The sequence below is a fragment of the Nicotiana tabacum genome, chromosome 15, assembly GCF_000715075.1.
Source record: "Nicotiana tabacum cultivar K326 chromosome 15, ASM71507v2, whole genome shotgun sequence".
Lineage (NCBI taxonomy): Eukaryota > Viridiplantae > Streptophyta > Magnoliopsida > Solanales > Solanaceae > Nicotiana > Nicotiana tabacum.
Window position 1 is genome coordinate 26,265,292 of NC_134094.1, and position 72,089 is coordinate 26,337,380.

The 72,089-nt window shown below is 39.2% G+C and overlaps 1 protein-coding gene across 1 annotated transcript; it reads left to right on the forward strand.

Moving 5' to 3' along the window:
* Positions 1-49,996: 49,996 nt before the first annotated feature.
* LOC107759276 (uncharacterized) lies at positions 49,997-50,329 on the forward strand. The gene has a single exon (XM_016577160.2). It carries the CDS (start codon positions 49,997-49,999, stop codon positions 50,327-50,329), a length of 333 nt encoding a protein of 110 aa, XP_016432646.1.
* Positions 50,330-72,089: the final 21,760 nt, after the last annotated feature.

The window sequence follows — 72,089 nt, forward strand, 5'->3', positions numbered from 1 at the left end:
ACAATTCTGCAATCATATTTGGGTAGTGTTGAGGGCGTTCCCCATCTGTGTCTCGCGTCCCTCGTATTCTTCAATACGGCGGTTTAGCACAGCTCTCTCAATCATCCACTGATGCCGCTCTGCCTCAAAATCTGCATGTTGATGACCTCTCTTATGCCTTTTTATTTCTTCTAATTGTGCATGAAACTGACCCTTTGAGTGTATTCAATAGGCCCTTTCTCTTTCAAACTGCTCTCTCTGCTGATCAAACTCCAATTGTTGTTGGTGCGCATCCTCTTCAACGATACTCAAGTCTTCTTGTAGCTTATGTATTTCAGCATTTTTATTTGCCTCAACCCTTCTAACTAAACCAATAGTGCTTACCAGTTCTTCTTCTAAGCGGGCCGCCTCATTTTTAGCATGCTTTAGATCTTTATCCATGACCCGTAAGGTAGATTGATAATAGCTTTGTATGGTAGACGATGCTGGTCTCCAGTAGGTTAGTTCGAGCCGGGAGAGGCTAGGCTAGGCTATTGTGTACAGACTTGGTTTAGGATACCATGGAAAAAGTTAAATTGATTGATCGACTTCGTACATACCAGTCTAGGCAGAAGAGTTATGCGGATTGGAAGGTTCGCGATGTTGCATTCATGGTTGGGGAGCATGTCTTGCTCCGGGTTTCGCCCATCAAGGGTGTTATAAGGTTCGGAAAGAAGGGCAAGTTGATCCCTAGGTATATCGAGCCTTTTGAGATTCTAGAGAGGGTTGGAGAAGTGGCTTATAGACTTGCACTACCACCTAGTCTCTCTACAATTCATCTAGTGTTGCATGTTTCCATGCTCCGGAAGTATCACGACGATCTGTCTCATGTGTTAGACTTCAGCTCAGTCTAGTTGGACAAGGATTTATCCTATGTTGAGGAGCCAATGGCCATTTTGGACAGGCAAATTCGAAAGTTGAGGTCAAAGAACATCGAGTCTGTGAAGGTTCAGTGGAAGGGTCATCCGGCCGAGGAGGCGACTTGGGAGATCGAGTATGATATGCGCATGAGTTATTATCATCTTTTCACCACTCCAGGTATGTCCCTATACACATTCGAGGACGAACGCTGTTTTAAGAGGGGGAGGATGTAACGACCCGGCCGGTCATTTTGAGAGTATTAGCCCCGAACCCCTATTTATATCTCCCTATATTTCATGTTGTGGTTACTTAACTTGCCGGGAGGATTTACTTTTAGTTTCGGAGTGAAATGGGACACATAATCACTAAAATAGAGGTTTAAGTCGTAGGAATCGACGACTCCAGAATGGAGTTTTGACGGTTCTAATAGCTCCGTAGGCTGATTTTGGTCTTAGGAGCATATTCAGAGGTTGAATTGGAGGCCCGTAGGTCATTTTAGCATCTATTGGCGAAAGTTAGAAAATTGGATAATTTTTGAGAAGTTTAACCGGGAGTGGACTTTTTGATATCGGGGTCGGATTTCGGTTCCAGAAGTTAGAGTAGGTCCGTAATGTCAATTATGACTTGTGTGCAAAATTTAAGGTCAATCGGACTTGATTTGATAGGTTTCGGCGTCGGAGGTAGGAGTTTGAAGTTTTAAAGTTTATTAGGCTTGAATCGATGTGCAATTCGTATTTTTAGCGTTGTTTGATGTGATATAAAGGTTTGACTAAGGGGATTTGAGTGACGACTTGGTGTCAGATTTTGGTAATTTTGGTATGGGTGAACTCGATATCGAATGAGTGTTCGTAGTTTATGACTTTTACCCGATTTCGAGACGTGAGCCAGGATCGACTTTTTGGGGTGATTTTTCGATTCTTTGCTAAAGTCATAGATTTATTATTTAAATTTGTTTCTTATAGTTGTATTCATGATATGTAATTGCTTTTGGAAAGATATAGGCCATTCAGAGTCGGAAAATCGAGGGAAATGCATCCTAATCGATTATTTGAGCGAGATTTGAGGTAAGTGACTTGTCTAACCTTGTATGTGGGAAATTGATGTTTGGCATATTTTGATATGTGTTGATGTTACTTTGCCCATGCTTTAACCACTTTTTGATGTTATTTAATCTTTAAAACACCCAACATGGTGTAATTATTGGTTTGATGACTAATTAAGTTATGTGTGACAATTTAAGGTGTTCGGAGTGCAAAATATGAAGAAAAGGTGGTTTAGCTAGAGGAAGAAGGGTTGGATGCGTCGCATCCACCTTCGCAGGCAAAAATTGAAATGGAGGACAAGGTGGATGCGTTGCATCCACCTTAGCATCAATCCCTGAAGCCGAATTGGACTAGGAATAGGAGAGCTTTGGCCCACGACTTTTGTACGCAATATATAAGCTAAAAACGCCTCTTTTAGGTTATCTAACATATTGGGAAGGGGGAAAAAGCCAGGAAAAAGCTGTGGAGGCCGGAATTCATCAAGTTTCATCTTTCTCCCACCAAACTTAGTAATTTTTATGTTTCTTTATATGATTTGTTGTTTGGCTACCATGTCTATGTGGAGCTAAACTTCACGTTCTAGGGTTGTGGTTCTTTCATGACTATTGTTATTCGGATATTGATTTTGACTACTTGATTTATCATATTAGTTTATTTATTCAATCTTGCACTTAATTATTTAATTGCTTGATCACCAATTGAATATTATCTACGAATCTAGAATTGAACTCGAAAGTGGGAATTCTATATTGCATATAGGATTGAGTAGGGCAAGTTCTTGAACTCGGGCATCGGGGAACGGATTCGTGGTTAGGATAGACATATACCTAATTTCCTTGCTTGGTTGATTTACAGGAATTATAAATGCGTTCTTGTTGATTCTCACTCCATAGACATATAGGCGTTAAGTTAGCTGGAATAGGCGAGTAAGAACTCGACAGATTCTTATGAGCAATATTAACCCTGTCAACCAATAAGCTAGATAAATTAGTCGGTCAATTCAATTGAAGAATACAATAGGATTGTTAGATAGCCCATAACCCTAGATCGTTTGTCTTACATTGATATCATTAAAATCTGCTCTTTATCTGTTCAAAGTTTATTATTTATATTTTTCTTATTTAATTAGTTAGAATAAAATATTTTTAGATTTAATTCTTGTTTAGATAATTAAGATAGGCTAAGTTAGTTAATAGTTAATCATAAGTCCTCGTGGGTTCGACATCCGACTTTGAGTCACTTTATTACTTGACGACCGCGTATACTTGCGTGAGTGTGTTTGGTCGCAACAGAAATCCCCTTAGGATTTGGTATTATTGTAACAATTTGTGATTTTTTGAGGGCCATGCACGTGAGGTGACGAGTGCGTACACGGGATAATTGTGGAAATTTCGGTTCTTGATGAGTTGTCTTCTTTTAAATTCCTTAACTGAGTTGCCTTAGCATATGTAGTGATCATGATTAGTCTAGTATCGCATGTCTACGTGCCTTAACTCTTGCTTGCAATTTGCGCAACATGCTTAGTTGAATTACTTGCTTCCCTTGATTTGAATTAAAGCTTTAACTATAAGATTTCTTGCTGTAAATTCGTTGTTCCTTCGGTTATCTGCTGCATATTTACTTTGGGATTATGAGGCGGTTCCTCGGGAGATCCCCATGTACTTCATATCTACTTTGGGACTACGAGATGGTTCCTCGGGAAATCTCCATGTACTGCATATTTACATTGGGACTACGAGGAAGTTCCTCAAAAGATCCCCATGTACTGCATATTTACTTTGAGACTACGAGGCATTTACTCGAGAGATCCCCATGTCTTGCATATTTACAATTGGGACTACGAGGCGTTTACTCGGGATATCCCCCTTGTCTTGCATATTTACTTTGGGACTACGAGGCGGTACCTCAGGAGATCTCCCCTGTCGTGCATATTTACATTTGGGACTACGAGGCAGTATCTCGGGAGCGCCCCGATTGTTTACCTTTATTTACTGTGCTGTTATTTTCTGAAACTTCTCATTGTTTATGTTCTTAGTCATTTCAAAATATTATTATATCTTCTGCTTTACTTTTCTTTTAAACCAGTAGGGCCTTGACCTGACCTCGTCACTACTCTACCGAGGTTAGAGTTTTCACTTACTAGGTACCGTTGTGGTGTACTCATACTACACTTCGGCACATATCTTTGTGTAGATCCAGGCTCTTCCCACCAGACCAGATACCGGTGAGTTAGACTGCACGTGGAGACTTCAAGGTATATCTGCCAGCGTCCGCAGAACTCGGAGTCCCCCTCTATCTTTACTATGTTGTTTTTCCTTATTCTCTTTAGACTCTGATGTATAGAGACACTTAGTATTTGTTCTTAGAAGCTTGTGACTTATTTCCACCGGGTTTTGGGAGTTATAATTATTGAATTGCCGTTTTATATTTATTTCATGTGTTGAGAATTTAGCTTCAGTTTTATATTATGTTATTCTGCAAATTTGTTAGGCATACATAATCTTAGAGACTAAGTGCCATCATGACATCTTACAGATGGTAAATTGAGGTCGTAAAAAGTTGGTATCAGAGCACTAGGTTCATAGGTGTTATGAGTCATAAGCAGGTTTAGTAGAATCTCGCGGATCGGTACGAAGACGTATGTACTTATCTTCGGGAGGCTATGGAACTGTTAGGAAAAGCTTCACCTCTTTGATTCCTTATCATGCAAGATTTTGACTTCGGATTCTAAATTTCTATTTTTCTATTCTCTCACAGATGGTGAGGACACGTACAGCTGGATCGGATGACCAGACACCCCCGCCCCCTGCTAGAGCCACGAGAGGTCGGGGTCAGTGTAGAGGCCGAGGACGTCCGCATAATGCAACTAGAGCACCCGCACGAGGTGCTACAGATGAGCCACCAGTAGCTGTAATTGGAGGGTGATAAGTGGGGATTTTGACAACTTATTAGTGCCTTTTAACTTTCGTTTTAGTCCAAAAGCGGTTAATAATGTTCCCGAAAGCTGATGAAATGTGCTTAATTGCAGGAATATTGGAAGATGAGCTCCCAAGATGAAATCCAACTCAAAAAAGAGTAATCAGAACTCAAGGACAAAAACAGGCGCAAAAGCTCAGAAGTGCGGACCGCAGAATATCATATGCGGCCGTAGGTTGTGAACAAATCCCCATCAGAGAAATGTGCAAAGTGCGGTTCGCACATAAATTGTGTGGCACCAGAAGCTGGGTTAGAGCAAAAGTTCAGAGAACCAGCATCTCAAAGTGCAGACCGCACAATTATTGTGCGGCTGAAGAAGAATAGCCACGCGACCGCACTCATATTTGTACGGACCGCAGAAGAGCAAGGTACGGCTGCACTCAGAATTATGCGGACTGCATAAAGAAAGCATTACAGCTGCATATAAGAATTATGCGACCACAGATTTCCACTTCCGTCAAGATGAAGAAAAGTGCGGACCGCGCATGGAATTGTGCGGCCACAGAACCTCCGAAAGGGCATTCTTGTCCGAAAATTCTAGCTTTGTATAAATAGAAGAGTTTTACCTTTTTAGGTTAATTTTTGACATCAGCTGCTATAGTAGACTATTTCTTTTACTCTTTTTAGTAGTTTTTGCTATTTTGAATTATTTGAACATAGATTTTGTCATCTTAATTATCAATCTGGGTTTAATTATCATTTCTTCTAGTTTAAGCATGAGTAGCTAAATTTTTACTAGGGTTGTGACTCAACCCTAGTGTGTAAACTTAATGGGTGTTTGATTTATTGCTTGTTTATGGTTGGGTGTTTATTATCTAGCCTTGTTTTTGTTTTTATTTGAAGAATTAATGGTTGCAAATATTAATTCATACCTATTTGACTTGGTCTCTACTTGAGAAAGAGAGACTTAGTCCATGAAAACTTGGCTAGCAAGAAATTGGGTCAATCGAGAGATTGATAAGCCTAATTAAAGGGCCAAACCTAGAGATAGTAAAACCCGACTTGAGCTTCTTATCAACTATTTTGTTCAATACCCATTTGGACTTGAGAAATCCAAATTTGGCAAAATCACTCTTTGGCCGATAGGTATTGAGTGGATACTTGAGTGTTGATAGATATAATATACCCCGACCAATAAAACAAGCTCTAAAGTTTACAACCCATTAGGCAAACACCTAGATGAAGGTCATAGCCCTAGGCCTTTTATATCATTTGAAAAACAACAAAAATAATTTCCTAGTTTCATTCTTTGAATCGCAATCTAGTTTAATTTAGATTTTCAAATAAAACCAAATATTGCGGAAGTGAAAATTTAGCTATACAAACTCATGCGCTAAGATATATACTACTAACACCCATTCATATAGCTCCCTTCAGAATTAGACCCCGACTCTTGTTGGGTATTACTATTGCATCGACTGTTTTCATAACCTCAAAAAGAGGAGTGGAATTGGACGAGATCAATTTTTGGCGTCATTACCGGGGTGCTAAAAAACGGTGTTAGCTATATAGTTAGGTTTGTTTTTTGGGATATCTTCTTTTCCTTCCTTGTTACTAACGTGTAAGTATTATAGGTGCAATCATGGCAAACAACGATCTCGGAAACATAGCCGTGTGGGATGTGGGTGTTAAGGATGATCAAATGGATGAGGTCCCTCTTGAATCTCAGGCCAATAGACGAGGCCGACCACCTCAAGACAATGTACCTGCTCCACCACCTCTTCCACGAGCGGCTCCACACCAGGTGTTGCCGAATGAAGGGTATGCAAGTGTTATAGTCCCTCCCCGTATTAGGGCATGCAACTTCCAAATAACCAACATGATGCTCACTTTGCTCGAGCAATGAGGGTTCTTCACCGGGTCAAAATGCATATAAACATTTTAAGGGATTCGTAGATACGTATTGGGGGAGCAAACAAAAAAATGTCTCTGAGGATGCTTTGAGGCTAAGGCTTTTTCCCTTCTCTCTATGGGGAAAAGCTTTATATTGGTTGGAATATTTGCCAAATCATTCCATTCATACTTGGGATGAACTAGCGGAGAAATTTATGTCAAAGTACTTTTCTCCCAGGCACATGGCTATTCTTCGGGATGAAATTCTAGCATTCAAGCAAGAGCCCAATAAACCACTGCACGAGATATGGGAAAGGTATAGAATAATGGTGAAAGAGTGCCCCAACAATGATATGACGGAGAACATGATTCAACAAACTTTCGATCGGGGAATCAATACCACCAACCAATGTGTAGTGAACCAACTTGCCAGTGGGAACTTCATGACTACGGCCTATGCGGAGACGTGTGATATTTTGGATGAGATGGCGGATACTTCATCGGCGTGGCAATCTAGAGCCAATGTTCCACAAGGTGATCCAAATGTGATTCTTCTTCATAAAGAGTTACATGACCATGGGCAAGTCATAGCCGAGTTGACAACCACCATGGACCAATTGGAAAAGGCTCAACTTCAACAAGTGCAAAAACTGAGGCAAGTCAATGCTTTGGAGGGACTCAATATGATGGTAAAAAGAGAAGAACAAGAAATCCACAAGTACAACAAAGAGTGGACAATTTTGTGCAAGATGATAGTGGATTTGATCAAGGTGATTCTTACAATGATTAAGAAAAAGAGGTCTAATATGTGAACAACTTTCAAGGGCAAAGAAACAACTTCCAAGGTCCTAGTCAACAACAATGGAGACCTTCAAATAATCAAAGTAATTGGAATTCCAACAACCAAGGTAATTGGAATAGTGGAAACAATCAAGGCAATTGGAATAACAACAATCAAGGCAATTGGAGTGGAAGCAATAATGAAGGGAATTGGCAAAACAATAATAACCAAAGCAATTGGGGGCAACAACCAAGGTGGGTGGAACATAACCAAGGAAATCGAGGGTCGGATTTTCAAAGGCCCTCGATGAATCAACAACCGAGCAACCCACCTCCTTATCCTTCTCATGGTCCTAGTTCCTTCAACAATGAAATGGGTCATATTGAGAACATGTTCAAGCAAATGATGGAGAAGAATGCTGATTCCGATGCCCAAATTGCTTCACACAACACATCAATCCGAAACTTAGAAGTGCAAATGGGTCAAATCTATCAAGCTTTAAATTCTCGTCCTAAGGGGGTACTACCAAGTGATACGGTGGTGAAACCGAAGGGTGGGAACAATATGGGGCCTGCCATGGCCATTAATACAAGAAGTGGAAGAGGTGGGAATGCACCTACCTCAAGTCAAAGGCAACTTGTGGATGATGAGAAACTGGTAGAGGAAGAGGAGATCCCAAACAATGTTGTGCATAAAAATAATGAAGTGCGGATTGATATTGATGGAATGGTGGAAGAGACTCAAGAGGACGTGAACCCGTCTAGGGATCATGTGATTGACATACCGGAACCGGTAGTGTAAAAAGCTAAGGCACCATTGCCTAAGCCACCTCCACCTATGCCATGAAAAATGGCGAGAATCAATTCAAAAGGTTCATTGATATGATGAAGAATCTCTTGATAAATGTACCATTAGTTGAAGCCTTGGAGCAAATGTTCGGATATGCAAAGTTTATGAAGGACTTTGTGACAAAGAAGCGGTCGATGAATTTTGAAACTATCAAAGTCACTCATCAAGTGAGTTCAATTGTACATTCGATGGCTCCTAAGTTGGAAGATCCCGGTGCTTTCACAATCCGTTGCACCATTGGAAGTGCCGAGTTTGCAAAATCTCTTTGTGATCTTGGGGCGAGTATCAATTTGATGCCCTATTCAGTTTTCAAGACATTGGGAATTGGGAAACCAAGACCCACATCTATGAGATTACAAATTGCCGATCGTACAATGAAGAGACCGTTGGGGGTGATTGAGGATGTATTGGTTTGAGTTGACAAGTTCATTCTCCTGACAGATTTTGTTATTCTTGATTGTGAAGTGGACTATGAGGTCCCGATTATTCTTGGTAGACCTTTTCTTGCTTCGAGAAAGACTCTTGTTGATGTGGAAGCCGGTGAACTCACTTTCCGGGTGGGGGATGAAAATGTAGTGTTCCACATGTGCAAATCTATGAGGCAACCGAATAGCAATGAACTGTGTTCTTTACGTGGACTTGGTGACCAATGTGATTATTGATGATACAAGTGCCACGATTAATATGGGTGACATGTTGGAGGCCGTCTTGCTAAATTTTTATGATGACGAGATGGATGGCTTCATGGAATGTGTTAATTCTTTGCAAGGAATGGGGTCGTACAACTATGCACCCCGGAAACTTTCCTTGGATCTTGAGAATAGGAAAACTCCTCCTACAAAGCCTTCAATTGAAGAGCCTCCTATCTTGGAGTTGAAGCCATTGCCTCAATATCTCAGGTATGAATTTGTTGGCCCTTGTTCTACTTTACTAGTTATTCTTTCCTCGTGTTTGACTAACGTACAGGTTGACTCTACATTGACGGTGCTCCACAAGAGGAAGAAAGTTATTGGGTGGACTTTGGCGGATATTAGAGAAATAAGCCCCACATTTTGCATGCATAAGATTAACTTGGAGGACGATGCCAAACCATCCATTGAACATCAAAGGAGACTCAATGAAGCCATGCAAGACGTGGTCAAAAAGGAGATTATCAAATGGTTGGATGTCAGGGTGGTCTACCCTATTTCCGACAGTTCGTGTACTTCTCCAGTGCAATGTGTCCCGAAGAAGGGGGCATAACTATGGTCACCAATGATAAGAACGAGTTGATTCCCACAAGAACGGTGACCAGGTGGAGAGTGTATATGGACTATCGGAAGCTAAACAAAGTCACAAGGAAAGATCATTTTTCGCTCCCCTCTCTTGACCAAATGCTTGATAGGTTAGCCGGTCATGCTTACTATTGATTTCTAGATGGATATTCGGGCTACAACCAAATCCTTATTGCCCCGGAAGATCAAGAGAAAATAACTTTCACTTTTCCCTATGGTACTTTCTCATTCAAGCGGATGCCATTTGGCTTCTGCAATGCACCAACCATTTTTCAATGGTGTATGATGGAGATCTTTACGGATATGGTAGAGGACTACCTTGAAGTCTTCATGGATGACTTTTCGGTAGTCGGGGATTCCTTTGATGATTGCTTGGCAAATTTGGATAAAGTATTGGCAAGGTATGAAGAAACGAATTTGGTGTTGAATTGGGAGAAATGCCATTTCATGGTCGAGGAGGGCATTGTCCTTGGCCTCAAAATTTCAAATAAGGGCATTGAGGTCAACAAGGCGAAAATAGAGGTGATTTCTAAACTTTCACCTCCAACATCCATGAAAGGCGTGAAAAGTTTCTTGGGTCACGCAGGGTTCTACCGGTGCTTCATAAAAATATTTTCCAAAGTGGTGAAACCCTTGTGCAAGATTTTGGAGAAAGATGCTAAATTTCACTTCAATGATGATGGCATGAGAGCCTTTGAATTTCTCAGGTTCAAGTTGACAACAACTCCCATCATCACCACTCCTAATTGGAGTATTCCTTTTGAGCTCATGTGCCACGCTAGTGATATAGAGGTTGGAGCAGTTCCGGTCTACTATGATAGAAAGACCATGAATGATGCCCAAGTCAATTACACTGTTACCAAAAAAGAGCTCATTGCCATTGTGTTTGCTATTGAGAGGTTCTACCCATACTTGATGGGTGCGAAGGTTATTGTTCATACGGATCATGCGACACTTCGCTATCTTATGAGCAAGAAATATTCAAAAGATCAGTTGATGAGATGGGTGTTATTGTTTCAAGAGTTTGATATTGACATCCAAGATAAAAAAGGGAGTGAAAATCAAGTGGCGGACCACTTATCTCGTTTGGGGGAGGAGGGGAGGCCGCATGATGGCCTTGAAATCAATGACTCCTTCTCCGATGAGCAACTCTTGGCTATTTCAATGAAGGAGATGCCATGATTCGCCGATCTAGCAAACTTCCTTGTGTGTGGAATCATCCCGGATGAGTTCTCTTCAAATCAAAGGAAGAAGCTCAAACGGGATTATCAAGACTATTGTTGGGATGAGCCTTACCTCTTCCGGATCTGCACAAATGGGGTAATTAGAAGATGTGTACCGGATGAAGAGAAAAATGTTATTCTTGAGGCTTTCCATTCTTTGCCTTATGGTGGTCAACATGGCGGAGCGAGAACGACGGCTAAAGTGCTAAGTTGTGGTTTCTATTGGCCCACTCTTTACAAAGATGCAAGTTATATGTGAAAAGATATGATGAATACCAACAGGCCGGTGGAATCTCGAAGAAGAATGAAATGCCTCTCACTACCATATTGGAGATTGATATCTTTGATGTGTGGGGTATTGACTTCATGGGTCCTTTTGTAAGTTCTTGTGGAAACACCTACATCTTAGTCGCGGTTTATTATGTGTTTAAATGGGTTGAGGCCGTTTCTCTACCCAACAATGAAGCGAGAAGTGTGGTGGAATTTTTGAAGAAGAATATTTTCACAAGATTTGGTACGCCGCGGGCTATCATAAGCAATGGGTGGTCACATTTTTGTAACATGTATTTTGACACCTTGCTTAGCAAGTATGGTGTCACTCATAAAGTTATGACTCCCTAGAATCCTCAAACTAGCAGTCAAGCGGAAGTCTCCAACCGGTAGATAAAGAGTATCTTTTCCAAAATAGTGAATGCTAACCGAACGAATTGGTCGAAGAAGCTTGATGATGCATTATGGGCTTATCGGGATGCTTTCAAAACTCCTATCAGGATGTCTCCATACCGGTTGGTGTTTGGCAAAGCTTGTCATCTTCCAGTGGAACTTGAGCACAAAGCCATGTGGGCTTTAAAGAAGTTGAATCTTGATTGGGATGCAACCGCTAACTTACGGGTTGCACATTTGAATGAATTGGATGAGTTTTCGTACCATGCATATGCAAGTTCGTCCTTGTACAAAGAGATAATGAAGTACCTTCATGACAAATACATCCAAACAAAGGAGTTCAAGATGGGTGATCTTGTTTTGTTTTTCAACTCACGATTGAAGATGTTTCTCGGAAAGCTAAAATCCAAATGGAGTGGTCCCTTTGAAATTGTGGGTGTGACACCTTTTGGTGCATTGGACTTGAAGAACAAAAATGATGAGGTATTCCGAGTCAATGGTCACCGGGTGAAGCATTATTTAGGACAAGCTGATGATGACCACATGGTGGCAGTTATTCATTTGAAGTGATGGTAATCTGCGTCGTGTCGCGACGTTAAATCAGGTGCTTCTTGGGAGGCAACCCATGCTTTCTTTTTCTTTTTCTTTTCTTCTTTTGTAGATAAGTGTTATTTTGTGCTAACTGGATTTGAAGTGTGTTGCAGGAATGAGTGTGCTTTACAGGAACTGTGCTCAGAAAAATTGGCTAAGTGTGGAGAAAGTGTGGACTGCATAATTTTGAATGCTACAACAGAAGGCAACTGCGGTCGCACAATTCTTGTGCGGACCGCACAAATTGAGATGGGAAATTGCAAACTCTCTAAAGTTTGGTATGTCAGAGAATTGGCCATTTTGCGGCCGCACATCGAATTATGCAGCCCGCAGCCAAAATCTGCGGTCGCACCACAAATTATATGGACCGCAGATCAACAAGTCTATTGAGACTTCAGGTAACAGAGTGCGGAACGCAGAAGGAATTCTGTGGCCGTACTCCTCCTTTGATTCCCCAAGTCTGTGTCTAAGTATAAATAGTAACCTTGGGCTACTGTACAAGTTGTTCCCTCTCTGAGCACTCTAAATTTTAAAACTTGGAAATTATTTGTTCAATCATCTGCCACACTTCATGCATATCTGTGATCACTTAGTTGCACTCCTTCATATCTGGTATGCTTAATTTCTCATAGAAATTTTCACTTTTTAGTTAAATTTATAATTTGTTAGATAGTTTCAGGCTATTTGTCAATAAATTTCAATTTTACTACCATGTGGGGGTTAATCTGCGTTGGGTCAATTGCTAATTGCTTTATGGGGATTGGGTAACTTGATTTGCATGCATAATTGTTAATACCACATTGAAGCTGTGCAAAAACTTGAAAACCCTAGAGGTCTGATCGAATTGATTTTGAAATCTGCGGCCCCACAAGAAATTGTGTGGTCCGCAGAGTTGAGATCTAGGGTCCTTGGTTAAGCAAGATTCTATGGCCGTACTTGAAATTGTGCAGACCGCAAAAATTCCACCGCGGCTGCAGAAAAGTGTGTGCAGTCGCAGATCAGGCCAATCTCTGTCATCAGAGAGTTGACACTTTTTGAATTCTAGTGTGCGACCACGATGTGAAAAGTGTGGACCTCACTTCAATTCAGCAGTCGCACTCTAAATTGTGCGGTCCGCAGTTCCATATCTGCGGCCGCACTTCCAAATTATGCGATCCGCACAACCTAGTCTACGACCGCACTTGCAATTATGCGGACCGCACTTCCCCACCCTGCACTCATGTTCTGCAATGTGATATACTGTCTGTGTTCAACTAAATTACAACTGACTTCTTCTATTGCTTGTTCCAGAAAATGGTTAGATCTCGAGGTCTTGGTGACACTTCAAAGGGGAGGGGTGAGCCTTCCAGAGGCAGAGGCAAAAGCAATTTACCTCTCGCCCTCCAAAGGGTAATCAGCAAAAAAGCTACAATAGGCTGAGGATGACAGCCTGAGCCCTCTGAATCTAATTCATATGCCCCATCTCGAGAAGCATCGAAGGGCAACTCAATGCAAGAGAAGCCCGTTGTTCAATCACAGTCACATCATCCACAAGGAAGGTATCAACTTAGCGACGAACCTTTCTCCTCACATAGCACTTCCGAGGGTTCGTAAAGTGCAAGTTCAGAGCCCTCGGCTATACCTGTCCCTGAGGCACCAACAATTGCTATTGATGATATTCCGGACGATGGTCGAGGGGTTGATACTATAGTTGTCGGCCTTGGGAGGTCGAAGAAGAAAGAGGTCTGGAAGGACCATTTTTTGAGCCTAGCTGCCTTCACCAGCTTTCGTGAGTGGTGGTTGGTGAGATCACTCACTCTATAACAACAATTGCAACTCAAAAATCTTGATAAGTACAATCAAGAGGTGTTGAGGCAGTTCCGAGAGAGAAAATGGTGGATGTGGTTCACCAGACAGTTGTGGATGCCAAAGAGTACTTGTTCCGGGAGTTCTATGCCAATGTGGCACATATCAAGAAATGGACCAAAGTTACAAAAGTGAGAAATATGAAGGTGAGGTTCGACCAGATCACACTGAACTCCTACTTGGGGTTTTAGGATGTAGAGCCAGTGCAGTATTTGGAGAAGCTGGCGATGGGTGATGCAACTCACCCTTGGCTAGCTGAACTTCTTGTAGCCTCGAGGCCACCACCACCATGGATCACTGTAGGTGTTCCTATTCAGCGAAACACCCTAAATTTTGAGGCGACGGGATGGCAGACCTTCGTATGCAGCAGACTAGACCCGTGCTAGAACGAGACAAACTTACTTATTCCATGGACAGTTCTAGTTGCCTCTATTATGGCCGGGTACCCGATCATTGTGGGTGCTGTGATGTCGGCCAACATGTCAGTGGTTGCTAGGCAGGCTGATACTTCCTACCCGTATCCCAGTACCATCACTGAGTACCTTACAGATGCACATGTAGATCCCAGAGACTATAACACGAAGGTTCGGGCGAAGAAGTCCTTCTCTTAGTATTCTCTGATGGATGCACACAACCCAAAGAGAAAGGGCCAGTCGACTACCACCATAGGCTAGTCTGATGAGCCATCGGTGGTAGGTACAGAGATAGTTGATATGCCATCCACTTCAGCAAAACCTTCTACCAGTGCAGCTGGCATGCTTCCACCTTCAGCCTCAGTACCTCCCACCTCGGCTTTGAAGCCGGTACCGATGCCATCTGCTCCACTCTCTGCGCTGCGAGTCTCCTAGATACTGGCGAGCCTCAAAAACTTGATGTAGACAACTACTGCAAAGCTGACTAACATATCCAGTCATGTTGCAGCACAGTCCTCCTCTCCGGCACCCCAGATTCCTCCCACAATCGAAGAAACATTGAAGAAGATCCTGGACAACAAGAACACTATCATGGCTACTCTGGTACAACATGGGTCCGTGATTGAAGAATCGGGCAAAGAAATAAAGAAGATGCGGAAGTTACAGGCTTTAAAGAAATCAGTGGATAAGCTCTGGCGACAGGTCACCAAGCTTGCAACAGCCGAAAACATTCCATTCGACATGTTGATAAACCCGCACCACCCAGGCCCAGATCCCACAGAGCCCACACAACATCTGGCCAGTCTGAGGCGCCAGACCTTGTTGCTAGTCCGTCAGATGTTCACCAACCCAGCTACTCCCAGACTTGAGGATGATGAGATCCAATTGAAGACTGAGGTCGGTGCCACTGCTTGGGACACAGAGATGGCCACATAGCCATATGGAGTTTTCTTCACTCTCACCCTTCTTATACTCTTATTTTGTTAAGCATTGGGGACAATGCTTATTTTTATTCAGGGGTGGAGTTTCTTTGACATTTTGATGATTCTGATTTTGTATTTTGATAACTATGACATATTTGGCCTGTAAATTATCTTGATACTATTTTCTTTTTCTTTATCATTATGTATATATTCCTCTCCTCTCTCATTATGTATATTCATTATGCTTTCAATAGTTTTTGTTTTATAGCTTCCTTTTATAATTTAGTGGATAATAAGCCTTTGGTTTTCTTAATGACACGGTTATTTCCAAAGGTGGTTTGTGTGAACCGGGTGACCCTTCCCAACGATGGATGGTGTGACAACCTTCTTAAGGGATTGAGTCCGTTTTTGGTGTTTAGGTAAGAATAGTAGTAATAATGAATAAAAAGACCTAATTGAGTCATGCTCGAAGAGTCAAACATGATTCACTTGGTACCAACACACTTAACTACATTCTTATGGTTCAAAACAAGGTTTTTGAAAAAAAATAGCTCTAGTTAGTGACCTTTTGACTCTTGTGTTGACTTAGACAATCATTGAGTGGTTTAGTCGAACCATAGTGATTTTCAATCTTGAATATGGTCGTTGTGGGCCCTTGAATCTATCCTCTTTAACAATCTAACTGCATGAGAGGTGAGATGTTGTTGTTGCAAGTCCAAGTACCCATGCGAATGGTCTAGAACTTGCCCCGAATGTGTTTCTAGGCAAAATTTTAAGTTTTGCTTGGCTTGAGAAGTGATTGTAGGCTCTCCTTGAGCCGTTTGACAATTTCCATTGCTACCAATGTTGTTATCCCTAGTCAACCTATTTGAGCCTAAAACCTTTCTCATTTGATAACCATATTACAACCCTTTACCCGTTTTGTCATGACCCTCTCTTGGCACCCGAGCTTTCCTTCACACTCTTGTGAAATAATTGAATAAAAATGTAAGTTTGGGGGAGAGACGAGGATTTGAAAAAAAGGTATCAAGGCACAAAAGAGAAAAGAAATGAAGATAAGGAAAGGCAAGAAAAAGAAAAATGCAAAAAGAAAGTGAATAAGTTGAAAAGTTGAAGAGATTCAAAGAAAAGTATTGATGCAAAGCATGGAGAAAGCAAAAAAGAAGAAGAAAATGAATATCATGAACAAGGAAGAGTGATGTTAAGTCTCTCTAAGGAAAAGAAAATGCCTTAAAGATTTGGCAAAACATGAGCCGATAAAATAAAATGGAGTGCTTAAGGAAAGATGAACCCATTTTATCATAGCAAATCCAACCTTAGTCCAAAAGCCTTCATTGCATTCCGAAAAATCCCTACGTGATTTCAAGCCGAGTGAGCTTACATTAGTGGTGGTTTACATGAGGGGCAAGCCTATGGTACTTAAAGCCTTACTTGCGACATTCTTTTGAGAGAGATGAGTGAACCTTTCACAAATCTGTGGATTGAGTGTTAAACTCTTAAGTGATATAGGCAAACGGAGAGTAGAGGAGGAGGGTTTGGGATCCACAATGACCTACATGAAAGAGCGAACTTCCTTGATGAATAAAGTCAACTCTTTATGCTCAAGTGCCACATTAGAACTATTTGTGCTTAAAAGTTTAATTTGTTGCCTTGTTAATAATTCATAGGTGGTGTGGGTAATTATTGGTCCCAATTGATGTGTGATTGATTCACCTTTGATTAGTTGGAATGGCTCTTAAGTTGTGGAGTTGGGAATTACTTTATTTACTTGAGGACAAGCAAAAGCTTAAGTTTGGGGGAGTTGATAAGTGGGGATTTTAACTACTTATTAGTGCCTTTTAACTTTTGTTTTAGTCCAAAATCGGTTAATTGTGTTCCCGAAAGCTGATGAAATGTGCTTAATTGCAGGAATATTGGAAGATGAGTTCACAAGATGAAATCCAACTCAAGAAGGAGTAATCTAAACTCAAGGACAAAAATAGGAACAAAAGCTAAGAAGTGCGGACCGCAGAATATCATCTGCGGCCGCAAGTTGTGAAGAAATCCCTATCAGAGAAATGTGCAAAGTGCGGTCCGTACATAAATTGTGCGGCCGCAAAAGCTGGGTTAGAGCAAAAGTTCAGAGAACCTGCATCTCAAAGTGCGGTCCACACAATTATTATGCGGCCGCAGAAGAAGAGTCACGCGACCGCACTTACATTTGTGCGGACCGCTAAAGAGCAAGGTGCGGCCGTACTCAGAATTGTGTGGATCGCAGAAAGAAAGTAGTGCGGCCGCAAATCAGAATTATGTGACTGCAGATTTCAACTTCCGTCAAGATAAAGAAAAGTACGTACTGCGCATGGATTTGTGCGGCCACAGAACCTCCGAAAGGGCATTTTTGTCCGAAAATTCCAGCTTTGTATAAATAGAAAGAGTTTCACTTTTTAAGTTAACTTTTGACATCAGCTGCTACAGTAGACGGTTTCTTTTACTCTTTTTAGTAGTTTTTGCTTTTTTTAATTATTTGAACATAGATTTTGTCATCTTAATTATCAATATGGGTTTAATTATCATTTCTTCTCCTATTTCTTCTAGTTTAAGCATGAGTAGCTAAATTTTTACTAGGGTTGTGACTCAACCCTAGTGCGTAAACTTAATGGGTATTTGATTTATTGCTTGTTTATGGTTGGGTGTTTATTATTTAGCCCTATTCTTGTTTTTATTTGAAAAATTAATGGTTACAAACATTAATTCATGCCTATTTGACTTGGTCTCTACTTGAGAAAGAGAGACTTAGTCCAGGAAAACTTGGCTAGAAAGAAATTGGGTCAATCGAGAGATTGATAAGCCCAATTAAAGGGTCGAACCTAGAGATAGTAAAACTCAAATTGAGCTTCTTATCAACTATTTTGTTCAATACCCATTTGGACTTGAGAAAGCCAAATTGGGCAAAATCACTCTCTGACCGAGAGGTATTGAGTGGGTACTTGAGTGTTGATAGCTATAATACACCCCGACCAATAAAACAAGCTTTAACGTTTACAACCTATTAGGCAAACACCTAGGTGAAGGTCATAGCCCTATGCCTTTTATATCATTTGAAAAATAACAAAAACAATTTCCTAGTTTCATTCTTTGAATCACAATCGTAGTTTAATTTAGATTTTCAGACAAAACCAAATATTACGAAAGTGCAAATTTAGATATACAAACTCACGCGCTAAGATATATACTACTAACACCCATTCATATAGCTCCATGCGGAATTCAACCCGACACTTGTTGGGTATTACTATTACATCGACCGTTTTCATAACCTCAAAGAGAGGAGTGAAATTGGACGAGATTAGAGGGCAGGCACCTGAGATGCCTGTCACTGCACCAGCCCTCCAGGAGACTCTAGCCCAGTTTCTGAGTAACGGGTTCAGGTCGACCAGGTTCCAGAGATCATACCGATGCAATCAGTAACTCCAGTTCAGCCTGAGGTTAGGGAAGAAACTTTTGAAGCGGAGCAGCTCAGGCTCGAGAGGTACAAGAAGTACCACCCTCCTACTTTCAATGGCTTGGCATCAGAGGATACCCAGGGTTTTCTTGAGGAGTTCCATTGTATCCTTCGTACTATGGGTGTTGCAGAGACTAGTGGGGTTTTTTTCACTACGTTCCAGCTTAGAGGAGCGACCTATCAGCTGTGGCGCGCATACGACTTGGAAAGTCTGGCTGAGGCAACTTCACTCACTTGGACTTAGTTCTCAGATATGTTCTTGAGGAAGTATGTTCCCCAGAGTCTAAGAGATGCTTGGCACACAGTGTTTGAGCAGTTGTGCCAGGGTGGAATGACCGTGTCAGAGTATACGGTCTGATTCAGTGATTTGACCAGGCATGCACTAGCCTTGGTTGCTACTGTTCGAGAGCGGGTTCGTCGATTTATTGAGGGGATCAACCCAAGTATAAGATTTAGCATGGACCGAGAGTTGGATATAGATATTACATATCGGTAGGTAGTAGGGATTGCTAAGAGGTTAGAGGGCATGGTGACTCAGGATAGAGAGGAGAGAGAGGGCAAGAGGTATCGAGAGTCTGGCACTTACAGTGGTACTCGTTCCTCAACGACAGCTCGTCAGGGCAGGGGTTATATGGGTTGCCTTGTTCATTTAGCACTTCTAGCCGCTAGTGGTGCTTCAGCCACTACTAGGCCCCAAGATCCTTATTATGCACTGCGAGTTTCTAATGTGCCTCATGTATGGGGCGCTTCCAGTGGGCAGTCTAGTTGATCAGGCCCGAGCCAGTCTCAGCAGCCACGTCCTCCGAGAGATTGTTTTGAGTGTGGTGACACTTATCATTTGGTGTGGGATTGCCCCAGATTTATGAGGGATGCACCTCTACAAATTTCTCAGGTACCGCGTGCTCCACCATGTCCTTAGGCTATGGTTACAGCACTAGCTACCACCCCGCCTTCACAACCAACTAGAGGTGGAGGTTGGTCAGGTAGAGGTCGCCCTAGAGGGGGAGGCCATGCCAGATATTATGCCCTTCCTGCTCAGGACAGAGGCAATTGGATCGGATTCTGTTATCACATATATTGTTCGGGTCTATCATAGAGTTGCATCAGTCTTATTTGATCCAGGCTCCACTTATTCCTATGTGTCATCTTATTTTGCCCCGCATATGGGTGTATCTCTGAGTTCATATGTCTGTTTGTCTACACCCGTGAGTGATTCTATTGTTGTTGACCGTGTATATCAGTCATGTTTGATTGTTCTAGTGGTTTTGAGACCAGAGCTGATTTATTATTGCTTAGTATGGTGGATTTCGATGTTATTTTGGGCATGGACTGATTGTCGCCCTATCACGCTATCCTTGATTGTCATTTTAAGATGGTGATATTGGCTATGCCAGGTCTACCGTGGCTTGAGTGGAGAGGTACCTTAGATCATGTTCCTAGCAGGGTTGTTTTATTTTTTGAAGCTCAGCGAATGGTTGAGAAGGGGTGTGATACGTATCTGGCCTATGTGAGAGATGTTAGTGTCGATACTCCTACCGTTGAGTCAGTTCTGGTAGTGAAGGATTTTGCAGACGTATTTCCAGCTATGGAGATCTGGAGTTTTTTTGGTTTGGCGGGGTACTACCGTTGATTTGTAAAGGGGTTCTCGTCTATTGCATCACCTATGACTAGATTGACCGAGAAAAGTGCTCTATTTAGGTAGAGCAATGATTGTGAGGAGAGCTTTCAAGAGCTCAAGACTGCTTTGACTAGAGCCCCAGTGTTAGTGTCACTATAGGATCGGGGCCCTATACGGTGTATTATGATGCGTCGTGTATTAGTTTCGGTGCGGTGTTGATGCAGGACGATAGGGTGATTGCCTATGCGTCTAGATAGTTGAAGGTGCATGAGAAGAACTATCATGGCCACGACCTCGAGTTAGAAGCTATTGTTCATGCCTTGAAGATCTGGCGGCACTCTTTGTATGGTATTCCTTGTGAGGTTTTCACCGATCACCGGAGTCTACAACATCTGTTTAAACAGAAGGATCTTAACTTGCGGAAGTGGAGATGGTTGGAGTTGCTTAAGGATTATGACATCACCATCTTCTATTATCCCAAGAAGGCCAATGTGGTGGCCAATGCCTTGAGTCGCAAGGCAGAGAGTTTGGGAAGTTTAGCATATCTACCAGTAGTAGAGAGGCCTTTAGCCTTGGATGTTCAGGCCTTGGCCAACTAGTTTGTTAGATTGGATGTTTTCGAGCCGAGTAGAGTGTTGGATTGTGTGGTTTCTCAGTCTTCTCTATATGATCGTATCAGAGAGCGTTGGTATGATGACCCTCATCTTCTTGTCCTTAAGGACACGGTTCAGCATGGTGATGCCAAAGAAGTCACTATTGGAGAAGACAGTATATTACAGATGCAGGGTAGGCTATGTGTGCCTAATGTAGATGGTTTGCGTGAGTTGATTCTCCAGGAGGCTCATAGTTCGCGGTATTCCATTCACCCACGTGTCGCGAAGCTGTATCAGGACTTGAGGCAACACTATTGGTGGAGGCGGATGAAGAAGGACATAGTGGAATATGTAGCTCGTTGCCTAAATTGTCAGCATGTGAAGTATGAGCATCAGTGACCGGGTGGATTGCTTCAGAAGTTAGAGATTCCATAGTGGAAATGGGAGTGGATCACTATGGATTTCGTTGAAGGGCTCCCACGGATTTAGAGGAAGTTCGATAAAGTTTAGGTGATTGTGGATATATTGACCAAGTCAGCTCATTTCATTCATGTGGTTACTATTTACTCTTCGGAGCAGCTGGCTCAGGTTTACATTAGCGAGATCATCAGGCTTCGTGGCATGCCAGTATCTATCATCTCTGATCGGGGTACACAGTTAATATCACGGATCTGGAGAGCCATACAATGTGAGTTGGGTACTCGTGTGGAGTTGAGTACAAACGGACGGACAGTCCGAGTGCACTATTCAGATATTAGAGGATATGCTTCGTGCGTGTGTGATTGATTGATTTTGGGGGTGCTTGGGATCAGTTCTTGCCACTTGCGGAGTTTGTCTACAACAACAGTTATCATTTGAGCATTCAAATGGCGACGTATGAGGCTTTGTATGGTATACGGTGCCGGTCTCCAGTAGGTTGGTTTGAGCTTGGTGAGGCTAGCCTATTGGGTACAGACTTGGTTCAGGATGCCTTGGAAAAAGTTAAATTGATTCAGGATCAACTTCGTACAGCTCAGTCCAGGCATAAGAGTTATGCGGATCGGAAGGTTCGCGACGTTGCATTCTTGGTTGGAGAGCAGGTCTTGCTCCGGGTTTTGCCCTTGAAGGGTGTTATGAGGTTCGAAAAGAAGGGAAAGTTGAGCCCTAGGTATATCGGGCCTTTTGTGATTCTTGAGAGAGTGGGAGAGGTGGATTACATGCTTGCACTACCACCTAGTCTCTCCACAGTTCATCCAATGTTCCATGTTTCTATGCTCCGGAAGTATCACGGCGATCCGTCTCATGTGTTAGATATCAGCTCAGTCCAATTGGACAAGGATCTATTCTATGTTCAAGAGCCAGTGGCCATTTTGGACTGGCAAGTTCGAAAGTTGAGGTCAAAGAACATCGAGTCTCTGAAGGTTCAGTGGAGGGGTCATCCGGTCGAGCCATCGAGGAGGCGACTTGGGAGACCGAGCATGATTTGTGCAACAATTATTCTCATCTTTTCACCACTCCAGGTATGTCCCTATACTCATTTGAGGATGATCATTGTTTTAAGAGGGGGAGGATGTAACGACCCGACCAGTCGTTTTGAGAGTATTAGCCCCGAACCCCTATTTATTTCTCCCCATATTTCATATTGTGGTTACGTAACTTGCGGGGATGATTTGTTTTTGGTTTTAGAGTGAAATGGGACACATAGTCCCTAAAATGGAGGTTTAAGTCATAGGAATCGATGATGACTCTGGAATGGAGTTTCGACGGTTCCAATAGCTCTGTAGGGTGATTTTGGTCTTAGGATCGTGTTCGGAGGTTGAATTGGAGGCACGTAGGTCATTTTAGCATCTATTGGTGAAAGTTGGAAAATTGGATGATTTTTGGGAAGTTTGACCGAGAGTGGACGTTTTGATATCGGGGTCGGATTTCGGTTCCAAAAGTTGGAGTAGGTCCTTAATGTCAATTATGACTTGTGTGCAAAATTTGAGGTCAATCGGACTTGATTTGATAGGTTTCAGCGTCGGAGGTAGAAGTTTGAGGTTTAAAGTTCATTAGGCTTGAATCGATGTGCAATTTGTATTTTTAGCATTGTTTGATGTGATCTAAAGGCTCAACTAAGTCCGTATGATGTTTTAGGACTGGTTTATATATTTGGTTGAGGTCCCGGGGGCCTCGAGTGGATTCCGGATGGTTAACGGATTAAATTAGACTTGGTTCATAGCTGAAGTATTGTTGTGTCTGGTGAAATTACACCTATGCATTTTGGGCCGCATGTGCGGCAGAAGTGGCCATCGAGCCGCAGAAGCGTAATTGGGGCTGCCCAACTGAGACCGCAGATGCGGTCGTGCCCCCGCAGAAGCGAGCTCGCATAAGCGAGCAAAGGCACCGCAGAAACTGAATTTGGCAAGGGAGCTGGAACCGCAGAAGCGGCTTGGAGGCTCGCAGAAGCAAGTTCGCATATGCGGAGTGAGATGACGCAAGAGAGGAAGAAGCCTTCAGATGCAGGTGAGTGGTCGCTTCTGCGATGCCACAGAAGCGGTTAAGTTTTCGCATAAGTGAAAACCCCCAGGCAGTGTTTAAAACCGAATGGTTTCGTGATTTCTCTCATTTTGGACTTTGCAAACTCGATCTAGGGTGATTTGTGAGAGCATTTTCGAGGGATTTCTTGAGGTAATTCTCTTGTACTTATTTTTGATCAATAACTTTGTTTCCCCATTGATTTTCCCACCTAGATTGTGTGTGTTTAAGGTGGAATTTAGGAGTTTGAGGCTAGGGATTTGGAGAGTTTAATTTGGGGATTTGAGTGACGACTTGGTGTCGGATTTTGGTAATTTTGGTATGGGTGAACTCAATATCGAATGGGTGTTCGTAGTTTGTGACTTTTACCCGATTCCGAGACATGGGTCTGGGTCAACCTTTTGGGGCAATTTTTTTATTCTTTGCTAAAATCGTAGATTTATTATTTAAATTAGTTTCTTGTAGTTGTATTCATGATATGTAATTGCTTTTGGATAGATTTGGGCAATTCAGAGTCGAAAAATTGAGGGAAAGGCATCCTTATCGATTGATTGAGCAAGATTTGAGGCAAGTGACTTGTCTAACCTTGTGTGGGGGAAATCCCCTTAGGATTTGGTATTGTTGTAACAATTTGTGATATGTGAGCGCCGTGTACGTGAATTGACGAGTGCGTACATGGGCTAATTGTTAAAATTTCAGTTCTTGCTGAGTTGTTTTCTTTTAAATTTCTTAACTGAGTTGCCTTAGCATATGTAATGATCATGATTAGCCTAGTATCACATGTCTACGTGCCTTAACTCTTACTTACAATTTGTGAAATATCCTTAGTTGAATTACCTGCTTCCCTTGATTTTAATTAAAGCTTTAACTATTAGATTTCTTGTTGTAAATTCGTTGTTCCTTTGGTTATCTGTTGCATATTTACTTTGGGACTACTAGGCGGTTCCTCGGGAGATCCCCCTGTACTACATATTTCCTTTGGGACTACGAGGCGGTTCCTCTGGAGATCCCCCTATACTGCATATTTACTTTGGGACTACGAGGCGGTTCCTCAGGAGATTACCCTGTACTGCATATTTACTTTGGGACTACGAGGCGTTTACTCGGGAGATCCCCCTGTCTTGCATATTTACATTTGGGACTACAAGGCGTTTACTCGGGAGATACCCCCTGTCTTATACATTTACTTTGGGACTATGAGGCGGTACCTCGGGAGATCCCCCCTGTCGTGCATATTTACATTTGGGACTACGAGGCGGTACCTCGGGAGAGCCCCAGTTGTTTACCTCTATTTACTGTGCTGTTATTTTCTGAAACTTCTCGTTGTTTACATTCTCAGTCATTTCAAAATATTATTATATCTTCTGCTTTACTTTTCTTTTAAACCAGTAGGTCCTTGACCTGATCTCGTTACTACTCTACCAAGGTTAGGGTTTCACTTACTGGGTACCATTGTGGTGTACTCATACTACACTTCGGCACATCTCTTTGTGCAGATCCAGGCTCTTCCCACCAGACCAGATACCAGTGAGTTGGACCGCACGTGGAGACTTCAAAGTATATCTGCCAGCGTCCGCAGACCTCAGAGTCCCCCTCTATCTTTACTATGTTGTTTTTCCTTATTCTCTTTAGACTCTGATGTATAGAGACACTTAATATTTGTTCTTAGAAGCTTGTGACTTATTTCCACCGGATTTTGGGAGTTATAATTATTGAATTATATTTTTATATTTATTTTATGTGTTGAGAATTGGGCTTCAGTTTTATATTATGTTATTCCGCAAATTTGTTAGTCTTACCTAGTCTTAGAGACTAGGTGCCATCACGACATCCTACGGAGGGTAAATTGGGGTCGTGAAAATATTAGTTGAAAAGAAATTATTTGAAAATTTTGATTATAAAAACATTATTAACAACGTTGCATCTCAAAAATCTAGAAGAATAGCCTTCAAATAGAAATATATATTATAACCTTTTTAAAAAAAATATAGGCCTGGTTAACATGAAAAACATCTACCTGCAAGTCATGAGCTAAAATCTAGAAGAATAGCCTTCAAATAGAAATATATATTATAACCTTTTAAAAAACAATATAGGCTTGGTTAACATGAAAAACAATTGCTTGCAAGTCATGAGCTAAAATTATAGGGTTATGAGTTTTTTTAGGGTAGTGAATACCTAAAAAACTATAAACTTTTGCACAAAATATCATTTACACCTCTAAACTATTTGTAGTCTTAGTTATCCCCTGAACTTGGCTATATGATATGTTACCCTCTTAAATGTTGATGTGGCAAAGACCGTGAATACCTCTCTTCAAATGGGCCATTTTTCAACCGTTAATTGACACATTGTGATGTATAATGATTTATTTGTTGTTTTTTTTTCTTGCTTCATTTCAATTTACAGTACATATTTACCTCGTACTTTATTTTCTTTTTTAATTTTTACCATAAATACAATGTCTATTTATTTTGATTTTGTATTTCTTTTTTTTTTTTGGGGAGGGGGGGGGGGGTGGGGGGATCAAATTTATAAAAAACGAATTGGTTGAAACTCCATTATTTTAGCCAAATTAAAAAGTTATAGCTAAAATAATGGACTATCAACTGTATATTTCTTGTATTTTTTTTTTAGATACAATGCTATTTGTTTCAACTGTGTAGTTTTATTTTTGAGTCATGTCACGAGCCAATTTCACCTAAAGATCGTGATGGCACCCAACACTACAGCTAGGCAAGCCAACTAGCAATTTAAATACATATTTAATTGTTTTAAAATTAACCGAGTAATTAAACTCTTCTTACTTGCAGGAATTTAGACAATATGAAAAGATCTAGTAAATTAAAATCTAGGAACATGATTAAATCCAAAAATAAATTTTACTAGTGTGTGTGCCAAGACCTGGTGTCACAAGTTTATGATCATCTAGTAGATTATACAAAAATTATAAATAATGTATGAAATGAAATAGACAAAATAAAATTCTCAAAAGAGGCACTAGCTGTTGCCGAACGGCTCAGAAACAGCTCACCACTAAGCCTCTGGATAACGCGGGTGCTTGCCGATAGGTCCAACGATAGCACCTGTCTCAGGTCCTGTACAAAAAGTGCAGCAAGTGTAGCATGAGTACGTAAATAACATGTACCCAGTAAGTATCAAGCCTAATCTCAAAGAGGTAGAGACGAGAGGTCGACTTTGACACTCACTAAGGGTCAATAATAATGAATAAAATAGAAATAGGAATATTTAAATCAACATGATTTATAGAATTAACAATAACTTTTTTTAACCAGCAGAAATAATTAAATTCCTTCAAATGTGATAATTTCCAATTTATTTATTTAACATCACAAGCTGCTATTAAAATATCAAGGTATCGTGTAATTATTATTATTAGGCACAATTTCTGCCGAGGTCGTACAGATCGATACAGAGTGTCGTGTACACTGCTGAGGGACGTGCGGCGTGATCCATAGATGCATCTATACTACCGAGGCGTTCGGTCCGCTCCACAAGAAAGGCGGACATTTTCTTATATACCTCCGGAAGGAGAGTATATTTATTATAAGTAATTCAAGAGGATGACCAATTTTTTTTAACAATTAATTAATTTAAACACAAAATTAAGTATATGAGATTTCCCTTCTTTATTATCTTTTTCTAACAATTTACAAAATAATTCAAATAATTTAATTAAATAAATGATACAATTTACACACGTAATTCATGATTTGAGTCCTAAACTACCCGGACTTTAGCATAAATAGTAGCTACGTACGGACTCTCGTCACCTCGTGCGTACGTAGCCCCCACAATTAGCAACAATTATTAATTTAATCATCTCTGAGGTAAATTTTCCCTCACAAGATTACAGAAGAGACTTACCTCAACTTGCTCCAATTTAATCTACTAGTAGACCTTTTCCTCGATTATCCAACTCTGCATGGCTCAAATCTAGCTAAAATAATTCGATACACTCACTAAAAATTATAGGAATCAATTTCATGAGAAAATACTATATTTTAAAATAAAAATCCGAAATTAATTAAAAAACCGTCCGTGGGACCCACGTCTCGGAATCCAACAAAAGTTCTGAAATATGAACGCGCATTCAACCACGAGTCTACCCATACCAAAATTACTAAATTCCGATAACAATTCGGCCCTAAAATCCTCAAATTTATCCAAGAAGGTTTTCAAACCTTTCCAACTTAATTCACCAATTAAATGATAAAAACAGTGATGGATTCGGGTAATTTAACTAATATTGAGTTAAGAATACTTACCCCATTATTTTCTCTGAAAATCTCCCAAATATTGCCTCAATCCGAGCTCCAAATCAGTAAAAATGGGTCCCAGTTTCAGAACTTAAACTCTCTGCCCAGTGATTTCTTCTACGCGATTGCGATGTACAATTCTCCCACTGCCCAAATTAACCCTACGCGATCGCAAACAATGCCACGCGATCCCGATGCACAAGATTCCAACTCTACGCGATCGCATAGAGCAAACACGTGGCCCAACTTCCTCTTAAGTTCCCCCTACGCGATCGCAAACAATGCCACGCGATCGCGATGCACATACTGGCCCAACCTACGCAATCACAGTTGACCTTATGCGATCACGAAGAATAAAATCAACACTGCCTCAACTAAGCCTACGCGATCGTAAAATATCTCACGCGACCGCGTAGAACAAAGTTACCTCTGCCAAATTACACTATGCGATCGCAGACAAACTTACACGATCGTGTATAAGGAAATCAGAAGAAAAATACCAGCAGCTATCAGCAATCTCCCAAAGGCCAAAAATGATCCGTCCCCTCCGAAACTCACCCTATCCCCTCGAGACCTCAACCAAATATACCAACAAATCCTAAAATATCATACGAACTTAGTCGAAATCTCAAATCTCATCAAACAACGCTAAAACTACGAAGCATACTTCAATTCAAACTTAATGAGACTTAAAATTTCCAACTTCTACATTCGGTACCGAAACCTATCAAATCAAGTCCGATTAACCTCAAATTTTGCACATAAGTCATAAATGACATAACTGAGCTATGAAAATTTTCGAAACTGGATTCCAACCCCGATATCAAAAAGTCAACTCCCCGGTCAAACTTCCAAACTTAAATTCTTGTTTTAGTAATTTCAAGCCTAATTTAACTACGGACTTCCAAATAAAATTACGAACACGCTCCTAAGTCCAAAATCACCATACGGAGCTATTGGAACCGTCAAATCCCGATTCCAGGGTCATTTTCTCAAAATGTTGAGCGAAGTCAAACTTAGCATTTTAAGGCCAACTTAAGGAACCAAGTATTCCGATTTCAACCCAAACACTTCCAAATCCTGAACCAATCATCCCCGCAAGTCATATATTAATAAAAGCACATACAAGGAGTTTTATTTAGGGGAATGAGGTTCTAAAAGTCAAAATGACCATTTGGGTCATTATATTCTCCACCTCTTAAACAAACGTTCATCCTCGAACGAGTTTAGAATTGTACCTGGAGTGATGAATAAGTGTGGATATCTGCTCCGCATGTTTTTCTCGGACTCCCAAGTTGCTTCCTTGACTGGTTGACCCCTCCACTGGACTTTTACTGCAGAAATCCTCTTGGACCTCAACTGGCGAACCTATTTATCAACAATGGCAACTGGTTCTTCTTCATAGCCCAAACTATTATCTAGTTAAACTGTGCTGAAGTCTAACACATGTGATAGGTCGGCCTGATACTTCCAGAGCATAGTGATCATGCCCAACTATGCCTTATAAAAAGGACTAAGCGGTCGTTGCAAATATAATCCGGTTTATAAGTTCGGAGTCGAATCCCACAGAGAACTAAGGCTTAGCCACAACTGTTCAATATTGCAAAGAAACACAAGTTCAAATAATTTTCTAGTTATAAAGATTTGATTTTTATTTCTACTAATTAACTAGCAAATATTATAAAGCAGTAAAATTATCAACTTACATGGATGAAATTCTATACAAGACTAAGGAGGTCTAGAGTTATAATTTCCCCAATTGTCGGAATTTTTCCGCTACGTTTCCTATAAATTTGCCTAAGTCTTCTCTACCGATCATGAGGACTCTAACTGTCATAACTCTCTCCCGAGTAATTACCATAATATACTAGACATATTCTCCCGAATTACCCTAGCTGGCATTAAGTACAGCTCACTCAGATCGCACCAAGGTTTCGTTATCCCTAATCCCACCTTTAAACCTCCATACTGATCCCTCATATACGTTTAGGAGTGATGTTGTTCAACAACTACCTAAATATGCACTCTCTCCCGAGTAATACATACTAAATAGGCACAGCTAATTGAGGGCCCTTCAATCAACCACAAGAATAATATAGTTGAACAAATAGAGAAAATACTACGGCAAATCTATATTAACGTAACAAGAAAATCATCCTTCAATAGGTTCCATCAAAACCCTAGATTAGGAATTTAGCTACTCATACTCATAGTAACAATATCCCAAATATTTTGCATAATTAAAATACAGAGTAAAGATGAAAAGATGTAGAAATAGATGATTCTAACTCTTAAGAGGTGATTCCACCAGCTCTCCTTGCCTCTGGCTGCTGAAAAACGTTCTCTCCAAGTGGTATTTTAGGTCTATTTATATGTGTAGAAGAAACTCTAAACGTGTGGGCCGAGTCCTAGTCAAACCCGGAATGAATTAAGTCTTCAAAACTCGGATTAGACCAGGCCTCAGGCCTAGCGTCGCCAGCCTAACGCCTGGAATTTAGCTGGCCTCGCCAGGCTAAAGCCTGGTCCAGCCTGGCCTTTGGCTGACCTCGCCAGGTCTCTCCTTTTCACTATTCTCGAGCACACTTTCAACGTTTAAGTATCCCTTTTTCTCTACTTTCATCTCCAATTCACCTACACATAAAATAGACTCCATTATGCACAAATAAAGTGTAATTTATCATTAAAGCATGTAAAATGCAAGTCACATAATGTACGAAACTGTGGAATTATAGCCACACATCACATAGATACATGGAAAACTGGATGAACTCCTGATAGATTGGGAGGCAAGGCAAGCTTATAAGCAACCTCCCCAACTCGTCTCAACACCTCAAATGGGCCTATAAACCTTGGGTTCAATTTCCCCTTTTTCCCAAACCTCATGATTCCCTTCATCGGCGAAACTTTTAAGAGAACTTTTTAGCCCACCATAAATGATAAATCACATGCTTTCTGATCTGCGTAACTCTTCTGTCTGGATTGTGCTGTACGAAGTCGCTCCTGGATCAACTTTACCTTCTCCAAGTCATCTTTCACCAAATCAGTACCATATAACTTAGCCTCACCGGGCTCAAACCATCCTATGGACGAACGACATCGCCGACCATATAAATTCTCAAATGGAGCCATCTCGATGCTGGATTGGTAACTGTTATTATAAGCAAACTCGGACAAAGGCAAGAAACGATCCCATTGACCTCCAAAGTCAATTACACATGCCCTGAGCATATCCTCCAAAATCTTAATTGTCCGCTCTGACTGCCCGTCGGTCTGCGGATGAAAGGCTGTGCTGAGCTCTACACGGGTCCCCAATTCACTCTGTACTACTCTCCAGAAATGTGAAGTAAACTGAGGGCCTCTATCTGATATGATGGAAATTGGCACACCGTGCAACCGAACTATCTCCTGAATATAAATCTGGGCCAACCTCTTTGAAGTATACGTAGTCACAACCGGAATAAAGTGTGCCGACTTGGTCAACCTATCAACAATCACCCAAACTGCATCAAACTTCCGCAAGGTACGCGTCAACCCAACTACAAAGTCCATAGTAATGCGTTCCCATTTTCACTCTATTATAGTCATCTTCTGAAGTAGGCCACCTGGCCTCTGGTGCTCATATTTAACTTGCTGACAATTTAGACACCTAGCTACATACTGAACTATGTCCTTTTTCATTCATTGCCACCAATAATGCTGCCTCAAGTCACGATACATCTTTGTAAAACCTGGATGAATAGAATACCGAGAACTATGTGCTTCCTCTAGGATCTTTTTCCTCAGTCCATCCACATTAAGAACACATAGACGATCCTGGAGTCGCAGAACATCATCCGCGCCAATAGCAACTTTCTTGGCACCACCCCGTAGTATTATTTCTCGAAGAACCATTAAGTGTGGATCATCATACTGGCGAGCCTTGATCTGCTCAAATAGTAAAGACTAAGCTACGACACATGCAAGAACTCGACTGGGCTCTGAAATGTCCAACCTCACAAGTCGGTTAGCCAAGGATTGAATATCCAAATCTAATAGCCTCTCCTCTACTGAAATGAAAGACAAACTACCCATACTCTCCGCCTTTCTACTCAAGGTGTCTACAACTACATTTGCTTTGCTCGGATGATACAAGATAGTAATATCATAATCTTTTAGTAACTCAAGCCATCTGCGCTGTCTCAAATTTAGGTCCCTCTACTTGAACAAATACTGCAAGTTGCGATGGTCAGTGTAAACCTCACAAGACACCCCATAAAGATAATGTCTCTAAATCTTAAGAGCGTGAACAATCGCAGCCAACTCCAAATCATGTACCAAATAATTCTTCTCGTGGTGCTTCAGCTGACGTGAAGCATATGCAATAACTCACCCTTCCTGTATCAATACATTACCCAAGCCAACACGTGAAGCATTACAATACACTGTATACATCCCCGAACCGACATGCAACACTAACACTGGTGTTGTGGTCAATGTTGTCTTGAGCTTCTGAAAGCTCGCCTCACAATCATCGGACCATCAGAACAGAGTACCCTTCTGGGTTAATTTGGTCAAAGGTGTTGCAATATATGAATTACCCTCCACAAATCAATGATAATAACCTACTAAACCTAGGAAACTCCTGATCTCAGTCGTCGAAGTGGGATGATGCCAATTCTGAACTGCCTTACTCTTTTTGGGATCAACTTTAATGCCCTCGCCCGATACAATATGCCCCAAAAATGCTACAGACTCTAGCCAAAACTCACATTTAGAGAACTTAGAATATAGCTTTTGTTCCCACAGCATCTGAAGCACCACTCTCATATGCTGCTCGTGATCCTCCTTACTGCGCGAGTAGATCAAGATGTCATCAATGAAAACAATGAAAAACAAATCAATATATGGAATGAATACCCTATTCATCAAATCCATAAACGTTGTTGGGGCGTTAGTTAAACGGAAGGACACTACTAGAAACTCATAATGACAATATCTAGTCCGGAAAGCAGTCTTCGGAAGATCCGACTACCGAATCTTTAACTGATGGTACCCCGACCTCTAGTCGATCTTAGAAAACACCCTAGCACCCCACAACTGGTCGAATAGATCATCAATACGCGGTAGCGGGTACTTGTTTTTAATAGTGACTTTGTTCAATTGTCGATAATTGATACACATCCGCATAGTACCATCCTTCTTCTTCACAAATAATACCTTTGCACCCCAAGGCGATACACTCGGTCTGACGAACCTTTTGGCTAGTAACTCCTCAAGCTGTTCTTTCAATTCTTTCGGAGCCATGCGATACGGTGGGATAGATATAGGCTGGGTATCTGGAGCCAAGTCAATACAGAAATCAATATCACGATCTGGTGGCATGCCTGGAAGATCTGAAGTAAATACATCGAAGAACTCCTGAACTACAGACACTGAATCAATAGTCGGAGTCTCTACAGTAGTATCCCAAACATAGGCTAGATAAGCTAAACAACTCTTCTCAACCATGTGTCGAACCTCTATAAAATAAATAACCCAATCAGATACACTAACAGATGAACCCTTACACTCCGGCCTAGGCAATGCTGGAATAGCCAAGGTAACAGTCTTGGCATGGCAATCTAGGATGGTGTGATATGGAGATAACCAGTCCATGCCCAGGATGATTTCAAAGTCGGTCATCTCAAGCAGTAGAAGATCTGCTCTAGTTTCATAACCACAGAATGTAATAATACAGGACCGGTAGATCCGATTCATAATAACAGAATAGCCCACAGGAGTGGACACATAAACATGAGTACTCAAGGACTCACGAGAAATACCCAGGAAATGAGCAAATAGAGATGACACATAGGAATATATAGATCCTGGATCAAATAATACGGAGGCATCTTTGCCGCAAACAAAAATAATACCTGTAATCACAACATCTGAGGCCTCTGCATCTGGTCTGGCCGGAAAAGCATAGAACCAAACTGGAGCGCCAACTGGCTGGCCTTCGCCTGGCTGACCTCCACCTCTAGGATGGCCCCTACCCACCTATCCTCCACCTCTTGGTGGTCGGACGACTGGTGGAGAAATTGGTGCGGTAATCATATGTTGTTGTCCATGCTGCACTGGTCTACCCAGAAGCCTGGGGCAAAATCTTTGCATGTGACTGGGATCCCCGTACTCGTAACAACTCTTAGGTGCGATGGGCTGCTGACTAAGAATCTGACCCTGGTGACCTGAATACCTACTAGAAGAACCCTGAATAGCCGGTGGGCGATAAGAACTTTCTAGCATAGCACTGAAATAAGGTAGCACTGGAGGACCCAGAGGAGGTGGTGGTGCTGGATATGGGGGCCTGCTGGACTTCCCTCTCACGAACTGGCCTCTTCCCCCAGACGTAGCACCTCTGAACTCTTCAGAATACCTAAACCGCTTATCTCTCATAACCTGCTCTTAGCTACATTGATGCACACCCTCTCAACCTCTCGAGCCATAATGGCCTGTGTGCGGATTTGGATTTTGAGCCCCGTAGGTTAATTTGATGCATTTTGGCGAAAATTAGAAAGTTGAAGATTGAAAGGTTTGACCGAGAGTTGAATTTGATGATATCGGGTTCGTATTTTGGTTACGGGAATTGGAATAGCTTTGTTATGTCATTTGGGACTTGTGTACAAAATTTAGGTTCATTCCAGGTTGATTTGATACGTTTTGGCACAAGTTTTGTAAGTTGGAAGATTCAAAGATCATTAAGTTCAATTTGAGGCGCGATTCATGATTTTGATGTTGTTTGATGTGATGTGAAACCTCGAGCAGGTCTGTATTATGTTATTTAACTTGTTTGTATATTTAGACGGGAAACCCGGTGTGTTTCAGACGAGCTTCAGATCATTTTCATGCTTTAGGGCAAGTCTGGTTCCAGTGCTTCACACCTGTGAATTTTGGAGTACAGGTGCGGCTCCACTTCTGCGACGTTAAGGCCTGGGCGAAAGCTTCGCTTCTGCGAAGTTTTGCACGCAGGTGCGATGGCCGCTTCTGCGGCTCAGGGATCACAAATGCACAGGGGTTCATTTCTGCAGTTTTTTTGGCACTTCTGTGCTGTCACAAGTGCGACTGATTTTTCCGCAGATACGGATCTTAGTCTGGTAATCTAGGTTCGCAAATGCGAGCACTTTCTTGCAAATGTGAGGCCGTAGGTGTGGTGTTTCTGTCCGCAAATGCGAAAAAGCCTGGACAGAAGCATATATTCGAGGGTTTTGTTTCATTACTCATTTTTGGACCTATGTAGCTCGGTAAGTGACGATTGATTGTAGGTTTTTCAAGCAATTCATTGGGGTAAGTGTTCTTTACCCGAATCTTATTATATTTCATGAATCCATTGTTATTTTCATCATTTAATTAGTGATTTAAGTTGGAAATTTTGAGACAAATTGTGAAAAACCTCTTAGACTAAACTTTGATGATTTAAAGGACGAATGGATCTCGAAATTAGATAAATTTGGTATAGTTGGACTCGTATCGGAATGGGTGTTTGGATTTTATGAATTTGATTGGGTTCCGAGGTGCGATCCCGGGGGTTGACCTTTTAGTTTTTGTTAAAGATTGAAGCTTTATTATCCAAATTTGTTTCCTATGATTTTTATTTATGAGATGAAGTTATTTTGGCTAGAGAGCCGTCCGGAGGTTGTTTCACACGAGAAGGTCATTTTAGAGTATCGGTCTAGCTTCTTTGAGGCAAGTATCTTGCCTAACTTTGGGGGGGGGAGGGTTAATACCCCTTAGGATTTGAGTCATTGTGCTAACTGTGTCATGTGAAGGCCGTGTACGCGAGGTGACGAGTACGTACTCGAGCTTATTTGTGGGAATTTGACCGTTTTAGGTTCTTAGGTTCATTATGTCCATTAAAAAAAATGAATTTGTCTTGTAATGATAAATTCTCCATTTACTAAATTTACCCTTATGTGTCTTATTTGGAGTTGATTGATTCATGTTCTACCCTTGTTGCTTACAAACTCTTATGTGCCTTAATTGAAGTTGTCGCCTCTTTTATTGCCATGTTGTATTTTCCATAATTGTTTAACCTTAATTAAAGTTGTTGTTATCTTTTCCCGTAATTGCTTAACCTTAATTGAAGTTATTGTTGTCTTTTCTAGTAATTGTCTAACCTTAACTGAAGTTTTGCTATCCCTTTCATTATTGACTTATCCTTATTTGGAGTCATTGATTCATGCTATCTATCTTATCGTCAAGTTGTACTTATGTGGGATCATTGTTTCACATTATCTCTCCCCTTGTTGAGTTATTCTTGCTGAAACCATTATTTTATGTTGTGTCCTTCATTGTGAGCGCGTTCTTCCGTTTCTTTGTGTTTTGAAGTTCTTGTGTTGATTTACTTGCCATACTCTCATGTTATTGTTGTTGTTGCTGTTGTGCTCAGTGTTGTTGAGCCGAGGGCTATGCGTAGTTGTGGCATTGAAATTGTTTTAAGGAAAAGTTGTGGCATATGGGCACATGTGGTGAAACTTATTTTATTATGTTATTATGTTTTGGCACGCATGGTATTGTTGAGAGGATTGTTGGGGTGTTCGCACGTGAGTTGTCCGTGCTATTGTTATTATTGATATTTGCACATACGACATGATAAGGCGGGCTATATATATATATATATGGGTTTGCACATGTGGCGAGATATGGTGGGAATACTTTTATGCACATGCTGCGAGACAAGGCTGGCATTTACTTTATTGTTGCGCACATGGTGAGATAAGGTGGGCTATGTCGGGGATGATTTGTGATGACTTGTGATGGCCTTGGGGCATTGTTATTGATAATATTTGTGTAGTGGTGTGCCTACCTTGTGTGAGTTATGCATTTTACGTCTTGTTGTGTTGTTCCTATGTGCCATTCGTTGTCTCTACTCTTACATGTTGACTCGAATTGTGATAGAACACTTGCACAAGCATACAGATAATTAATCACCCATATCGGTTTGAGAAGATGAACCCTGATGTATATTGATCATTTACATATATTCTCGTATACTTGCCTTCTGGGTGAGAGTTGTACGATTGGTACGTGAGTTGTTCGTGCGGTTATGAGTTATTGTTGTTGTTGGCGCGTGAGTTGTCCGTGCAGATATGAGATATTGACACTCCCTTAGCACATGAATTGTCCGTTCCAGATATGAGGTATTAATGGTATTGGCACGTGAGTTGTCCGTGCGATTGAAATTTGTAATGTGGTCACAAGATTCCAAGTGATTTGGGTTCGTGATTTAGGACCCGTGATTTGTGATTGTAAGGTTTGGTACCTCGGGGAAATTCTTGAATAAATCTTGTGTGAAAGCGGTTGTTCTTATTGAGTTATTACTTGCTTTCCTTTATTTGGTTTCACCGGACTTAAACTGTGTTCAACTTACTCTACGACGTATTACCTTCTTGTTCCATGTTGCTAATCGTTGTTTCTAGTTTCCTATTATGAGTATTATTTTGTTATTTCTACCATGGTTAGCTTTATAATGATATTGTTCCCTGTTAGTTTCACATTTATACTTGTACAAGTTATTAAGTCCAGTAGGCGTCTTGACTGTCCCTCGTCACTACTCCACCGAGGTTAGTCTTGATACTTACTGGGTACTGCCGCGGTGTACTCATGCTACGCTTTCTGCAGATTTTTGTGCAGATCTAGGTACCTCAGAGTTTGTTGATATTAGCTAGTTGATCGAGCATTATTGTGGAGACTCAAGGTATACCTGTTGTCGCATTCGCAGGCCTCAGGGTCACCTTCTGAAATTTTGCTCTGTACTGTTAATTTCTATTCTAGAACAATTGTATTTAGAGATTTTCTAGTAAATTCAGTAGAGCTTATGACTTGTACTACCGGTTTTGGGATTTTTTGGTTTATATAGAAATTTCTATTTCATATTTAATAGTTGTTGGTTAGATCTTGCCATTTATTTCAGTACGTGTTAGGATTACCTAGTCCTAAAGACTAGGTGCCATCACGACATCCGAGGGAAATTTGGGGTTGTGACAAACCCGATCCAAATAGAAAACATCACAGCTCTCAAGCCTACATCAGAATCTTAGTAATCAAACCAAACCAATAACCAGCTCTCCCAGAGCTCACATCAACTAGAAACTCGTCGGTTTCTCACAATCTGCATGTACGCCATCAAGAAGACACATGAGAGGGTGACCCTAAGTAGATAGATCCATATCCACACTTCCCACGATGTGGTCAAGTGGAATAATCATATCCGCTCGGCGTGGTCACATGTTCAATATGACAATCTGCCAGGCGTGGTCACATGCATAATATCACAATTCGTCCGGCATGGTCACGGGCTACCTGTCCAATCCATATCACACATAAAGCAGATATGCAAGAATACATGTACATGATCAAAGAACATCAAATTCATACTTCCGAACTGGTATCAGTGACCTGCTAAGGTGTATGCATGTGCAAGTGTGACATCATAACTCAAATCAGGCAAATACCTCACAACATAGCAACTATTAGGTAAAATCAGCAGATTAACCTCTATGCAACCTCAAACATGGCTCAAATAGCTCACAACAGGGGTAAAAATAAAAGAAACAACATAGTTGTGATGACCCAAAATGTCATATTTAAATTTAATAATTAATTTTGTGTTCTAAGACCTCGAAAAATACTATTTATCATTCCTCGACTTGCATGCGCAGTCCGTAAAATTTTCTAGAAAGTTTATAGGTGAAAAATGGATTAAAATGTGAATTAGAGCTTTAAAACTCAACTGAGTTGACTTTGGTCAACAATTTTTAGTAAACGGACTCGGATCAGTGTTTTGACAGTTTCGGTAGATCCGTATCGTGATTTGGGACTTAGGCGTATGCCCGGAATCAAATTCTGAGGTCCCTAGCCCGAGATATAAAATTTTGTTAAAAAATTAAAAGTTTAAGTTCAAATAGTGACCGGATGTCAAATTATGTGCAAATGACCTCGGTGCAAATGACCGGATTTTTAGCAGAGAGTTTGGGCATCTTAGCATATTTACCTGTAGCAGAGAGGCCTTTAGCCTTGGATGTTCAGGCCTTGGCCAACCAGTTTGATAGACTGGATGTTTTCGAGCCGAGCCGAGTTTTGGCTTGTGTGGTTTCTCAGTCTTCTCTTTATGATCGTATCAGGGAGTGTCAGTATGATGACCCCCATTTGCTTGTCCTTAAGGATACAGTTTAGCACGGTGATTCCAAGAAAGTCACAATTGGAGATGACGGTGTATTACAGATGTATGCCAGGCTATGTGTGCCTAATGTAGATGGTTTGCGTGAATTGATTCTCCAGGAGGCTCACAGTTCGCGGTACTCCATACATCCGGGTGCTGCGAAGATGTAGCAGGACTTACTGGTGGAGGAGGATGAAGAAAGACATAGTGGAATATGTAGCTCGATGCCTAAATTGTCAGTAGGTGAAATATGAGCATCAATGACTGGGTGGATTGCTTCAGAAGTTGGAAATTCCAGAATGGAAATGGGAGCAGATCACTATGGATTTCGTTGTTGGGCTCCCACGGACTCAGAGGAAGTTCGATGCAGTTTGGGTGATTGTGGATAGTTTGACCAAGTCAGCTCATTTCATTCCTGTGATTACTACTTACTTTTCAGAGTAGTTGGCTCGAATCTATATTCGCGAGATTGTCAGATTTCATGGCGTACCAGTATCTATCATCTCTGACCGGGGTACGCAGTTTACATCATGGTTCTGGAGGGCAATACAACGTGAGTTGGGTACTCGGGTAGAATTGAGTACAACATTTCACCCTCAGATGGACTGGCAGTCCGAACGCACTATTCAGATACTGGAGGATATGCTTCGTATGGTAGGTGGTGCCGGTCCCCAGTGAGTTGGTTCGAGCCGGGCGAGGCTAGACTATTGGGTATATACTTGGTTCAGGATGCCTTGGAAAAGGTTAAGTTGATTCAGGATCGACTTCCTACAGCCCAATCTAGACAGAAGAGTTATGCGGATTGAAAGATTCGTGATGTTTCATTCATGGTTGGTGAGCGGGTATTGCTCCGGGTTTTGCTTATGAAAGGTGTGATGAGGTTTGGGAAGAAGGGCAAGTTGAGCCCTAGGTATATTGGTCCTTTTGAGATTCTTGAGAGAGTTGGAGAGGTGGCTTACAGACTTGCACTACCACCTAGTCTCTCTGTAGTTCATCCGGTATTCCATGTTTCTATGCTTCGGAAATATCACGGCGATCCGTCTCATGTGTTAGATTTCAGTTCGGTTTAGTTGGACAAGGATCTATCTTATGTTGAGGAACCAATGGTTATTTTGGATAGGCAGGTTCGAAAGCTCAGGTCAAAGAACATTGCTTCCGTGAAGGTTCAGTGGAGGGTTCATCCGGTCGAAGAGGCGACTTAGGAGACCGAGCATGATATGCGCAGCTGTTATCCACACTTATTCACCAGCTCAGGTACTTTTTCTAACTCCGTTCGAGGACGAACGTTTGTTTTAGAGGTGGAGAATGTGATGACCCAAAATGTCATCTTTAAATTTAATAATTAATTTTGTGTTCTAAGACCTCGAAAAATACTATTTATCATTCCTCGACTTGCGTGCACAATCCGTAAAAATTTTTGAAAAGTTTTCAGGTGAAAAATGGATTAAAATGTGAATTAGAGCTTTAAAACTCAACTGAGTTGACTTTGATCAATAATTTTTAGCAAATGGACTCAGAACAGTATTTCGACAGTTTCGGTAGATCCGTATCATGATTTGGGACTTAGGCGTATGCCCGGAATCAAATTCCGAGGTCCCTATCCCGAGATATGAAATTTTGATAAAAAAATTAAAAGTTTAAGTTCAAATAGTGACCGGATATCAAATTATGTGCAAACGACACCGGAATAGAATTTTGATGATTCCAACAGCTCTGTATGGTGATTTTGGAATTAGGAGCATGATCAAAATTTTATTTGGAAGTCCGTAGTGGAATTAGACTTGAAATGCCAAAAGTTAAATTTTTGGAAAGTTTGACCGGGGGATTGACTTTTTGATATCGAGGTCAGAATCCGATTCTGGAAATTGGAATAGGTCTGTTATGTCATTTATGACTTGTGTGCAAAATTTGAAGTCATTCCGAATTGATTTGATGTGTTTCAGCACAAGATATAGAATTTGAAAGTTCAAAGTTCATAGATTTTGATTTAAGGTGCGATTCCTCGTTTTGATGTTGTTTGAAGCCTCGATTAAGTTCGTATTGTATTTTGGGACATGTTGGAATAATTGATTAAGGTCCCGAGGGTCTCGGGTGGATTTTGGAAGGTAAACGGAATGGATTTCGGACAAAGAGGGTTGCTGGAAATTTCTGTTGCAGAAAGTTCGCCAGAAATTTTTGGTGCGTAGAGCCAACTTTGGAAGCTTATATCTCGTAATTCATAAGGAATTGGAAAATTTTTAAAACATTAAAGTTGTAGTCGTTTGATTCTAGTTTCCATAAAGTTAAACCATTCATTATTTGGACATTTGTACAGAAAGTTATGATAGATTGAATAAAGGCTGGTAGAGCAGTTTCGCCAGACATTTCTGATGCGTGGAGCTGACTTTGGAAGCTTATATCTTGCAATTCATAAGGAATAGGAAAAGTTTCGAAACATGAAAGTTGTAGTCGTTTGATTCTAGTTTCCAGAAAGTTAAACCATTCATCATTTGGACATTTGTACATAAAGTTATGATCAATTGAAGGAAGGCTGGTGCAAGCAAGTTCTGGTGGTACGGAAAATGAACTTTTAGTGACGGATGGGCAGAAACTTAAGGACCAAAAATGATCATTTCCTTCGTTTCTTTTTGGATTTTTGGAGCACGCTTCTTGGGCAATTTTCACGGGAAAATATTGGGGTAAGTGTTCCTTATCCTATATTGATTATCTTTCATGATTCCATACTCATTTACATCATGAATCCGTGAATTTATGGAAGAAAAATCAAGATTTTTGCAAAATCATCCAAAAACAAAAATTTAAGATTTGGAGGTCGAGTTGTTATCGAAATTTGGTAAAATTGTATGGGTGGACTCGTAATTGAATGGGTTGTCGGATTTTGTAAGTTTCGCCAGATTCCGAGATGTGGCCCCCATGGGCAAATTTTGAGCTAATTTCGGATTTTATTAAACAATGTAATATTTTCTTATGAAATTGATTACTATAATTTTTGTTGACTGTATCGAATTAATTATGACTAGATACGAGTCGATCGAAGTCAGAAAATCGAGGAAAAAGCATAATACTTGGTTAAATTAGAGCAAGTCAAGGTAAATAACTTGTCTAACCTTGTGTGGGAGAAATTCTCCTAGGATTGATAATTGTAATGTGTGAAAAGTCGTGTACACGAGGTGACGAGTGTGTACACGAGCTAAATATGAAAGTTTATGTTTTAAATTGTGTAGATCATTGTTGCGCATTAATTAAATTATTTCATTTTGTTATATTCTTCATTATTGATTTAATGTTTATATTTTAAATTTGCTTGACCTTTTCTTGCTAATTGTTTTATCTGTTTAGTTGGAACTTGGTTTCTTTTATTCTGTGCATTATTTGAAGGTTGATTTTCTTTAAATCAAATATTATTAATATGAAGTATTTGACATTTTTAAACTTGATATTGAAGCAACGTATTAAAAATTTTGAAATATTATTTTCCTGAATTATTTACTCCTGAATATTTTTGTAATATTTTCGTACTCATTGTGATGGAACAGTGAGCTCTTTATTGTGGAAACATATTATTGTTGAATTATTTTGACATGAGCCGTGAGCTCTTTATTGTGGAAAGATATTATTGTTGAATTATTTTAACATGAGCCGTGAGCTCTTTATTGTAGAAAAATATTATTGTTGAATTATTTTGACATGAGCCGTGAGATCTTTATTGTGAAAAAATATTATTGTTGAATTATTTTGACATGAGCCATGAGCTCTTTATTGTGAAAAAGTATTGTTGTTGAATTATTTTGGCAAGTTAAATTATTTGAGCACCTGAGGTACAAATTGTGATATATTGTGATATTGAGTCTCATGCGGTGGTATAAGATCTGGGTATTGAAAAGCATGCGGTGAGATAAGGGTGACTTGATACGAGTGGCTAGTAGGAAAAACTACTAGAAGTCATGCGGTGTGATAAGGATGACTAAAATGCGTGATTCTATTTCAGAAAAAATGTTTTCTTTAAAATAAATTGTGAAGGCTTCCGCGGTGAGATAAGGAAATGAGATATTGTGAATTTGTTTATGATTTGGGACTACGAGGCGGTACCTAGGGAGTGCCCTTGTTGATATTGATTTATGGCCGTAATTGCCTTTGATTATTGTTGTGATTTTCTTAAAGTTGAAAAGAATTCTGTTTTGTTTCCACAAGGTATTTATTTGCCATTATTTGATATAATTAAATGTGACATATTACTTGATTCATTTCCATTGTCATTTTATCTTATAATATTGTTTAAATATTTTACCATGCAATTATTTATTCTCCAGTAGGGCCTGACCTGACCTCGTCACTACTCTACCGAGGCTAGGCTTGGCACTTACTAGGTACCGCTGTGGTGTACTCATACTACGCTTCTACACATCTTTTGTGCAGATCTAGGTACATCTTATCATACCACGCATCAGTAAACTAGCTGTACGAGGAGACTTCGAGGTATATCTGCCAGCGTCCGCAGACTCCAGAGTCCCCTTCTATCTTACTATGTTGTCTTCCTTATTTGCTTTAGACTCTGATGTATAGAGACATAGAGAATAAATTCTTAGAAGCTTGTGACTTATTTCTACCGGGTTTTGGGAGTTGAAATTGTTTGAATTGTAGTTTATTTATTTCAGATATTTATTATTATTCCGCATTGATAGGCTTACCTAGTCTTAGAGACTAGGTGCCATCACGACATCCTACGGAGGGAATTTGGGGTCGTGACAACAGTATGAAGCTTAACAATTAATTCAAGGTATATAATATCATAAGCACGACCTCGAGCATGGAAAATACCTCGGTGCATGCACATGAGCTTAGCCCCACGCATATGCGCCACCTATAGCACGTAGTTATCACAAATAACTGAGGTAACTAGTACCTAAACCAAGTTTAGGTAAGATACTTACCTGAAGCAAGCCAAAACAATATTCTAGAAGCACCATCCCACACGATCCGACCTTCGAACGGCTTAGAACTAGCCAAAAGCAACTTAAAATATCAAATAATTCCACGGGAATCAAAACCAAACGATATGTCAAATCTTTAAATACTCAAAGTCACCCCGGGTCTGCACCTCGAAATTCGAAAAAACTCACAATTTCAATCCATCCGAATACGAGTCCAACCATACTAATTTCATCCTATTCCGAATCCGAATCGATGTTCAAATCTCAAATATTCACTTTAGAAAAGTTTATATAAAAATCCCCAATTTCTCTTTTAGATTCATCAACAAAATGCCAGAATCAAAGAGGAAATCATTTAAAATAATCAAATCCGAGTAAAAAATACTTACCCCAATCCAAATCGTGAAAATCCTCTCCAAGATCTCCCAAATTCGATCTCCATAACTCAAAATGTGATAAAATGAACAAAACCCTCGATATATACAATCTGCCTAGGCATCTCCGCATCTGCGGTCAAAGAAGCCGCATTTGTGGTGTCGCGTCTACGATAAATAACTCGCACCTGCGAGTTCCACTGAACTCTGACCAACCGTACCTGCAGATACACAGTCGCATCTGCATACTCGCAGATGCGGAAAGACCATCACATCTGCATTCATACCCAGCCTTCGCCAACATCGCATTTGCGGACCCCCTAGTGCTTTTGCGCTTCCACTTCTGCAGTCTATATCTGCATCTGCGGACTCTGCTCCCAAGACGCTTCTTCTCCTCTGCACAACATTAACCACATATGTACCACCACATCTGCGCACCTCCCTTCGCAGGTGCGATTGCACCAGACCTGCCAACAATCAGCCAAACTCAACCATCTCCCAAGTGGTCCGAAACCCACTCGAGCCCCTTAGGACCCCACCCGAGCACACTAACAAGTCCCAAAATATAACACGGACCTACTCGAGGCCTAAAATTACTAATAACAACATCAAAATCGCGAATTGTACCTCAAATCAAGTTTAATGAACTATTTCAAAATTTTAAAATCCAAACTTACGCCAAACACATCTGAACAACTCGGAATCACCTCAATTTTTGCACACAAGTTTCAAATGACATTACAGAACATATCCAACTTTCGGAACAACAATCTGAATCTAATATCATCAAAGTCAACTCGCGGTCAAACTTATGAACTTTCCAAACCTTCAAATCGCCAACTTTCGCCAAATAGAGCCAAAACCTTCTAGGAACATCCAAAAATTCGGGCATTATGTCCAAGTACAAAATAATCATCTGAACCTTACGGAATGATCAAAAGTCCCATCCGAAGTCAAATACACAAAAGTCAAACTTGGCCAACTCTTCCAACTTAAGCTTCCACATTGAAAATCCGTAAGACCCCATAAATTTTCGCCAAGGAATTTAAGGTTTCGTGGTGCCGAGGTAGACTTATGTTTTGGGTTGAATAGTGCATCGAGGTGTTGGTGGAAAGTTTTTGATGAAGGTCCAGTTATGCAGTTAGATTCGCGACCGCAGATCCATTATGCGAGCTGCAAACCTGTCGCAGAGTTGAGCAGAAAAATGGTTGAATTTTGAAGGTCGTTTTGCGGCCCATTCTGTGGTCGCATATCCATTTCGCAGTCCGCACATCCATCGTAGATTTTGGCATGAAGAATTTCATTGGGCGATTCTGCGGTCCACTCTCCGACCTTAGACCTGTCGCAGACCGGTCCATACCATTCCAGTTTTTGGGCATCATTTTCGCGATCCATTTAGCGGACCACATATCTGTTATGCGGTCCATTATGCAACCGCAAACTTGAGTTCGGAGGGTCCATTTTCCTATTTTTATAACCTGACCCCATTTTGATAAATAACCTTAGGGGCTCATTTTGAAGCAAATATCTGATGATTTTAGAGAGAGGTGAGAGCATTTTAGAAAATGAAGAAGGAAACCTAGCATTCTAATCACATATTCTTGCACCAATATTCAAGAATCAAGGAAGCCAATCACTAGATTATCATCTATCCGGGTAAGTTCTACTCCTAAACTTTCATGCAAGAGGTTATGAGTTCAGTATATTGTGGGGGTTGAAAATAGGCCATACATGTGAAAATAGGTTGTAGTATGTGGGGTTAATGAACTAGTTTGGGTAGTTTCTTGTTGAAATTGGTTGATCGAGGAAGGGATTACCATTGTAGATCTTTGTAGTCCATTTTGCATACTAGGTGTTTGACAAAATTCCTAAGAGAGTTACACCATGAGAATCCTTCTAATTATTATCCAATTTTCGCTATCTTCCTATATATTGTTATTGCTAGAAAGGTTGGGACGTTTGTAGTAACGTAAGGGAAGCTCAAACAAGGTATGTTGGCTAAACTCCTCTTTTAGAATTGAACCCCACAATGGCCTTGTAAGTCCCGTGTTGCTCATTATAAATTAATTACTCTGAATATGTCTTGTGTCAAAAGATATATATGTTCAATTTATATTCCAAACTTTCTTGTTATGTTGAGTTACTATTTGAGAAGGTGATTAAGCGTGGGTTGTGTATTAATATATTATAATTTGAAAACGTGATTCTAATGAAAACTAGCATGTCAAATTGTGTAAGAAATCACATGTGCCTAAGACCCTTAATTTGGTTAGTTGCTCAAATGTGCATTTAAAGTCTCGAGTAGAAATGCCTTGTTGTTGATAATCTATAAGGATGCTTGAAAGTGAAAGAAGTGACTTGAAGATATAAAGTGTGGCCAACGTTCCAAGAATGAAAGTCATACTTGTGGCCAATGGTGCCGAGGAAATGAAATGATGTGAGAAAAGTTATGAAATAGGCCTTGATTCAACTATTCCAAATTGACTTCGAAAATAGATTTGCCTAAAAGCTTATGTACCCAAGTTATGCCCAAATGTGGCTGTTTTAACTAATGCTATGCTTTGTAAGTATGTCCAATATGTTTTGAGCTCTTATATTTTAATGAGTTGAAATTGTGTATTGCCCTTGTTGGGGAAAAGTATTTCAAGAATAAATGATGTGTTACATGTTTATGATTTTAACTTGTGCTTCGGTTGCCAATCATTTTACTCCATTTCCTAGAAAGAAATCTATTGTGTTTAAAATCTTCGTTACTAATAAACCTAAAGTTGTGATTTTCGAAATATTTTATTTGTTGATATTTATGATGGTGGTCCATGAAAGTAAAGAATAAAAGTGTGGAATATGAGATACGACCATTGTGCCATAAATGAAAAATCACATGTATGGCTAATAAAGCTAAGGAAATAATGATGTTGTGAATGGTTGAAAGTACTAACGAAGCTATATATACAATGTGAAAGGTTAAAAGGTGAATATAAAATATATTTGTATTTTTGTTTCCCTTGTGTGCAAAACATAAATATTTTTGAGAGTATCATTAGCATACCGAGGAAGGGTGGGTCATAAGGCCCACACCCGAAACTACACGTGCCAGTGTAGGAGTGGATTGTGATTATTTCCCTTATTTGGGATGAGATTGAAATATTGAGGTGATTGTGATTATTCCCCTTAATTGGGATGAGATTGATATTAGCTGTGAATTGGAAAGTCAACCCACACGACATATGTGGGAAGGCGGCCTAGCCGGTCGGATGGAGATCGGACACCATGTTGCGCACATGGTGGTACTACTCTTAGTAACACTTTTTTTCGCATCACATATCAAACCACATTGTTCGTGAGGAGATGGCCTAGCCGATCGGGCGTGATCGGACTCCGTGCTAAAAATACGGTGGTATATCGGTGCAAATGATCTCCTAACCAAAAATATATATTATTTTCGTATTGTGAAAATTATTATGTTTTAACTAGGCATTTGGATATTGTTGATTGTGACTTGCTGTTTCTATGGTTTTCCCTGTCTTATATTGGCATTCTATTTTGAAAGAGGACATTTAGCTTTACATACTGGTACTATTTCATATGTACTAACGTCCCTTTTTTCGGGGGCGCTACATCTTCAATGGATGCAGGTGGTTCATCAGCGGACGGTTTTGATCCTCGTGAGCAGTTACTCTCTATTCAGCAGATTTTGGTGAGCCCCACTCTGTTCCAGGCTTCATGTCATTTGACGTTGTACTTTATATTTTGAGGTATAACCGGGGCCTTGTCGTCGGCACATTCATACTGCTCTTCTGTTCTACTTAGAGGCTCTGTAGACAGGTTGTGGGTGGTGTATGAAGTTGGGAATTAAACTAGTAAGTGTTGGCATTTGGGTAAACATGTTTTTCATTATATCTATAAACTTGTCATATTTTGGAAATCAAAAATGAATATCCTTTAGTAATGGAAAAGATTGTGGAACACTTGACTCTTCTCATGTCTATCACATGTACTGGTTCTTATATTGTTAATTGGCAAGGTTGGGTAGAAGGCATCTAACATGCTTGCTTAACCGGGGTATCTCGGTTGAGCGCCGGTCACGCTCCCCGAGGTCGGGGCATGACAAAAGTAAAAAAATAAAAGTGTGGAATATGAAATCCAAAACCAACCTAGGATGCAAATCGTAATACTTCATATGAAGTTACTAAAGACCTCAAATCACTGAACGGAATGTCAATCCTCAAAACGACTGATCGTTACAAAAGGGTCGAGTAATTTCTGAATGGGAGGGTTGAGCTAACATAACAACTCTTTTTAAGGGTTAATATGGGGTATGATTTAAAGAAAAGGAGGGGGGATGAGGAAGGGGGGGAGGGGATGAGAAAAAGGAGGGGGTATTTTCTTAATACTACGTGAATTTGAAAAAAATAAAAAATAAATTTTAGGATTTAAAATATCCGAAAAATATATCTGTTAATGGACAAGTGACAAGTGTAGGAATGATCTCAATTAGTCATGACATGAGCAATTATGCTATCAACTTTAAATGGAGGATATAATTATTCTATTTCGTATAGTACACGGGCAGTTTTAGTTCTTTTTCGGACAAAAATAAAGTCCAAAAAATGCACGAGTTTAAATGAAATAAATTAGTTTTATTTAAAATTTCAAATGCGACATGCTTAGTATTTAAAGAAAAAATTACTCTCTGTCAGCTGGCCCAATATTCCAACCAAATTGAAAAAACTATCCGAACTGTCAGTCCTTAAATAATTTCAACCAAAACTAGCCCAAAACAAAATATCTACCGGAAATAGCTCAAATGTCATTTTGTAACACAAATAATTTTGCTAAAACACAAAGACAGATCAAACTTTTTGAGACACTAGACTTGAGCAATATTCTAATATTCTAATTCCTTTAAGTTACAATTTAGAGAATCGAACACCTTAATTCGGTTTAGAAATCACTATTAAACGTTAGTTTGTTAGATTGCGTTGAAGGATTAAACTGAAAATGTCACGGGCAACCATTGAAGCTTAGTTAAAGCTTGAATTAAAAAATTTGGGTTTTTAAAATGAGAATTTATTTTGAATGGGTGTTGTTGGAATAAATTGGGTATATGTCAAAGAGTGTGAATCTCAATCTCGGAACATTATTTTAATTCCGCGTTTTACATTCTTGCCGCCAAAGCTAAATTCAACACAAAATAGGAAAACAATTCCGAATCCCATTTTAAGCAGGCAAGTAAAATTCTTATATGCTCTATCTACTAATAGACTACTACAATTATATTATAGCAAAAAAATCCCATTTAATTGACGCTTTTTAAATTCTTGTTGCAAACCAAATTCACCAAGGAATAGGAAGAAAAAATTTGGCAACTTCCAAAACGTTACTTCCCTTTCCCTTTCCGATTTCCAGTCCCGCGTTAATTAGGAAAACTCACTCTCTTCTATATATATAAACCCCTTATTCACTCCATTCCACAATTTATACTCCATATTAACAAAAGTTGTCTGTTTTAGTGTTGTTTATCAATGGCTGAAATGTACGGAGTTTCTTTCTACAGTGAACAAATAGAGGTTACTGTAACCAAGAACGCTGACTGGATTTTGCATACCGTTGATACTACACAAGCTTCTTATTGGTCTCGATATCGAGTGGCTCCCGTATTTCAATCCATAAGACAAACAACCAGTTGCTCTTCTCCAACTTTGTGTAGGCCGACGTTGCCTTCTTTTTCAACTCCTACACAAAGATTCCATGCCCGGTTACCTCGCACAATTTCTGAGTAACCCAAATTTCACATTCGTTGGTGTCTGGGTTGAGGGAGATGCTGAGAAGTTGATGTGTGATCACGGGCTTTTTGTGGCGAATACTGTGGATTTGAATCGACTTGAATTGTTGTATTATGGAGAATATGTGTATGGAAAGATGGGTTTGAAGAGAATGGCAAAAGCACTACTTGGGAAAGCCAGAGGATGTTACTTTGAGAATTTGAGCTATGAACAATTTGAATATGGTGCTATTGATGCTTTTGTGTCGTTTGAGATTGGAAAGAAATTGTTTAATGCAATGGCAGAGAGAAGGAATTGAATTGCCACTATCAGCCATTGAAATTCCATTATCAGCCATTGGATTGCCATCATCAGCCATGGCAGCTGCTACAAGAAAGCTAACTAATATGCAGTGTCCCAATTCATTTATACATTGAATATCAGAAACAAAAATAACATATTTTCTTAACTTGCTACAGTCTCTTCTGCAGCGATATAACATACTTTAATTCAAAATTTATCAAATGAGAGTTCCTTTCCTCAATAAATGAACAAATCAACTGTACAATGCTATCTCAGGCCACTTTCCTCACAAGCCTCTGAAACGACAGATGTTAGGACAAAAAGAAAAAAGAACAAGAAATAAAAACCTATACCTACAAGTAAACAGCTAAATAAAATATTGCTTTCAACATACAACTGATCTTACAAAAAGTAGGTAAATAAAAAGAGGAGAAAAGGGTATATTGAGGGCGTGAGAAAGGGGGAGAGAGGAAAGGGTTTCCAGCTTCCTTGATCACACTTCACTGCTTACAAATAAAAGTGAAGAGATTTTGAGCAGGATAACACAAAGACGAGCAAAACTTAGTATATTCATCTTATTGCGTCACAGGTCATCACCAAAACTGGACGATTTGATGGAGATTTTAGGTTGTTTGAATTGAAATATGAGTCAAATTTGAAGTACACAAGATAACATGTAAGAAGATGATATGTGTATCTCCGTGTAAATCTCCCGTGTATCACTTGTATATTAAATATGTATCTCTTGTGTATCTCCTGTATATCCATGTATACCTTGAGATCATGTTAGCTTCATATATCGTATAGAAATTGTTTAAACGCAATTTCAACTACGAATTGACTCAAAACTAGTCCAAAACACTCCAATCTTTCTCAAATTTTATATATTGACTCATCTATATATTTTTAATGATTTTCAACCATACCCATTAAAAAATATCCCTTTTTGCTTAAATTTTTTAGATGTTACATATTTTTTTCTTTATTTTTCATCACCTTATTTGCTACCTCATCCATGAAATTTCCTTTCCGTCTTGCATTTATTGTTGTTGATCATGCTTAAAAATATGGAAGGAGATCTATACGTTGATTTTCGGAGGGAAAGAATCCTTATTTATCTGCGATTTTTAATTTTTGAGCAGCAACAAAAATAATTTTCTATTGTTGGGAAGAAGCTACAAATCCAACAAGCAGAACCAAAAGCAAAAGATTAAGTTTTTCAAGACATAAATATCCTTACCAATATATTTATGTTTTAGCAAACTATATTTCATTAATTCAACCCATATATCTCTCAAATATAAATAAAGCCTTTCCCCCTTCCTTTTTTTTTTTTGTTTTAACTGTACTTAAATTAATTTAAAAACTTGACATATATTTTTATATCTAAATAAACAAAACACATAATTAAATTCATTTTAATAAGAATATTTAAAATTATTTCTCCATTTAAATAATACTAATTGTAAAATAAATCTTAATAATATCCTTTTCGTAATTTGACACTTCAAAACACTTCTCGAAAGGATTAGCATATTTTTATCAAATACCAAAAAGAAAAGCACCTTCTAAATGAATTTTCCAAACACAAAGTGCTTCTCTTCAAAGTACTTTTATGAAAAACTATTAGGATAAAAGTGCTTCTTAAAATATGCAGTTTTTAAAAATTTGGTCAAACATCGAAGTAATTCCTAAAACTCTTAAGTAAATGCTAAGATTGAAGCATAGAAGCATTCAAGAATATCTTCAAGACCTTCATTGGTCATAGTGTTCCCCAGCGAGCAAGGAGCCGAAGATGGTGAAATAGCTAAAGCCTCATCTTTTTTTTTTTTTGGTAGTAATAATTTATTTTATTAAAGAGAAAAAGCACTAAGCTAGTGGTTCAAAACATAGTTAAAGTTGTGCAATCCACCATTATATCTAACAAGGCATCTCTATCCTGCACAAAAACTAGTTGCACCAAAAAGTTAGCAAGTAAATAGCTCTAAACTTAAGGCTAAGAAAGTTTATCTTTTACCTTAAAAAGTTATCCTTTCCAACCAGACAGCCACCATAAGGCTTCGGATATAGTACTCCAAATTTTGAGGGACCTTTTTGGTAATCTGATCCGGTTCCAGAACATAAGAAAATATTGAGTGGAAACAAGGCATAGTCCAACTAATGCCAATTATAGCATTATTGTACCATATTTTCTTTCAAGGTCGACTGATGTTGTCAGTAAAAGACGGCATTTTGTTGCATGATTTCACTGAAAAAGGATCGTTTGGATGTCCTCGTCGTGTTCTGGAGTCCATTTATGGATGGTTTAAGGAGATGTTGTTGAGCATAGATAACAAATCACAAGTCCTAGGCACTTCCCCATCATTCAAATTCCTTCTAAGAGAGATTCCAACCTTGAGCAGTGAAAAATCAGCAATCACTGCATTGTGAAGGGAGGAGTGCTGTAGATTATTCTGGAACTGGTCTCTGAGAGGTGAATGAACCAACCATGCGTCCTCCCAAAATCCAGATTTTTCTACCGTTACCGAGGAGAAAACAAAAATTTTCAGAAAATTTACATCCAAGAGAGAGGATATGCTTCCATGTTCCTCTACCATGTGGGGCATTAGAATCATTGCTGAACCATGGATTTTCAAAAGTAAACTTTTCCACCAGTAATCTCCTCCAAAAAGCATTTTCTTCCTTGTTGAATCTCCAGTGACATTTCAGCGATAGGCTTTCATTATGGCGCTTCAATTCTTACTTCCAAGACCCGACTCCAGTTTCTCGTGACATTGTTCCATTTATTTTGTTTGTTGTCACTCCATAAGAAATCTTTTCTCAGCGTGTCTATACGCATCAATATTGCAGATGGAGCAGATAAGAAAGAGCCTCATAATTTTCTCATCTACTTTATATCTTGCCTCAAAGAACTCCGGACTTCAGCCTTAGATGATTCTTTCTTCTTGCTCTCAATACAGTCTTTCGTGTGAACCATATCCTAAGATGTTTCAAATTCTTGGTACTTCTAAGGCTTGTTCCTTGTTCTTTTGATACTGAGCCGTTCAAGTTGATGTAAAAACAAGTTTGAAAGCAAAGAAGGAAGAGAAGGTAAAAGGAAAGTCCCACTATGCTATATGAGCAAGTCCAATGATATGGAACCAAGAAAAACTGCAACAATGTCAGCATGCAAAGGGAATACATACTAGTAACAAAGATTCGATTTTGGGAATGTTATTTGAAAATAGCTGAGCAAGTTTGCCTCTTTTACCTTCGCTGAGTTTTAAACAAACAGAGAGACTAAATGAATACAAAATTGTAGTAATCTCATGTGGTTACTATCACACCCCAAACCTGGCGTGACCGGCACCCGGTACCGTACTGGCCCGAGCGAACCACACTGTAACTCATGATCGTTCGACGAAAACAAGAACATACATAGGTTGAGTTGACAACTCATTCCTTCTGTAACTATCATGGGCCAACATGACCACAACTCATAATATATACCTGTAAGTGGGCAAATTCTGTATCAACGAACCATCGTACTTAAAATATAAATAAACACGGACCCTAGAGGCCTCTGACATATTGTACATAATGAACCCGTATCTACAAAGCCTCTAAGAGTATTTGACATCTAAACATGCTCGAAACAGGGCCCCTGCCTACCCATAAGTCTGTAGCAAAACTTCAATACGATGACTCATAGACTCGACTACACTCCGATTGAAGTGGAGTCTTACCAATCCTTCGTTGAATGCTAACCGCATCTACTATAAGGGCTAGTCAAACTAATTACCTACACCTGCATGCATGAATACAGTGTCCACGACAAAAGAACGTCAGTACAAATAATATACCGAGTAGGTAAGGTAAAACAAAAACATAACAATAAGTCAACATCAACGAGAAAGATAAGAATCAAACTGAACCTCTAAAGTGCCACCGGAGGCCATGATATGTATTAATTATACTTATATATTTAATGACTCTATTGGGACTGTTATCCATATCGTAACATGACTGCCCAACTTATCAACAGTAATTGCCTGACCGGCCGTAGCTCCGTGGTAAATGAAGATGCATGACTGCCCAACCGGCCGTAACTCGGTGGTAAATGCATAATTGCACAACCAGCCGTAGCTCGGTGATAAATGCATGACTGCTCGACCGATCGTACCTCAATGGTAAATGAAGAAGCATGATTGCCCAACCGGCCGTAGCTCGGTGGTAAATGAAGATGCATGAGTACCCAACCGGCCGTAGCTCGGTGGTAAATTAAGATACATATAATATTACATTATGAACATTAACATCTTTCTCGTATGCCTCAATAGAGACTTAAGAATATACTTAGAAATGCTTTGAATTATATTTCACAAAAATGAATAACGTAGACATCCTTAACTACTAAGAGTAGAACTATATATGGAAGGACTTTACGTTTACGTTTTTTTTACCTGGATCATACCAAAAGAAGGAAGGATTAGCCTTAACATATCTTTAATATCATCTTCCTACTTGTATTTGTGAACAATCTTCTCTACCCCTCAATCTCGAACTACTTCCGACTTAACGATGGTACACGAATTCGAAACAGCTAAACGAATGTATACTTGTCATGACTAACCCCTTTGTTCGCTTTTGTTTGTCAAAGTTCCATACAGAGCAGCCCCATTTTATTCAATTTCATATCATTAAAAATATGGGTTTAAGTGAAGAATTTCTCTATTTATGGCCATGCACCCACACAATAAAAGTCATGACTTTATCATTAAGAAATTGGCTATAAAGACGCCACCAACATAATAATTTGTACTAGTCACTTATCGCTCCTTGCTATGCAGCCACATGGTGACATCCTTGTCACCTTGTAATTGTCCACAAATCCTTATCCTAAAGTACTACTATTAAAATATTAATAAATTATTGTACCATATAAAATTAAGACATATACCAATATTTTATTAAAATATTCATGTAAAAATATATATATTTTATTAACTTCTCATTTTTCTAATCTCATATAAAGAGTACAAATTTTCGTACGCTTAATTCTCAAAATGGTAAAAATATAACCTTCTTTCCTTGTGAGAAAATAATTTCTATCTTTCCAATAAAGAAAATCTTATTTATAAACTTTCAAATATTATGTGTATAATCTAAAGCATATCCGGAAGTAGTAATATTAATAACTATATAAAATCATATTTTTAAAATTTTTACAAAAATGTTCCAGTCAAAAGAAATATCATATCAAAATGTATCTAACGGTATCAAGGTTGTTAAACTTACGGGGTCTTACAATAATACTACCATAAATCCTCTATAACCTCATGAATGACCTTGATTCCTTCACGCTCATATGGATTACCATAACTCATCCTAACATTAAAGTATGAGATGTTACACTACTAGCATTAGAAACCCCCTTTTTCATTCTGCACGTGTAATCCTCTAGGTGCACACTTAATGACTCATCACCAAAATTTACACCTCATGTATATAAGTATCACTTTCTGCTCATTCATATATATGGTCCATTTGGAATAATAGTCATCCAATAATTTCGAACAATTTACGTACATCCACTACAATTTTCCACTTAATTAAGTACATACATAATTAATTTATGGATCTCATTTCACTTGAGTACTAAATACTTTTAACATACTTCATATACCTTACTATCATGGTCATGTGGTATATCACTAGTCCATAAATACAGAGTATTATAGCTTTGGCTATTTCATTCCAAAATATCAAACTACGACGAAACTCATTTTCTTTGATTTGTTTTTCCTCTAACCTTCACGACACTTACTTACCACTTGTTATAAATAACATAAATGCTTATAACATCAAATATAATCTTGGCGTTGAACTTATGTCAATTATCTTACGACAAATCCAACATACAAAATTACGGGATATAATATCCTTCCCCCCTTTAGAAACATTCGTCTTCGAATGTTAACTCTTAGACACTTACGAAAATTTTGCAGAGTCTCCTCTGTAAGCTAAGCTAAAATCCTTTATCTGAAGTCTGGACTATTCACAACCTTCTACACTTGAGTATCTCGTATTTTCGTCACCTTTACCTTACTTGCCTTTCAATCTTGCATCGTATCTTCTATCGCTTTCATAACCTCCCTTCCACATAGGTGAAAATTACATCCACGCCTTAAAGCTTTACTGTGATACCTCTACCTCTGGTGCATATAAAATCTGGCGGAAGCTTGATACTAACTTCTTACGACTCAGCTCTATTGAACGATCTAGAAACAAAAGAAGGGTAAAATTTCATAAATGCCCTATAGCCTCTCAATTATAAGTGTAAGGTGCAACACACCAATAAGTGAGACTCTACTAGGCATGGCTTTATAGATTCCCTAGGACACGACCTGCTCTGATATCACTTTGTAACATTCCAAACCTGGGGAGGCGTGGCTGGCATCCGGTGTCACACTGGCTCGAGCGAACCACTCTATAACTCATGATCGTTTGATGAAAACTAGAACATACATAAGTTGAGTTGAATGAACTCATTCTTTCTATAACTATCATGGGCCAACATAGCCACAATGGGTAATGTATAAATATAATTGGGCAAACTCTGTATCAGCGAACCATCGTACTTAAAGTATGAATACACACGGGCCATAAAGGCCTCTAACATACTGTACATAATGAACCTATGTCTACAAAGTCTCTAAGAGTATTTGACATTGAAAAATTCTCGGGACAGAGCCCTTGCCTACCCATAAGTCTGTAGCAAAACTCTAATACAATGACTTAAAGACTCGGTTGCACTCCGATTGAAGTAGAGTCTTACCGATCCTTCGCTGAATGCTAACATCATCTACTATGAGGGCTCGTCAAATTGATTACATACACCTACATACATGGATGCAGCATCCACAACAAAAGGATATCAATACGAATAATATACCGAGTATGTAAGGCATAACTGAAATATAACAATAAATCAACATCAATGAGAGAGATAAGAATCAAACTGAACCTCTAAAGTGCCACCGAAAGCCATGATATGTATACTAATTATACTTATATATTTAATGACTCTCTTGAGACTGTTATCCATATCGTAACATGACTGCCAATTGATCAGCGGTAATTACCTGACCGGTCGTAAAATGGTGGTTAATGCATGACTGCCCGACCGGCCGTAACTCAGTGGTAAATGTAGATGCATGACTACCCAACCGGCCGTAGCTCGATAGTAAATGTGTAACTTCCCAACTGGCTATAGCTTGGTGGTAAATGCATGACTGCTCGATCGATGAAATCTTGGCGGTAAATAAAGATGCATAAGTTCCCAACCGGCCGTAGCTCGGTGGTAAATAAAGATGCATGACTTCCCAATCGGCCGTAGCTCAGTGGTAAATGAAGATGCATGACTGCCCAACCGGCTGTATCTCGGTGGTAAATGAAGATGCATATAATATTACATTATGAACATTAACATCTTTCTCGTATGCCTCAACAAAGACTTAAGAATATACGTAGAAATTCTTTAGATTACATTTTACAAGAATGAATAACGTAGACATCCTTAACTACTAAGAGTAGAACCATATATGGAATGACTTTACGTTTACGTTTATTTACCAAGATCATGCCAAAAGAAGGAAGGATTAGTCTTTAACATACCTTTAATATTAACTTCCTACTTGTATTTGTGAACAATATCCTCTACGCCTCAATCTCGAACTATTTCCGGCTTAACGATGGCATCACGAGTTCGAAATAACTAAACGAATGTATACTTGTCATTACTAACCTCTCTGTTCGTTTTTGTTTGTCAAAGTTCCACAGAGATAAGCCCCATTTTATTCAATTTAATATCATTAAAAATATGGTCTTAAGTGAAGAATTTCTCTATTTATGGCTATGGACCCACACAATTAAAGCCATGACTTTATCACTAAGAAATTGGCTATAAAGATGCCACCAACATGGTAATTTGTATTAGTCACTTGTTGCTCCTTGCTATGTAGCCACGTGGTGACATCCTTGTCACCTTATAATTATCCAAAAATCCTCATCCTAAAGTAGTACTATTAAAATATTAAAATATTAATAAATTACGGTATTATATAAAATTAAGACATACACTAATATTTTATTAAAACATCTTTGTAAAAATACATATATTTTATCAACTTCTAATTTCCTAATCTCATATAAAGAGTACAAATTTTCATACGCTTAATTCACAAAACGGTAAAACGACAACCTTCTTTCCTTGTGAGAAAATAATTTCTATTTTTACAATAAAAAAAATCTCATTTATAAACTTTCTCATATTATGTGTATAATTTAATGCATATCTGGAAGTAGTAATATTAATAACTATATAAAATCATATTTTCAAAACTTTTTACAAAAATATTTCAGTCAAAAGAAATATCATATCAAAATGTATCTAACGGTATCAAGGTTATTAAACTTACGGGGTCTTACAATAACATAGTCACAAATCCTCTATAACCTCGTGAATGGCCTTAATCCCTTGAAATATTACGTTAATGAGGTATGTATCTCCATTCACGTTTTGAGCAAGTATCTTACTTAAAATTCTACACGTGTAATCCTCTAGGTGCACACATAATGACTCATCACCAAAATTTATACCTCATGTATATAAGTGTCACTTTCTGCTCATTCATATATATGGTCCATGTGGAATAATAGTCATCCAACAATTTCGAACAATTTACGTACATCCACTATACTTTCCCACTTAATTACTTACACATTGATTTATGGATCTCATTTCACTTAAATACTAAATACTTTTAACATACTTTATATACCTTACTATCACGGTCATGTGGTATAGCACTAGTTCATAAATACGGGGTATTATAGCTTTGACCGTATTTTATCCTAAAATATCAAACTTCGACGAAATTCATTTTCTTTGATTTGTTTGCCCTCTGACCTTCACGACATTTACTTATCACTTATTATAAATAGCAGAAATACTTATAACCTCATAAATAATCTTGTCCTTGAACTTCTGTCAATTATCTTACGATAAATCCAATGTACAAAAGTACGGGATGTAACATCCTTCCCCTTTTTAGAAACATTCATCCTTGAATGTTAACTCTTAGAGACATACAAAATTTTTGCAGAGTCTCCTCTGTAAGCTAAACTAAAACCCACTATTTATCTAAAGTCTGAACTATTTACAGCCTTCTGCACTTGAGTATCTCGTAACTTCTTCACCTTTACCTTACCTACCTTTCAATCTAGCATCGTATCTTCTTTCACTTTCATAACCTCCCTTCCACATAGGTAGAAATTACATCCATGCCTTAAAGCTCAATTGTTATACATGCACCTCTGGTGCATACAAAATCCAGCAGAAGCTTCATATTGACTTCTTACGACTCAGCTCTATGGTACGATCTAAAAACAAAAGAAGGGTAACATTTCCTAAATGCCCTATAGCCTCTCAATTATAAGTATGGCGCACAACACACCCATAAGTGAAACTCTACTAGGCATGGCTTTGTAGACTCCCTTGGACACGACCTGCTCTGATACCACTTTGTCACACTCCAAACTTGGTAAGGCGTGGCTGGCACCCGATGCCGTACTGGCCCGAGCAAACCACTCTGTAACTCATGATCGTTCGACGAAAACTAGAACATACATAGGTTGAGTTAACTGAACTCATTCCTTTTATAACTATTATGGGCCAACATGGCCACAACTCATAATGTATAACTGTAAGTGGGCAAACTTTATATCAGCGAACCATCGTACTTAAAACATGAATACACAAAGGCCGTCAAGGCCTCTGGCATACTGTACATAATGAACCTGTGTCTACAAAGCCTCTATGAGTATTTGACATCGAAACATGCTAGGGAAAGGCCCCCCTGCCTACCCATAAGTCTGTAGAAAAACTCTGACACGATGACTTATAGACTCGGCTACACTCCGAATGAAGTGGAGTCTTACCGATCCTTCGATGAATGTTAACCTTGTCCACTATGAGGGAGAGTCAAACTAATTACGTACACCTGCATGCATGAATGTAGCATCCATAACACGATGATAAATGCATGACTGCCCAACCGACCATAGCTCGGTGGTAAAAGAAGATGCACACGAAGTGCAGAGTGTAGTATGAGAAAAACCAACCCAATGTACTTAATAAGTAACAAGACTAACCTTGAGTTGAAAGCAGTGATGAGCTCAACCAATACAGTCCAAATACAGAATTTAATGGAACAGAAATAACAAGAAATATGACAATAATATCTTAGAGAATCTCATAATCCTTTGGTACACAGTACATAAATGTAGATATGCTTTCAGGTTTTATAATTAAGACTCAATACAGATAAAATATGCCAAGTATGACTGATATGAGGAATATTACATCTCTAAATCTACATGTCAACGTGCATGTCGCATGTGATGCAGCATAATAAAAATCTCACGTACTCACACTCTTAGAGTACTCAATCTGACTATCTCAATTCTCGCTCATCACACTTAGTCACTCAGCACTGTACGGTACCTACGCTCACTGCTGGTATGTCAGACTCCGGAGGGGTAGCGTGCAACCCGATCCCATCATGTCTCAATAATACCTACTACGGCGTGCACCCCGATCCTATCATGTGTCAATAGTACCCGTTGTGGTGTGCAACCCGATCCCATCAATATCACTCAAAAACAGGTCCTCGGCCTCACTCAGTCATCAATCTCTCTAGTTTCTCGGGCTCACAACACTCATGCCGATCCGCCCAAAACAATGATACATGATGTGACAATAAATGATAACAGAGACTAAGATATGATATGCAATGATGAATGCGACTGAGTACATAACTACAAATTAAGCAAATAACTCAACAGTAAATGAATGACTGTTGTGGGTCCCAATAGTACCAGCACATAGCCTAAACATGATTTCTAACATAAATCACAGCTCAAATTCTTTAACACATAGAGTATAGTAATAATATTCAGATAAGATGACTACACGGTTCCACGAAATTGACTGAGTCACAATTTCTATGATGTATGCCAATTTGCCCATCACCTAGCATGTGCGTCACCTCAACACTGATCACACAACACAAAATTCAGGGATTCATACCCTCAAAACCAAGTTTAGAAGTGTTACTTACCTCAAGCCGTGCAAATCTCTACTCCAATAAGCCCTTGCCTATAATCAACTCAAGCCGTACAAACCTCGAATCTAGCCACAAAAAACTCGATACAATCAACTCAAGCTATATGAATCAATTCCATATGAAAAAGTTAAGTTCTTTAACAAAAGTCAAAAAGTCAACATAAAAAGTTAACTCCGTGCCCACGTCTCACAATCTGACAAAATTAACAAAATCCGAACACCCATTCAATCACGAGTCCAACCATACCAAAATCACCAAATTCCGACACAAAAATTGTCACTCAAATCCCTAATTTTACTCTCCAATCCCTAGTCCAAAATTCCACCCTAAAAATACATAAATTAGGTGGGAAATTCAATGGGTATTCAATATTAATGAATACAAATGATCAAAAGTGACTTACCTTTTGAAATATAGTGAAATCCCTTTCAAAACTCGCCTCCAACCAAGCTTCTAAAGTCCAAAAATGATACAATCTCGAAAACCCTGTGAAATATAATCTGCGAGTGTTTTCACACCTGCGCTCCACTTAACTTCACCTGTGGTCCAGCAGGAGCGACCATTCTTCCGCTTCTGCGGTTTTCCTGAAGACCTTCTACCCCTGCTTTTGTAAACAAGGCTCTGCATCTATGGAGCCGCACCAGCGACATCCTATCCGCTTCTGCGGAGACTGCTGCCATACGCCTTCATCGCATATGCGCCTCTCTTCTGCATCTACGATTTAGCTGGTGCGACAAGAAAACCTCACACCTGCGCTGCCTCACAGCACCAGCTGAACCCCCTCTTGCGATGCCTCCTTCGCTTCTGCGGTCGCGCACCTGCGACCAATTTTTTCGCAGGTGCGATCGCACCAGATCTGGTGCACTTAAGCAATCCCTCAAGTCCAAACTTTGACCCGTTAACCATCTGAAATCCACACGAGACCCCCGGGACCTCAACCAAACATACCAACAAGTCCTAAAATATGATACAAACTTAGCCGTGGCCTCAAATCACATGAATCAACATCAAAAACACGAATCGCACCCCAATTCAAGCCTAATGAAACTAATGATTTTTCAACTTCTATAATCGATGCTGAAACCTATCAAATAAACTTTGATTAACCTAAAATTTTGCACGCAAGTCATAATTGACATAACATACCTCTTCCAACTTCTGGAACCAAAATATGAGCCCGGTAACTATAAAGTCAACTATCGGTCAAACTTCTCAACTCTCCAAACTTCTATTTTTTCAACTTTCTCTAATTCAAGTTAAAATCATCTACGGACCTCCAAATCAATATCCGGATACACTCATAAGTCCAAAATCACTTTACGGGGCTATCGAAACTATCAAAATTCCATTACGGAGCTATTTACTTATAAGTCAACATCCGATCAACTCTTTCAACATAGGCTTCCAACTTTGGGACTAAGTGTCCCAACTCATTCTGATATATTCTCGGAACCAAACCAACCACCCCGACAAGTCACATGACAACCAAAGATGATGGAATAAGCAATAAATGGGGGAAACGAGGATACAACACTCAAAATAATCGGTCGGGTCGTACATCGATGAAAGCAGAGGTGTGGAGAGTTTGCTTCTGCGAGGACTTCTTTGCATTTGCGGGGTTCGCATTTGTGAACCCCGAGTCGCATTTGTGACATCTACAACCAGACAAAAGCTGAGAGATGGAATTTTTAACATCATTTTTATATCTTAGAACCCTAGGCTTAGTAGGAGGCGATTTTGAAGAGGGAATTTCATCTACAAACTTTGGGTGAGTAATTCTGATCCATTTCTAATGCTATTCCATCAATTTATCTTAGATTTTAACAATAAAATCATGTGAATCCAAGTGAAAATTTGTGAAACTTTGTCAAGTTGTTAAAAAATAAGAAATTGAGTTTTGAGAGCCGATTTGGACTCGAATTTTGAAACTAATCACATATATGAACTCGTGGGGTCATGGGTAGTCGGAATCTACCATTGGACCAGGGGTTTGACCGCGCGGGGCACCGAGTTGAGTTTTGTTGATTTTTTGGGAAAAGTGTAAAGTTCTTAGCTTTATGTATTGTAATTGATTTCCCTAGCATTGTTTATTGATATTAAGTCAGTTTTTGTTAGATTCGATTGGTTTCAAGGTGAATTTTAGAGAAAAGGCCCCGGTTGAGTTTTGAGTTTTGCGAAGCGAGGTAAGTGTTGGGTCTAACTTTGATTTGAGGGAATTAGGAACCATTGAATTATATGTTATGTGAATTACATGTCTCGTATATACGCTGTCAAAATGATTGTTTCCATGTCTTTCTCGTATTTCATTAATTGTATCACTCCATGCCTTAACTGTTACATGCTTTAATTACTTTCTATGTCGTAATTTGTTTCTTTTCATCAATTATTCTTGTATTGAATTGTTCATTCCTGATTAATTGCTACTTGCCTTAATTAACTTACAATCACACCTTAATTGTCACGTACTTGACTTGTTTTGTTGCTTTTGTATCATTTGTATCATTTTGTTGATTTGTACGTGGTTTCTTTATTGCTTTGATTTCATATTCCTTAATTGTAGAGGTTCTTATAAATTGAGCTATTGAATTGCTTGCTTTTGTTGACAATATTTGTGGATCGGGTTGCACGCTGCAACGGTTGTGATATGATGGAATAAGGGAGGATTTTGATATTGATTATAATTATATGGTGGGATCGGGTTGCGTGCCGCAAAAGTTGTGAATGTAATACTTGTTATTTATAGATTATGATACGGTGAAATAAGGAAAGATTATGACATTGGTTATGATGATATGGTGGGATCAGGTTGCGCGTCGCAACGGATTTTATATGTGATTCTTGGTATTGATAAATGATGTTATGGTGGAATAAGGGAGGATTGTGTGTGTACGGTGGGATCGGATTGCGCGCCGCAACTGATTATGTATGCTTTACTCAGTGTTGTATTGTGCTAGTTTTCAGTATTCTTATATGATATTCTGTGGATTGATATTCTAGATTCACTGATTTTGAGGATTGAGTTCGTTTTCATAAATTAACTAATATACCTTAATTTCCTGTTTACCTTCTTTGTTATTATTATTATACAGTGAACAGGTTATTATGAGTGACCCGCCTTAGTCTCATCACTATTTTGTCGAGGTTAGGCTCAGCACTTATAGAGTACATGTGGTCGTTTGTACTCATACTACACTTTACACTTCTTGTGCAGATTTTGGAGTCGGTCCTAGCGGCGGTAAGTAGATTGCTCGGATCTGGTGCTTGACGGAGACTTGAGGTACAGCTGCACAGCATTCGCAGCCCTGAAGTCCTCTTCTATATCACTCTAACTGTTTATTTCGATTCAAACAGTTATGCTTTCATTCAGACTTTTGTTTGTAGTACTCTAGACGCTCGTGTATTCATAACACCAGTTCTGGGGTTTGTACTTGGATATCTCCAGTTATAAGATTTTTCTACATTATTTTAGTTTATTTAGCTTATTGGCTTTCATTTGTTTGAATTAATAAAAATGGTTAATAAATACATCAAACGTTGGTTCGCCTAGCAAGTGAAATGTTAGGCGCCATCACGTTCCCGAGGGTGGGAATTCTGGGTTGTGACAAGTACTTGGAAAATAGAAGCACTTATATTTTAAAGTTGCAAAGACTCCAATTGACGTGAATCTTGCACTAGCAAAGAACAAATGCCAAAGCATATCACAATTGGATTATGCTCGTGTGTTGGGATATTTAATGTATATCATGAATTGTACACGACCAGATATAGCGTGTGCTATAAGTAAATTGAGTCGATACACAAGTAATCCAGGTCAATCTCATTGGATGGCAATGAAACGAGTTTTGGGATATTTAAAACATACCCACTACTTTGCTTTGCACTACAGTAAATATCGTGTGATGATTGAGGGATACTATGATAAAAATTGAATCACTGGTTCAACTGATTCTAATATCAACTATTCTAAGTCCACAAGTGGATATGTATTCACTATAGGTGGAGGAGCGTTATCTTGGAAGTCGTTCAAACAAATTTGTATTTCCCGCTCTACAATGGAAGCTGAGTTCATAGACTTAGATAAAGCCGGTGAAGAAGCTGAATGGCTCCAAAATTTCTTGAAAGATATTCCATTTTGGCCCAAATCATTGGCACCAATATACATACATTGCTATAGTCAAGCGGCAATTGGAAGGGCTGAGAGCATTATGTATAACGGTAAATCTCGTCATATACAATGAAAACATAAAACGGTCAGGCATCTACTCTCTAGGGGAATTATCACAATTGAGTACGTAAAGTCAAGCGATAATGTGTCGGATCCGCTTACAAAAGGCCTAACTAGAGAGGTAGTTGAAAGATCATCGAGTGGAATGGGACTATGGCCGATGACAAGTCATTGTGGCGGGAACTCTACCTAGAATAATGGAGATCCCAAGATCTAGGTTCAAGGAGATCAAACAAAATCATTAATGACGGTTCAATATTGTCAACTAAAATTTTGGTCCATTCTCATGATGAGACAATATTCAGTACCAAGGATAAAGCATTAAGGATTTTTAATGGTTTCTAAATTTGATACGGGGTATATCAAAGAGTGTATCTATGGGATGACACGTTTAGGAATCACCTATGTAAGTGTGAAGTGTTAGCCACTTCAAGCAGAATTTTGCAAGGCCAGTTCTCCATGCACTTATGAAACTAGGCAGTATTCATGGCTGAAACGAACACAACAATGAGAACCAAAGAAAATTAAGGGTTGATTGTATGAATTATGGATGTCTAGGTATACACCAAAGTTCGACGGTTCAAAGATATCAAATCTACCGATAGACCGAGTATATCCGATATAAGTTCAATACGAAAAGTTCAAAGGGAAACCTACTTATCTAGATGCGATTAATACTTGCTTGCGAATCACATAATTTTCATGCATATTTTCGTGATACAGCCATTCCTCATTCATGTGGGGGATTGTTGGGTCTAAGCTTGGTTTAGCTTAAAATAAAGAGTGAATGGGAAATGGAGGAAAATATAAAATATTTGAATTCTCCTCTTTGACAAAGAGACATTGTCTCATATTGGAGGAGGTAATTAGTTTTGATGGGTATATATACAATTTCTCTTTTTCAAGCTCTTCAAGAGTTAAGAAGAAGGCAAGCCTCACGCCGTCGTCGTCGTCGCTCGCTCGGCTTCGGTCAAATAATCTAATTGATTGATTAATTTTTTGGACCAAATTTATTTTTTAATATTAAGACTAACGTAATATTTAGCCATTTTTGTAATGGTAAATTAATTTTCCTCCACGTTTGATTTTTCCGTTTTATTTTGCGTAAATGGTCATTTTTATGCGAACACTCATAACAACCATTCTGAAGAGTTGTACCTCTTCGTTTAAACCTAACCTGTTGGCTATAAATAGCAGACCATTCCCTCAGAATTTCTTTATGAAAAATTGAATTATCCTTCATCCTTCTGCATTTTTTTAACTGAAAGAAAGCAACCGTAAGTGTGATTTGCTACCGATCATTGTGTTCGCTGAAACACTGGAGTTTGAGGTACCGCTACACCAATGTGTAATCCGCTCTATCCTGGTAGGAAATAATCCACAACCTCGGATACTAAGAGGGGATTAAGTTTCTTAAGGAAACATTGTGAATTCAGTGGGTTCGATTAAATTTTGTTTCTCCTACCTTTTTGTTTTTACGTTATTTAATTTCCAGTATTACTTTGCAAGTACAAATTACTAACAGAAAAAATATGGGTGAACATACTACACATGCTTGGGGTGATAGAGATACTACTAACTGCACAGTAAGTGTGCACTATGTGGAGGCACGTGTGCAAGGACTTGTCCATATGGCGAATCATTGACATGTTGTTGACCTGAGCGGTTTTGGTTTTGATGATTAACAAAGGAACACATGCATGAACCAGGTCCATGGACAGTGTATAGAGGTGACGGTCAGAATCAAGCAAAAGGCATACACGTGAAAGGGATAAGTATAAGCAGTTATTTCTGATAATCCCTAAACGAAAAGGTTGCATATTTGATAAGGAGCATGACTCCTTACTTGAAGAGAACTCTATCCAAGATAAGGAAAGAGTTAGAAGTTGAAGATAACTAGAAATCTTCCACCAAGGAAGAGTAAAGCATTAGACTTCTAGTTAATCGTAAAGCATTAGACTTATAGTTAATCTTTATTTACTAACTCTATATATATCAGTTGTGTTCTCTTTTACAGGTGATGCACACATACTGAAGTTAAGCACGAATTGAGAGCAAAATAGCAAGGCATTTTGTGAGCAATTCCTGTGAGATTTAAGAGTGTGATCCTAAAACTACACGAATCAGATTGAAGAACCAGCTCCATAAAGAGTTTTATGTGTCTTTCTTTGTTTCTAGTTCAAAGTATGGTAGGCATTTTGAGTTGTACCTTTCAGCTTTATAAGAAGCAAATTGTACTAGGTACCTGAGTTGTATCTTTCAAGTTAGAGTTAACTTGAAGTAGTTGCAACAATCTGTGGCGTGTTTCTATAAGGGTTAGAGTTAATCCTTAGGTTTGCAAGAGGTTGTAAACTCTAGTTGTATTGTTCAAGTTAGAGTTAACTTGAAGCAGTCGCAACAGCCTGTGGCTGGTTGCTACAAGGGCTAGAGGTAATCCTTAGGTTTGCAAGAGTTTGTAAACTTTTTTGTTGGCTCAGCATTGTAGTGAAGTGTTTGGAGAAAATCCTACTGGGTAGTAGGTCGTGATTTTTTCACCTTTTGAGCCGGGTGTTTTTCACGTAAAAATTCTTATGTTCTTTACTTTCTGTGTTTTTTATTCTGCAACTGTAGTGTAAGGAACGCATAGAAGAACCAGGTCCATAGATAATCCAGTGCACGCGAAAATCAGGAACCACACAAATCAACCCCCCCCTCTTGTGTGGTATTGAAGTATAAAACATCAATTAGTATCAGAGCGGGTTATCCTTGAAGAGGCTAACACCTTAGGAAAAGATCAAGATGAGTGCACTACCTGAAAACTGTAAAGTACAATCCACCACTAGGCCACCACTATTCAATGATCACTGCTATTCTTTGTGGAAGGAGAAGAAAAGAGATCACTTGCAGATGACTGATGGGTGCTTCAAATGTGGTAAAAAGAACCACATGATCAAGAACCGTCCTATATGGGAAGTCGAGTGGAAAAAGGAGAAATCTGAAAGAAGGAACAGTTTCATGACAAGAAGAACTACAACAAAAGGTCATCCAAAGCAATGGTTGCTACTTGGAAAGATAGTTCAGATGAGGACATTGATGATAATGTTGAACGAGCTCTCATAGCAATTCGAGAATCTGAAGATGAACCTGATGAAGAATCTGATTTAAGTTTTTTGGACCTTAAGGATAAAATTAAACTCCTTTCTAAAGATAGACTATCAGAATTGTTGCTAACTTTAATTGATGAATCTAAGAATATAAGTTCTGAAAAAGAATAGTTGTCAAAAGCATGTAACTTTTTAAAAGCAGAATGCAAAAACCTAGAAATAAACGTTTGTAAAACTGAAAAGGAAAATACTGCTTTGAATAACCAGGTTCAGGCACTTGATACAGCTGTCTTAGAACTTAGATCTGAAAATATAAAGTTAAAGTTAGGGACAGGATAAGAGATAGCAAGTGATATACAACTCAACCTAGAGGATGACTTAAGGAACGTTAAAGATGAGCTATACAACAAGGAAGAAAATGTAAGAGTTTTGAAAGAGTACTTAACAAAGGTTAAACATGAGCTTGATAGAACATGTAAATGGAACAGTTCCCCCAATGCACTTTCATGGCTACAAGAACACCATAATAGCAACAGAAAGGGACTTAGCTTTAGGAACTCTGCACCTAAATGGGATCCCAAAAATAAGTACCTAACACTCCCTGAGAATAAGATTTGCACACACTGTGGAAACACTGGTCACTACAAGAGTGATTGCACTGCAAAATAAAAGGCAGATCAAAAGAACAAAAAAAGTGTTCTAGGGAATACTAGGTTGCTAGGTTAGGCTAAAAAGAATTTGATTCATCCTTTTGCCTATTGAAAAGGACCCAAACTAGTTTTGGTTCCTAAGACTAACCCCTGATTTCCTTTTACAGGTCCAAGTGAAGGGGAGCAGCCAAATATGGTACATGGATAGTGACTGCTCAAAGCATATGACAGGAAACAAGAACCAGTTCCTTTCACTTGAGGAGCTTAAAGGAGGTAATATCTCCTTTGGAAATGAAAACAAAATGTGAGATCATTGGAGTTAGAAAGGTAGGTAAGACTGACTTGATAGATGGATTGAAGTACAGTCTAATAAGTGTATCACAATTGTGTGATAGAGGTAACATGGTAGCATTCACATCTACCAAATGTTTTCTGATTAATCTTACCACTGACAAGATAGTTTTGCAGGGAAAAAGAGTGAACAACATATATGTTGTAGATCTGTCCACACTTTAAGAAAATGAACTCACTTGCTTAAGTGTGTTGGATAATGATCCCCTCATTTGGCACAAGAGACTTGGACATGCCAGTCTAAGTCAACTAAACAAACTAGTCTCCAAGGATTTGGTAATAGGACTGCCTAACATTAAGTTCAAGGAAGATAGAGTTTGTGAGGCTTGTGCAAAGGGGAAACAGGTAAGATCCTCTTTTAAAAGCAAGAAAGTGGTAAGCACCACCAGGACAATGGAACTGGTCCATATGGATCTTTGTGGACCAATAAGAACATTAAGCAGAGGTGGTAAGAAATATGTGATGGTGCTTGTTGATAATTATTCTAGGTTTACTTGGACATTATTTTTAACATCTAAAAATGAAGCATTTGACATGTTCACTTCGTTTGTTTGAAAAACTCAGAAACAACTAGGTAATCAACTTGCATCAATTAGGTATGATCATGGTACTGAATTTAAGAATGCTAAATTTACTGAATTTTGTGATGAACATGGCATAGATCATAACTTTTCTGCTCCTAGGACTCCACAACAAAATGGAGTAGTTGAAAGAAAGAATAGGAAATTGGAAGAAATGGCTAGGACTATGCTTCTTTCTAGTAAATTGCCTCATAGTTTCTGGGCAGAAGCTGTGAACACTGCATGTTACATCATAAATAGGTGCATGACTAGACCTCTTATTAAGAAGACACCCTATGAGTTACTTAAAGGGAGAAATCCAAACATATTCCATCTTAGGGCATTTGGATGCAAGTGCTTTGTGCGCAATAATGGTAAAGACTCCCTACGTAAGTTTGATCCCAGAAGTGATAAGGGAGTGTTCTTGGGATATTCTTCACATAGTAAAGCTTACAAGATTTATAACAAAAGAACTATGTGTGTAGAAGAAAGTGTACATGTAGTTTTTGATGAAACTAACATTTTTTCTGAGAGACTGGAACATGAATATGAAGCAATTGGGCTGGTTAGAAACTCAAATGAAACCACAGCCCAAACTGAAGTTGCACCAAAGGAAGGAACATGTGATGGAACGGGTCCTTCTACCTAGGGCAACCTGACAGGGGGAACTGAACAAAGAAGAACTGATCCTCAAACCCTGAGGGAACCTATCCATGAACCTGTTCCTCAACAACAAAACACTGAAGGAACATCTAAGGGAATCCGGCTGGTTGTGAAACCTTATAAGTACCAAATTTCTCATCCCATTGAGAACATAATTACTGATCCAATCTCTGGAATCAAAACCAGATCTTCTTTGAAGAATCTTTGTGCTTTTAATTCTTTTATATCTTTTATTGAACCTAAAAATATTGTTGAGGCTTTGCAGGATGCAGACTGGGTGAATGCAATGCAAGATGAACTCAACCAATTTGATAGAAGTCAAGTTTGGCATCTGGTACTAAGAACCAAGGATAGATCAGTAATTGGCACAAAATGGGTCTTCAGAAATAAACTTGATGAAGATGGAACAGTTACAAGGAACAAGGCAAGATTGGTGGTTCAAGGATATAGTCAAGAGGAGGGCATAGACTATGATGAGACTTTTGCTCCAGTTGCAAGATTGGAAGCAATTAGACTCCTCATAGTCTTTGCTGCTTACATGAAATTCACTTTCCATCAGATGGATGTCAAGAGTGCCTTCCTCAATGGCTATCTAAAGGAATAAGTGTTTGTCAAGCAACATCCGGGCTTTGAAAGCAAGGAATGTCCTGATCCTGTGTACAAGCTTGACAAGGCACTTTATGGGCTCAAACGGGCTCCAAGAGCATGGTATGAAAAATTGTCAAAATTCTTGCTTGAGCAAGGCTACAAGAGAGGTAAAATTGACAATACTTTGTTTTTAAAAGAAAAAGGTAAAGATCTCTTGGTAGTTCAGATATATGTTGATGATATAATCTTTGGAGCAACTACTGATAAGTTAAGTAAGGAATTTGCTAAACTAATGGGAAATGAATTTGAAATGAGTATGATGGGTGAGCTTAATTTATTTTTAGGTTTACAAATTAAAAAAATTCAAATGTAACTATGATCCATCATCAGAAGTATATGAAAGAGTTGCTTTAAAAGGTTTAAAATAGAAGATTCCAAAGAAATTGACACTCCTATAGCAACAGCCACAAAATTGGATGTGGATGAAC

Excerpts from the sequence above, each read along its gene's own strand:
- LOC107759276 (XM_016577160.2), top strand. The coding sequence starts at position 49,997 with ATGCCCGGTTACCTCGCACAATTTCTGAGTAACCCAAATTTCACATTC.